The sequence below is a fragment of the Pholis gunnellus genome (assembly GCF_910591455.1).
Source record: "Pholis gunnellus genome assembly, chromosome: 20".
NCBI classification, from domain to species: Eukaryota; Metazoa; Chordata; class Actinopteri; order Perciformes; family Pholidae; genus Pholis; species Pholis gunnellus.
Genome location: NC_136547.1, coordinates 8698517 through 8759464, shown reverse-complemented (window position 1 = coordinate 8759464; position 60948 = coordinate 8698517). Strand labels below are relative to the sequence as shown.

Here is a 60948-nt window from a genome sequence, read left to right as displayed (position 1 = left end):
ATAACCTCATCTCACCTTCCGCCCATGACTCATGCAAAGCCCATTACCAAGAAACTTTTATTATTTTATAACAAAGACAAAAGACTGAATCTGCGTCATTGTCGAATTACAACAAAAGCGTTTTCAGGGGAGTCGGTGAGCCGTGCTGTTTGAAAAGTGCTGTGTAGGTTTGATGAATAAAACTCCCATCCGCTCGACGTCGGTCTCACGGTGACAAATGAGCTGTTTGATCTGGTGCAGACTGACGCTTGGCTCGCGCACAGTGATAACAATAAGCTCTGAAGCTGCATCAGTGAGATGTGCCTCGTCACTGCTGCCCCATTTCTCAGACACACACACACACACACACACAGTGTATTGTAGCTTGTGCGTCTTTGGCGGTTAGGGGGCTAATACAACATTTCCATAATGCAGGCGGGATTTGAACAGTGGAACAAATAAGATGTTAAATGCATAAAACATGGCAGCTGGGGAAACAGTGACATGTGGAGGACATTGTAGTTCTGAGAGTAGGCTCATGACTTTTTCATGCGACACTTTAAACACGCTAATGAAAACATGCTGAACTTAGTGGCATGGACAGTGTGTCGGTGGCGCGTGTGCTCTCGATGCAGAAAGCGGAAGGTACCAAAATATGTCGCAGGTTAAGTCGGCGGTATAATCTAACATTGTGCCGTGCTGAGAAAATATGTGAGAGTAATATATTTGTCAAGCTGCGTGCAAAGACTACTTTGGAAGTTTGATCTGCATTTCGATCAGGCAAACAAATCTCCCTACTTAGTCAGATGCAGCGCTCCTGCCTCGTGGCACTAAGCTCAAGTAAGAAGATGAAAGGCGAGGAAAACACCGACAACGCTGCGAGGCGCGCGCGGAGTAAACACGACGCCGCCTCGCATCCTCATTCCGCATGTGTGAGGACACGGTTTGAGTCGGCAGCCGAAAACTGCAGCAGCATTAAATAATAAAACGGCGGGCTCTGTGGTTAATGGGTAACGGTGGGCGTGTGACGGGGACAGGGAGGAGGAGGCCACGAGCTTCGTCCCTCTTTCAACTCTGGATGGGGTCTTCATCTGGTCGGGTTCTGGCCGCCGACCAAATTTAGCTACCGCGGAAAGCGGCCCCGAGCGACTGCAGCGCCTCTTCCGTGTCTCCATCGTCATGAAAAATAAAACAGATACAACACCCCCGCGCTAGGGAAGCTTTCAACCTCTGCTCAGCCTCTGCTTTAATATTTCATAGCCGCCTCTTACTTATTTTAGTGGGAATAATTGATCTGGAAAGAGCACCGCCACGCAGAAACGAAAGGCTCCGAGGAGCTGGGCAGAAAGACAAACGTCTGTTATGGTTTTTGACGACTCGAGATTCTGAGGTTTTCTCGTGCGGCGCTGCCTGACTGTGCACCGGGCAAATGAATGGCTTTTGCAACAATTTCCGATTGTAAAAATGCATTCTGAGGTGTAGCTACATTCAGGGAGACTAAGTGCTCCGCAGCTTGTTTCACAGAAAAAATGGATGGGTCGCTTTAAAAGGGGCATTCCAGGCCAGCGTGTGAAGCGCCACCTCTTTCAGACAAACCCAGCTTTTTCACTGCAGTCCCTTTCCTTCAGACAGACGCCAACATCACAATAAGATATGTTTATTCAGTGCTGTGAATAACCCTTGTTCATGGGATTGGCTGTTATCGTTAGCATTGTGTTCCCGTCTGCTAACACAATTGATTATTTCTCAGGGCTGAAGGGCTAAGGCCACCCAGGGCCAGGAGCTTTATTTATTGATGCACAGAAACACCTCCAGAGATCTGCACCTGCAAGCATACCCCCCCCCCCCCCCCCCCCGCCCTTTGAGAATTCCCGCTGCAACCCAGCTTAATGATTTGTAACAAAAAGAAAAATAAAGTGTGTCTCAGGTGGTGTGTGTGGAGGACCAGAGAGGCAGAGTTAGGTAAACAAAGTTTCTGACTGCAGTAAAAAAAATAAGGTCTTCCTGGAAAAACAAGAGGTTGACTTGTTCGTTCATTTCGCTCGCCGACGGCATTTTGCTCCGACAATTATCTGTTATTATCGAGAGATGTTCTGTTGAAGTGATGGAAGAGGTATTCAATATGTGTCTGTGTGTGTGTGACACTGAGCTGAGGAAATAGAATACCGCAGTGACAGGTAACACTGCGAGCCAATGGCAAGTCCGAGACGAATAAAGTCAAATGGCCATTTATCACGCTGACAGTTGAAATCCCATCTCAGTAATTACGGCCGATGCCCGGCCTTAAGATCAAACCAATCATTTCACCAGAGGAACAAATGATGTGGAGCCGGGGACCGTGGATTGCTTTAGAGATCAATGAACTTCATCAGGAAGCAGGTTAGGCCGAAAAACAATAAACAATTGTTTCTCGTCCAACAATACATTTGCTGCATGTGATTGATCTGGACAGGCTGGCCACCTTTCTCTGGGACACTGGAGACGGGATGGAGTTAGAGTGGGAGACAATCGATGCATTGGTGAGAGGACGATCCCTCTCTACACACTGTTCTATCACATATCGTGCATTGAAACCCATCTCCCATTATCGGTGTATAGTTTACAAAGTTTCTTGAAGTTTTTTTCTTTCTTTCTCCAGAAGCTATTTGGTGTAATAGTAACTTTTTAAAAAAAAAAACTGTGGTGTAGTAAAAGTAGGGATTGTAAATAAATTAAACTTGACTTTGGAGTCATTTTAAAGGATAAATTGGAGATTTTGGGAAATGTGTTTATTTGCTTTATTGCTAAGTACGGTAAATATGTAAATATGTAGCCAGCAACCATTCAGCTTAGCTTAGCACAGAGACTGGAAACGGGTAAACGGCTAGCATTGCTCTGTCAAAAGGTAGATTGTGTTACTTTAGGACAAAGCCAGGCTAGCATTTTCCCCCCGTTTCCAGTCTCTGTGCTAAGCTCAGCTAACTGGCTCCAATTTCATATGTATTTCCCCTCACAAACATGAGAATGATTGTGATCTTCTCATCTAACTCTGAGCAAGAAATAAATGTTTATTCCCACAAACCTTTCCTTCAACCAAACAAGCCTATTACCATCACGCCGTATGGGTTTACTGTACCATGACATGTCTTAGGACAGGTTATGTATTTAGGACACTATTTCTAGAGCGTTTTTTTAAATTCTCCTTCAGATGCAAAAGCTATATATCTATATCATTATAGAAAGCTATATAAATAGACGTTGAAGGTGTCTGCTGTGTCTCCTGTTTCATTTGACCATAGCGAGTCTCTCAGGTTGCCGGGGGGGAAAGTGCTGACACTGTGTGGTTTCGCCATCTGCTCAGTGTCCTGTGAGATCCCCGGCTTGTTCATACATCGGATGTCTGGCGGGAGTGGATCTGTGGGATGCGGTGATATACTTCTAGCGCGACCTCTGCAGTAAATGTATAATATATTGTGCACAAAAAAGTGTCAGAAAAATTGAAGGACAGATTAATAAAGAAAACCTCACTAGATGTATTGAGGAGATGCCATACGTTATGCCTGGCTCAGCTCCAGAAGAATCTGTATTTTGGCAGGATGATGAGTAAAAAGGTGAAGAACCAGATGGATACACCCTGTTTGTCCTTTCATCATGAAGGACCTTCTCTTAGCGCTGGCAAGGACAGTACCCGTACACACCTGGATCAGTAATCTTACCCACTCCACGCTCCAAATGGTCCAACATGCACTATTTAGGCTCTTTACTTGTTCTTTTAGTAATTTTTTTACTGTATTGAAAACTGGTTGTATGAAAAATCCACAACGTTCTTTACGTTTCAACGTATTTCCTAAAAACTGAAGTGGAATTAAATAGAAAAAGTGTCAGTAACAGACATCAGATTTCCGTGAGGATCCCTTACAAAGAGCATGAAATGTGAGTGTGTCCACTAGTTTGTACCAGCATGTTACATGTAATCATACTGGAGGAAATCCATCATAAAAGGACAGAGATACCAACAGCGGCATCACTGCAGCCACTCCATTAAAGCTACCACAGAGAGTCTTCTCTTGAAAGCACAGAAATGCTTCCTCACAGTTTGAGATGGACCGTTCATATCCGAGGCTGATTTATTTCTTTGAAATTACATCAGCATTTTTTTCAGCAGTGGCCATCCAATGTATTTACTGTCTGTAACTCTTTATATAGCAGTTTTTATTGGTTGTGGCGGAGTCCGCCATTCCCTCACTGGATGTAGCATGTCATCCAGCCGTCATGATTTCAATTTTATCTCTTTTAATCAACATCACTGACTACTGTTCACTGTGTGCAGCGTGATATCAGATCATGGTTGTAATTATTATTGACTGACATCGCTATTAAAATAACGTGAGTTTGTTTGGCTGCACTGTAAACGGATACACAGGCTCTTCTGTTTGTTGTAGTATCAAACTGCACTTGCTTTAACCGATGACAACGGATGTTGAAAATCAATCAGGACTTAAATCTTGAGGATTATTCGTTTAATGAGGTTTAATTTCTTTCTTTCTTTCTCGACCTAATAAGTGAACTTTTGTTCTCACATTTTTGTGTCTATTTTAGTTTTTAAAAATACATTCACCTGTAACTTCTGCAGCTTCTGATTGTCTTCATTACTATAGTAACTACGATAAATATATCACTGAATACAGTGATCTACAATATAAAGACGTACAATATGAAGCCTCTATGTGAAAGTTTTATTTTTGCATTCTAGAGTGTGTTTTGTGTTGTACAATTTGACCTTAACGTTCCTTTAGCAATGATGTTTAACACTCAATAGGTCTATACCAGTGTAGTATACATTAATTTGAATGTATGTTAAAAAAGCAACTAAAATAGTCAGCATGGGTACAAAGAGAGGATAATTTAGGGACATGCGGCTGCTGACGTAGTGTTGGCGAAGCCTGGACTGCAGGTTTGTACGTTGTTTATCTCATGATTCTTTAATCCATCCCCTCTCAGACCACTTAAGCCCAAAAGGCAAATCCATTCCCTCTTCTTGCCCTTTATAAGTGCAGCGAGAGACACGCAGATATTTGCGCTGCTGGGAACATAAAGCTCGGCCCATCGTGACAAACTTCTATCTCACAGGGACTAAAGTGCTCTTGTTTCCTTTTCTCATGAATGCCGGCGCCCAGCGGATTACCCTTTCATTTATCATTTATTATCCCCTGTATCTCTTTATTGCTTTCGTTGTAACAGTTTGTTGTTACCTGCCAGGAAGGTTGTGTGCTTTAGGAGCGGAAGAGTGATCATTTGATTTGCCAGAGGTTCTCCTTCAGGCGAGCTGCGGGTTACCATCAGGGATAATTGTTGGCATTGGCAAATGATTACATTGGAAACATAAAGAGACCCTGCAGGGCAGGCCTTCTGCGCAACATAGTGTTCCCTACCCTATAACGTGTTCTTATGTTACTCTCTCATGTGCAAAATAAACGCTCAGTCAAATTAAAACGCATTGTAGTCTGCCAGCATGCAATCTAAACCGAGCCGTTCCTTTGGGGCGGGAATTACAGAGGTGTGACTCCATCCTCTCTTCAGAGGGATGAGCGCGAGCGGCACGGAGACAAACAATAGCGGGTGAGAGTGGAGAGACCTGCCTCTGCAGCGCTGAGCCTAAACAGCATTGATTGCCGCGAGTCGCTCCGAGTGGTTTTGGATAACATTTCAATAAATATTGAAATGAGCGCAACTCTCTGAGGGCATTCTAGCGTAGCCGGATTGACAACGGTCTGGAGAGGAGTTTCTGTGTAGCAGCAGTGGGTGTGCTTGTGACAGAACAAAATGTATTTTAGCACAAAACCCCCCCTTCAAAAAAAACCTAGGTCCCTTGAAATGCAAACGGTACAGTTACAGCTCATGGAAACGTGTGCAAAGCAACGCTTCAGTGAGATAATGCTCAGCATGTCACTGACGGAGCCAACGTTTTCTGCACTTCTGACCATTTCCTGTCCACAGGCCGTAGCCTGGATGCTTATCTGCTGCCTCGCAGTGTGCACACAGCTCTGTACGTTCAGCTGCCTCTGCACCCCTGAGGTCACTGCCAGCTACTGAGCCGTGAACCTCTTCAAGCGCTGCATGGTTAAATAAATCACACACACACACACACACACACACGATCCTTTCTAACCCACGGAGCATGCCTCGGACGCTTTGTCGCACATGTGTCTGCATGCGGCTTTCATTCGTTCGGCGGTTGCGAGTGTGATTTGCAGCTTGGCCGGCGTCCATGTCCGCGCTCTGCTTCAACACCGATCAAATAGCCTCACTAATGGCTCGGCGTGATGACAGTGGGTGAAATTTCTTCCGCCGCTGTCCCGAGACAATTTCTTTTCAGAAAACAATTGCTTGTAGCTGGCACCAAACAACCTTCATGGTCAAACGTAGTTGTGTTCAAATGGTTTAGATAAAAGTTGTAGGAAAGGTTGTTGCGGTACAACCGCCGTTCTTCCTATGTGACGGCTTACATTTCGTTTCCGTCCGTCAGATAGATTAGCATTGAGCTTGGCTATTTTGGCTGCGGGGCCGGCGGAGACGTCGGTGAAGCGATGAATGATTGATGAGAGTGGAAAGCCAAGCTTTGACAAAGGATGAGAAGTAAAAGGCAGCAATGAATCCAAGATTACAGGTTTAGACCAGCAGGGACCGAAGAAGAACTCTGATCTTGAATCGTTGAGCCAAATCTAAGACAAAAACCAAAACGCTGGTTGTTTATTGATTTTCGAAGTCGACAGCTAAAAGGAGCGGCCTGAATTGTACCAAAATTGCAGTTTTATCCTCGCCCAAGTTTCTGTGTTATCTCCAGATTGTGTTGCACTTTCCTGCCTGATCGATGGAATTAGAAGTCAAATAAAACTACGGAAGAAAATTGCTACTCTGTAACTCTTAGGAGCAGAGAGCGTCTGGCAGAAAACTTCACAACAAGCAATTTCTAAAAAACAATGTCCCCAAAAAGTTGTTTACAAGTAGTGACAAATGGTGAGTTTCACCTTGAACACAGGCTCTCTAGGCGCCATTACTTAACTTGTAGTCTCCATGACAGTCAGTGTTTAATATTTAACACAAGTTTAACCATAATTGCTCACTTTTTTGGGGGTTAGTTTTACTGAAGTTGTGTTTCCGACACCCGCTGAGCTTGATCCCGGGTCTTTGATCTGATAAATGACAGTTGCATTGCAGTTAAAATCACTCATCTTTCATCTTAATTAAAGGTTTGTTTCAACTGGTTTAATTAGCGTTCGCCTGCTGTCCTGCTGCGGCACAGTTCTGACTCTGATAGGAAAAAGCTATTGGAAGACTAGCATCTATGTGGCAGCAAAGGACACCTTTTGGATTTAACAGCACTGTATGCGAGGTTAAATAATACATTTGCTTTTAAAGGATTGGATGAATCTCCACATGGATCCCATATCCCAGAACTTTTTAATGAGGTTGGACAAAACTGTTCTTGCTCTGATCAGTGAAGTGAAGTAGTGCCTTTTTTTTCTGTAACTGGACCTCTTTTTCTCTGTGTTACATACAAGCAGAAGAGAGACTAACAATCGTCGTAACAGGGAGGTCTTTTAATATTTCAATTAACACCCGCTGTGCTTTGTTCTCACATTATTTCCGCTGTTACTAATTGCCAAGAAATGCAGTCATGTGTATTAACTGCGGTGGATAAAACTGTGATTTTAAAGCCTCATTTTTCTCTAATGATCAGGCTATTGCATCAAAGGAAGCCTTTTTCCAATCTTAATAAGTGGTGAATTCTATAACGAAACCATCCTTCCACCCATTATCTTTAACCACTTGTCCTATTCAGGGTGGCGGGATAACTATGCCAATTAAAACAATTAATATATTTCATTGTACTAAATAACAAAATAAATCTTTGATTTTCAACATCGATTTTACAGAAGAAGAAGAAATATGTCACATCAAATATCAAATGTATTTTTGAAATATATCATTTTAAGAAATATTTCAAGGTTTGGGTAAATACACTTATTTGCTTTCTTGTCGAGATTTTATGGTAAATGTATAGCTTGAACCTGAAGCAGTTAGCGTAGCTTAGCATAAAGTGTCTTTACAAACCAGTAGTGCAAAAACTTTCTTTTTTAAAACTAAAATTAAAGTTGCCGGTGGAAATTGGTTACCTTTCGACAGAGACGAGCTAAATTGTCCCCCCCCCCTGCCTCCAGGCTTTATGCTAAGCTAAGCTAACCAGCTGCTGGCTCCAGCTTCATATTTACCCTGCACGTATGAAACAGGTGTCAATCTTCCCATCTGTCAGTGGAAGAAAAGGAATACGTGTATTTCTTTTGTTATGTTAATGTTACAGTAAATAGCTAGACACTATCTGTTTTACAGTTTCTCAGACAGCTGTAAACAATCCCATTTTAGAGAATTTAGAGGCTGATGTGTTCATTGAGGAAAGCTACGGCAGTAGATCAGTCACATTCATTCTCCTGCGACGTTTCGTGGGCTGACCCTTCCCTGACTCTGCTTAATGTCTGAACAATGTAGAGAGATGGCCCATAAGAGTCACTGCAATCACACCTCACTGACAACAACGGGCCATAACTTCACCGAATGACCGGCCATTTGGACCAATGTGGAAAACCTACCTTGCTGCAATATTTCACCTTGCAAGTGGAGGTTGCTGCCAATGCCGAATGGCACAGATTGCTGCTGCGATGAACAAAGCGTGACCCAAAGCTTGACTGGCCAGGACGACATTGGACATATTCCAGATAATGGAATATTTTGCCAGGGATAATGGGATTATGAGGGCAAACACAGCCTGTCAGGGGAGGATAAACATTAATTGTAAAACTCAGAGGTTGGGTATTACAGGTTAATCTGCCAAACAGTGAAGTTCAATTCAAGGAAAGGAAATCTTTTAACATATACATATTTTTTTGCCCCCTCACAAGTCCTTGTAATGCACTGAGGCAGCACACGTAAACAAATTGAACAAGACACATTACAGTGCATCAGAGCACAGCGAAGGACATAATACTCGCTCCACAGCCTTGCACTTGCCTAATGGCTGTCATGTCATCTTTCCATCCTTATAGTGTGTGTGTCATTCTCCTCTTTTTTTTTTTTTTTTTATCATCGCGAGCAAAGGCTCCATCACACTGAAACCACTCACTCGGATGGCCTTGGCTCACTCCCTAGGTGCTAGGATTCCTGTGCACTCACCGAGGGCCCCCGCTCGCTGCATATCCACTAAGCTTGTGGAAAATTACAAACACACACAAGGTCACAGTGGAGCCGCGCCAGCCTCCCACAGAGCCCATCTGATCCAGCCTGAAACGCAGCAATTACCACCCTCTGTGTGCCTCCGTGTGGGGCTGCAGCTATTTCATTATTTATTTGAACAAATAGGATTACGGTTGGTCTGCGGCGGATTGATTGTGACGGGGGGGGGGGGGGGGGGGGGGGGGTGAGAGCTTGGGTGCTGTGGCCCGGGTGTGCTGAGCCACTCTGCTGTGTCAAGTCCAACGGTTGATCTCCTGTCTTGGTCTACAGCGACTCCTCCACTTTTCCTGGACAGTGGAGCGTCGCCGTGTTGACACATGCCATCTGCTCCGCTGCGTTCCCCGCACCGATTGATGGGGAAATGTGTTTGGCTGGTTTGCGTGCACCGTTTCTGGGAATATATACATTTACGACACTCATAAAAAGCACCTATCTGTCATGTCCTGTGAGGCACGGCGCTCACGTTTGACAGCGTTTGACAGCACATTCACATCCTCCGTAATAAAAGGCGCTCTCAAAAAGATTGTCACTCACAACACGAGTTGTTTGAGAATGAATTTGCATCTAAATAATGAGGCAACAAAGTGACACCATGGAAGTTTCTAACCACTTCCAAATTGATTGCTTTAGAAGTGCCATTAAGTTATCAGCTAAATGAAAGTGCTGTGATTGAAAGGGAAATATGAGCGGCTCTTTGTGGGCTTCAACACCCAGCAGCCTATTTTCAGAATACTGATGCTTGTCGAATAGTAAATGGACCTCTTTTAGATCATCATGCTTTTATATGTTATGATGATAAAAAAATGGTAAGGTTAGACTGTGCACAATCTCACAGTATTTGAAATCAATAGTGTGAGGTTGAGAGAGCGCCCTGCACAATAAATAAGAGAAAATAGCAGTCCGGATTCTTTGGGAAACATTACCATCAGCAGTCGTTTTCATTCAGTGCATACTGTGTGGTCTCTCGTAGCTAATAGCTCATCCCAGATGGAATAGGACCTGGCAGCTCCCCCCCAAAAAATCCCCTTCTTTTGAAGTGATGAAGCTCCAGATCTCTGCGGTAGACTCATCCGCTTCTTGAGATTGATCGAAAGTATTTTTTTTGCCCCAAGAAAACCAGGGAGCATTGCAATAGATAGCTCAGCCCCTCTATCTCCCTGATGGCGATATTAGTCCTGATTAAGATAAATGGGCCTTCTCCGCCTAACCATGCAAATGCTCACCGCTGGTGCCATTTATCCACAAATGTGAAACAGAGGAAACAAGAAAAGCATGTTTTCTTCAACTGATCTTTGGCTAGAAGTCGTTCTCGCCGGGATAAATTACGCCCGCCTTCAGACAAATGCCGTCGTAAGAGAACCGCTCAGATATTCTCAATGTATGAGCGGCCATGTCTGTGTGGCATGTCATTTGGTAATGGGGGATTTGAGGCAAAACAGGAAAGTGCTTTTATCCTTATATGAGCGCCGAGTCATCCACGTATATCCACGTTGAGCATTTACTGGGCTCTCCCTGCAGGCTACCCCTAAGCTGCTCTAATTGATGTTGATTAATCAAATCAGCTGTAGAGAGGGCAGGAGGACAAGTCTATCAAGCAGGAGGTGTGACCTCTACGCTACAGAGCAGCCTAATGAATAAACAAAGACAATGGGTATGCTGGGGTACGCATGCTATAAATGCTAAGTGAGTTGAACGGCAAAACCCAACGAAAAAGTGTTAATTGATGTTAAATGCAATCGATACATACGGCAATGCCGATTACTCTCACTTTGCACAAGATGTTAAGACAGTATTGATATTGTTAGTTACACTGCAGAGTCGTTGATTCATTTTAGCAGCGAGGCTCTATTTTAGGAACGGCAGTGTTGGTTGGTTGCTCCACCGCTTTGGAGACAACTATTCGATTTTGTGCAGGTATTCATAGTCCCTTCTGACTCTGGTGGTCCCCATGACTTTTACCTCTGGCCCCACTATGAGGTTGACATTTGGGGTTATAAGTGAGATGCCTCAACAGCTATTGGATTGATTGTATGGGCATTTGGGTATAAACATTCATGTTCCCCTCATGATCAATCATCTAGATCCATCAGTGATTTTATTTGGTTTATGACCAAAAAACCTGCAACGCTAATGACATTTCCATCAGTCCTTTGTGTTCAAACTGTCAATCTCTCAGTGGCTACGAAATACAGCCTTGGTTATCGCTTGAAAACCATATACATTTAAGATTATTCTGTGGACTCCTAAATGGTTTAATGAACCAGAAAGTGACAGAATTGCTTAACACAGGGCAAAGGCTGTGCCATGTTTCAGTTGAGGTCGGAGCATGAAAAGGGTGTTTTTTTTTTTTGCCTGACAAAAATGCAGCGATGCAAACATTTTTAATTGTCTCCAATGCTTGGAACTTCCTTGTCAATGCAACCGTATTAGATCACATATTGGATTCCTTGAATATGTGCAGATTCAAATTTTGGCATTCATGCATTTTATATTTGCACACTGGAAAGCACTTTGTACTGTTCTTATTTTAATTTTATTTAGTTTTTAATAACCATGGTAATTTCATTGTATTGTTTTCTCATACAGCAGTATATTGACAATAACATTTTGTATCTTTCTATGTTTCATTTGCATTTTATGCATTTTACTGTGTTAGAGATGCAGTGTCGTATAGCCAGGATTTTTTAAGACATTTTGATTATTCTTTTTTTAATATATGTTTTATTTATTCAGTCAACTGTTTGTTACTGCTTGTAAACCCAATCCAACAAACTATGTTGTTGAAATTTAATATCAGATTACATTGTCCTTTTTCATGTAACTTCTAAGAAATTATAAGGAAAAAATAAAGTTACAATAAAGTTGTATTTCCCAACATTAAGGTGCTTTCTCCCCTCCACACTGAAGAATGAGATTCTGGTGGAGAAAAATGTAATTTGTTTATTTATTTGGCCTAAAAGAAGTAAATTATACGCGTCTACAAATACTGAAATCAGCCTTAAAAAGTTTACACTGTGACATGCCACACGGTTTCCAAAAACCCAAAATTTCCCCCGGTATGACTTGAAATGTTCACAGCAATGACGGCATGCATACTGTATAAAAAAAACTTCCAACTTTCCCTGTCCTCACTGTGGTCTGTGGAGCTCAATCATTGGAGCACTTTGACACACAATACTATGTTACCCTGCCGAGTGGTGCAGAATTGAAGCTGCCAATCAAGAGGCGGGAGCCTGAAGCTAATCAATCCAAGCGGGCCATGATGTGATTTTTTTTTTCCTTCTCAAGGGTTGAACAGCCTGACAGCCTGTTGGATGGCTGGATTCACTCACCTCCTGCAGCCTGTGTAAATCACAGAGCTATTATAACACATGTAAATGTCTCTTGCACACTCTGTTTGAAAGGCTGTCGTGCTGTTGCTACCAAATTTACATAAAATGATAAGTAAATGAGACGCATTGGCTGTTATTAACCTAACAACAACAACACAGCCGGTTTGAATGGGACCAGGGACTGTTTGTTTAGTGGGACATTTTAATAACATTGCTATGTTTTTTGTTTTATGCAGAACCCAATTAGAAATCAGTGTTTATTTCTGTTATTACTGTATTTTGTTCTTACTACCACTGAGGTGCATCAACGTCACAATTGTTCAGATGTTAGATGTTAGATGTTTGATGTTAGTCTGTTGTTCTGCGCTGGATCATCATGTTTATGATCTCATAAAGAGTAAAAGTGCAAATAACTGGCATCTGAAACTTGCTGGTTTTACTCCTCACCTTATTACAGTGATGTAGAAGCGTACTTCAGGGTGTGTCAGGATGCTGTGACATCACTGTTGGGTGCGGTTACAGGCGCTACTCTTTAATTTTATTTATCCGTAAGAGGAAATGGAGTCGAGTCTCTTCACCACAAACACAACAAATCCGAAATGTCACTTTTCACTCCATTTCATTACTCATTGGAGTAAATGTTTTGACGAAAGACTATTTTTGTGTCAACAAGGCACAAGTTGAAGAGGTCAGGTGAAACCACCAAGACCTTTTCAATAGCCAGACCTGAAGCAAATTGAACATTTTTGTAATTGTCTGTGAGCCTGAAAATGTTAGTGAGGCAGCATTTTTCAGCCCATGCCATCATGAATATTGAAGGCCGAGAGTATCTCTCCAAATTATTTCATAAATTGTAATTAGCACTAGCTCTGCTGCCAAAGAAGAGTAGATCCAAACCATTGGCAGGAAAAAGCTACAACAGACTTTGGCAATGCAAATCATTGGTTGACACATGTATCAGACGCTTTATTTGTTCAATACGTAGTTTTCTCAACCAGGTAGTTTGATGTTTGACAGTGACAGAAACTTGTCTTAAGTGTTGTTATCATGAAGCAATTCAATTGATTCGTAGCGCTTTGCAAGTGAATGAAGACATTCACTTAAAAGTCATACCACGCATTCAAACAGTTGTTCCCTGAGTGGGAAAAGTTTCCATGTTTTTGGAAGAAACTTCAGAATTAATTAAAAATCACATCAGGAGATGTCAAGGGATTCACTTCAAGGCTCAGGAAGGCAGCCCTTTTTTTTTCTGGTGAGGCATCCTTCAGTGAGGACAAGTCTGTGTTCATAATTTCATTTTTCATCAAAGTGTGTTTTAATCTCAACAGTCTCAGTATGCTGCAGACACATCTTAACAGGGAATCCACTGTCCTTATCATTTACTTTATTCCCTGCTAGTCTTGCCTAAGCAGTTTTTAACTTTAAAAATGACAGATATCCTCCAACAAATTGCAAGACAGGACTGCTTACTGTGCATATAGTTATATTTCAAATGGTTATAATTTTATGATTTGGCCGTTGAAGCGACTCCCATCGACCGAATCCAATGCTTTTGAAGTATGTTAGGAGTATCACTTGAAGAACAACATGGAGTATTCTTGAGAAAACATCAGGTTGCCTTTTGGTCAAACCTGAAACCTAAACAAAGCAGGGAGCATGTGATCTAGAATTATGCAGGGAAGACACCGGCTACTGGTCACTACAAACACTGACTCCCTTTGAAGTCAGAGTGTCTGTGGCCTGCAGAGCGGCTTCTTCAGGCCAGGCCTCCAGGCACTGTTCTGTCTGCCAGACAGGAAATGGTGGCAGTCTGACAGTAAGGACATGCTAAAAAAAACTCAGAACAGATGGAAATGAAAACAGGTAAATGGCCTTTATGTATTTTCTTTTACCAGCCAGAGTGAGTCAGAATTGGTGATATGAAGTGTAATTATATTACAAGGCTGCAGCTGCCAGTATTACTCCCTCAGAACTGCTTGTTTGATGGCCAAAAAGCATCAGAAACCCCCTCCTCCCACACCTTTCTGACCATTTGTCCAACTCTCTGAAACTGATGATCTAACGTGTGGGGGCGAGGAAGGAAGATGGGTTTGAACCTCTATCTAGATTTCTTTTTTAATTTATGACACAAGTATTTGTGGCACTTTTTGCATACAAACCAGATGCATCATTATGAAAGTCTTCCAAGACAGGCTGCGTGAAAATGTGCGCTGTTAACGGCATATTTAAAAATTGACAGTTATAAAATTGCTCACACTATGTTTAGCAGGTATAATGTTTCCATGAACACCAATTAAGTGAAGTATGTTAGCATGCTACCATTTGCCAATTAGCACCAAACACAAAGTAGCTGAGGCTGTAGGGAAGCATTGACAAATTGAAACGTTGTCCTGTTGATGGCCCTAGAGGAGACGTTAAGGCATCCCCAGAGTTATTACATTTCATTCCGAGGGAACCATACATGATTCAAATTTCTTCGCAATCCATCCAATAGTTGTCAAGGCATTTAACTCAAAAACCTGCAGTAGTGTGAGAGGGAAAGCAAGAGGATCTCATCAAAGTCATTGTGATTGATCCTCTGGAGACCAGGAATATCGGTACCAAATTCCATCGCAATCCATCCAATATGAGATATTTCAGTCTGGACCAAATGTGTGGACCGATCAGTTAACCTACAGCACCATCCGTAGAGTTACGCTGCTAGCGTGGCTAAAAAGAAGAAAGTGGATGCAGGAACCTTTTATGTAGAGATAGTTCCCGACAATAACACCAAACATACAAAAATAAAACACATTTTAGGATACAAAACCTTTGGAGCATGACTATCCATTTAGAGAAGACTTTTCCCGAGGGCGAAGATTATTTGCAAACCAATTTGCCCTAAAAGGCCACCTTTCAGAATTCCTTGGCTATTACAAGAACAAAGAGAATCAATGAGACATTTTGCTGTGAACTGCAGATGAACTTGCACTTGCGCTTGTTTATGGATTTTAATTAGGGCCAAATAGTCTCATGAATTTATGTAAAACTCTCGTACACCAGTCAGTGTACATCACAGACGGAACTGGGGAGGGGGGGGGGGGGGGGGGGGGGGGGGGCTAGCGGTTGAAGGCTGTGGAAGAGGTCTGTGCTCTCCTGCCAAAATATTGCACGATGTGAAGTAGGCACAGTTATCTCTGCTCTGCTTCTCATCTTCTAGTCCCTTTTTCAGAGACACTGCAGTTTCCCACTGGATGCTGCCATGAGTGACACTAGAAACTCATCTCCTATTCCCCTGCCTCACGGCAACATGTCAGCCACAGAAGCTGATGCGGTGTAGAGCCCAAACTATGAGAAGCAACTTTGCCCATTTGAATAATGTGCACCTATGAGAACACAGAATCTCCCCAAGCCTCTTTGATGTGTTTGCTGAGAAAAGATGACTCCTGACAGTGTCAGATTAAACCCCACTCACTAAAAGTTGCGAGAATGAGTGAGGAGGAGGAAGAGGGGGGAGGGGGACGACATCGCTGGAGTTGTAATCTCACCCTGCAAAGAGCTAAACCTCAACTCTGGCAGTAAATGGTGTATCAGCCACAGTGGGATGTTTAATTTGGCCCCCTCTGAGAAAATCACATGTCACTCTTTGGGATTGGAATTAGTTTTGAGAGCTGTTTATTCAACTCAGTACAGAGTCGATGTGTCGCGTTACACAAACCAATATCTGCATAGCTGTATCAGCGAGTGGGGAAACGGAACAAAATCAATTCTAGCAGAGGAGGCACATTGTGGCCGCAGCAATGCCGTTAGACTATTTGTGAGCTTCAATTGGTTGTTCACGCTGTTTTTTAAATAGATTTTTTTTTACAATCCTCATCTCTTTCCCTGTCACCTCTTATAAAAGCATGCCTTTTTAAAATTCAAATGATCCTTTTGGGATGCTGAAATTAGCATCCTGAAATATTCATGACATATTTCAGAACTTGTATTGTACATCTCCGAGGACTTGAACAGGTACTGTATCAACACTGCCTGTGTTCGTACATTTTTCATGGGCACTGTGCAGCAGAAATCGTGTCACACACCTCAGATACATACATTTTCTTCCTTCAAACGGATTCATCATCAAAATACATCAGCCTGAAGTAGCACTGCTCAGTGACCTAAAGTTGATTACATGTAACGTTTAAGGCTAATTCTGGCTTATTACAACTTGTGTCTTACTTCCATAGTTTTTTCTACAGCAAAATTAGGTGGGGCTGGAAAGATGAGCGGTCAGATCTAGAGTGTAACCATCTTGTACCCCCCGATAAACAGAAGAAACTGCCCTCCTTTTATGAACCCTGTCAACAGATCTTGCTCTTATTTCCTAATTATCCTCCCCCCACCCAATGCTACATTTGGTTGCACCCATACACAACTCATATATGCTTGAAAACCAATATCAAGGTTTGTTCAGCAACACTATATGGAATAAAAAACCAATGGATGTGCCGGTACTGACAATCCTTTACACCCTTGTCTTGACCCCCTTGACAAATGTCAATATCACTTCCTGTTTGCTGTTGCTTTATTGGTGGTTGTAGTAATAATAATGAGATATTCCAATGAAGAATATTTCATATATTTTTATTGTCAGTATGCTTTCATATCGCAATATCATAATTTCCCCTGAAAGTTTTAGTCATATTTCTCCCCTCAGAGCCATCGTAGCAAAAGGATTTGGAATATTAATTGCTAATAGGAAGGATGGCCACTACTCTGAATATATCCACAATTAACCTGTATTTTCACCAGAAACTGAATGTGGTGTCCGCAAAGGCCATGTGTCTGCACTCTGAGCAATTCTATATTCATTTTAGTTTTTTCTCTTTCTGTATCAAATAACCTGTACTTGGTACATAGCTCTTCTATGTGCCACAAGGTCATCCACGCAACTCTGTGAGGATTCATTAAAAGAAACTGGAAATAAAACCCTTTGCTGATAAATGTCAGATTCAAACAAACACAAGTACCTACCTGCATTTGCATCCGTCTGATGTTCTCAGCTGCTCCTCCATGTCAGCTGCTGTCCCTTGTCTCCATTTGATGGAAGCTATGGAAAAATGTAGGACCGAAAGGATGAGCAAACAACCAAAGAAACGTGCAAACGGAGATGACAGAAGGGATGTGCAAACTGAAACGTGCGGGGTGAACGATGAAAGGGTGACTTCAGCAAAAGGCGACGACAACAGATGTCAGTCCACATTAGGCAGCAGCTACTACGGACATCAGACAGATGCAAACGCCGCTGAAAGGCAACACGGTGCAGTCGTTGACAACCAGTTACCCATGCAACAGCACTTGCAACAGCAAGACGATGTGTAGACAAGAGCAGCACGCTTTAACATCTGCACGGTGTAGGACGATACTATTCTGGCACAAACAGAACCTTGCTGACGTATTTATGAGGAGAAAACATAACATGGAGCACAATAGGTTGTGTTGTTAGGCTGAAGGCGACACTCATTCAAAGTGACCATCTGCAGTTGAGATCAGCAACAAAAAGACTGTCAACAAGGCATCCACATACTGAAAATTGCTGGCAAAGGTGAAAACTTTGATTTGATGAACTAATAAGCTCACGAGATTGTTTCATAGTAATCTTTCGAAGAAATGTTTTCCATCCAAGTGAATTAGACATTAGCGCTATTATTGTGAAAGGCCCCACAGCGCTGAGCGTCTCCATGTCTAGGCTCATCAGGTGAACTGTTTCCTGTCCTCCGGATGATGATCTGCATGCATGGCTTCGAGGGACCACAGTGATTTTGAAAGCACCCCGAGAACACTGCAGCTGTATGGTTTGTTTTTGAGGAGACTACTAGAGCCCTGAAACCATCTTTGAAACCTGAACAGTCGGAGACAATTTTCTGCCGGATGCAGGACACAGGCATGCTGAGCAACCTGAGACTCTTGGAGGGATGGGGGGGGGGGGGGGGGGGGTTGAAATTCTGCAGGGAGAGTCTTTCAAGGGCCTGGTCCACACCTCCTTTTGCTCCCAGCATGGCTATTTTTTGATAAGGGCACTGGTTGTCAGCACACACATCTCCTTTCAATATGTATAGCTGGAGATTTCATTTTTTTTTTCCTTCAACAAGCAAAGCCAAGATTTGCAAAGCTTCAAACTGCCAGCGTAAACGGCAGGAATGCTACACCGGGCATGGAGACACCGGTTGCCGCCTGTCCATCAACGGTGCATTCAGGGTTCGTGTTTGACACCGTTTTGGAAATCTACCGTTTATCTTCTCTGATGGAATGAGCTTCAGATGTCGCGAGGCAACCGGCGCAGAGAAACACCTTGAGGACCTCCTGCTCAATCCGAGGCCGAGCGCCTGCGGGTGAGAGCGGTTAGCGTGTTAGTTTGCTGTGGTTTGTCATCGCTCAATCTTTTCACCACACCCAGGCTTCCTCTAATTAGGATGCTCAGTTGAACTCGTCCTCTCCAACGCAAGTCTGCAGCGGCGATTAGATGTTATTCCTGTTCCTGTCAAAGGACGGCGGTCGTCTGCGACCGAAAAACATTCCTCTCGCTCTGAGCCCATTTAGAAGAGCGATTATCCGGTGACGACAGGACGTAACGCGAGGGCAACTAAATGAAGATCAAATTAGTCAAAAGAACTTTGCTGAGAAACATGGAGGTTTAACAGATGGGCAGCTAATGGAAGTGAAAGTCTGGGTAGAGCGTGCAGCAAAGGGGTGCACGCTGCAAAAGCAAATGTCCATGAGTGAGTTTTTTTAAATCAGACTTTTCTCAAAACGGAGAGCTGCACTGTGTCTTCATCAGTTTAATTTATACCTGACATAAGCTCCAGTATCTTAAAGCAAGGCCAGGTTGAGGACTAATTGATGTTCAATGAATCTGTATCACCCAATGCCTGAGTTTTTAACTTTTTTTGAAATATACACATTATAAATTGTACAGTATATACTGCATATAATCTGTGCATACATATTCATTACCGCTAGTTACTATTGACTAACGATTACTGGCAATATGTAACCCGATAACCGAACGCTGAAGTGGCTGACGTCAAACACATTAAAAAGTGGTATAGAGAGAATGAATAGGGATATATTTTCCGAAGCTCACACACGTCTACTTGGACAAATCAATACTTGTATGATCACCAAGTTGCTGCTGCTGCTGCTTCCAGAGAATAAATACCAGCTTTGACATCAGTGAGTGAGGTGCATCCAGATGCACTATGTGGTTAAAACTCGTAGCCCACAGGAATGCAACGCTACTTTTCTCTGCAGAGACGCAGAATGAATAATAGTGTGTCAGATTTCCAAGCAAATGGTCAAATTGAACGCACTCACGAAAGGAATATGACTGTCAAATGCCGGGGAGAGGAGCTAGAGGCCCCCGCATTAGCCACTGGAAGATGAGCCGATAGTTTGGGTTCAGTTTCCCTGCTCCAAAATACGCTCCTGCATTATGTATAACTGTATAAAAGCATTTAGATAAGGCCATTTTTCAAACCATGTTACTTTGGTTTGGGATGTAGCCCATAGATACTAAAACAAAGACATTTCATCCGGATTCTCTCCCCCTAGGTTTCTGAACGGACACTCAGGCACGCCCATGGTTTTGGGTACATCTTGTTGAATGAAAATTTGGCCAATTTGATTTGTGAAGCTGAAATGGGACAAGCAGTAACCATCATGGCTAATGCAGTGGAACTCAATCAAGTAAACATGCCTTCAAATATAGAAACCTTAACCTTACTACAGTACAGTGATTATTCTGAAATTGCCACAAATTAATTATTACTATCTAATTGAGTTATTAGGGCAAAAAAGGGCAAGTTAGTGCTGATTTGTGAGGACAAAGATCAAGATCTGTTGGGATGTCCAATCAGTTCCTTCTTATAGTTAGTTTTTGAAAAAACTAGGTTTTGAGCATCTAATTGATTCATGAAGTATGATGTTTATGAAGTTATTTAACTGATGTGAGCTTAAATATTATAATCACCGTTTAAAATGTGAGGCAGCTTTTATTTTTTGGAGTGCATCTTTCCATATGGAGGACTTTTTGTCCAAAGGGAGACAGCTGTGTGTTTTTCCAGCAGCCATCCTGTTAAGGCCAACTTTGTGAATGTAGCGTGCCGTTTTGAACTGAGGGGAATAATAACAACTACAAAAAAAACCATCATGCAACAGTGTTCCCCCGTGGGATACAATGCTGCAGAAGAGGCATGTGAAGTATTGTAGAGATATTGAGTGTAGAGAAAGCGATCCAGAAACCTAATATGCACGGAATGAGGTGATCAATGAGGCTGCATGCACAGTGCCACGTGTTAGGACAGGCAAATGTCACACATTCCTCTAAGGGGAGACGCTTTTGAGGTTATTGGATGCCTTTTCTGTTGCCTCAGGAAATGTGTTACGAAGACATGCAATTGGGACTGAAGATGAAAGGGTGTAAAGAGACATTTTAGGCCCCAAAAGAAAATAGGTTCATTTCTAATTTAACATGTTAATGAGATCTAGTCTGAAATGACTATTATTTTTGTAACATGCATTCATGTTGTGTCACTTCAAATGCTGCTATAAATGCCAAGACTAATCAGTCACCTCAATAAAGGATTTGAAGAGACTCGCTCAGGCAGACGACCAACTAGAGATCCCATTGAGCTGAGCAGCGTCTGGCAGGCAGTCTGAGCTAAATTGTTGTATATCCTAAGCTACTGTAAGCTATTTTATTGAGTTCCCCTTTAGCTGAATGCTCTGCGTGAATTTAAGTTCCCTATGGTAAACAGTTATGCAGTGTATACGTCTAGGGCTTTTATTGTGAAAGGAAAGTACAGTATGAGCTCATTTTGTTGAAAGGAGTAATACAGTTTGCCTCCTTGCTTCGGTCTACGGAGTCTCCCTGTTGTTGTTTTATATATAAGGGCAACTCATAACATGATGTTTTGAATATGTCTGTTCCGCACATCGTGATTGGTTGATACCTTTATTCGCGGTTAAAAGCTTATAAAAACAGACCTTGTTACAAAAAAAAAATCCTCATGACACAATGTATTGCCGTACAAATTAATTGCTAGAAAAAAAATGCCTCCCGGTGTGTACAGGCCTTAAAGCTAATCCACCTACCAGCACCTTTAAAGCCGATAATCAGTGAGCTTCTGTCGAAATATTTTTTTAAAGGAGATGTCAAGTAATAGTTTAACATTTTTGGATACGCCCTTATTTGTTTTCTCGAGTCAGATGAGGAGATCAATATCACTCTCGCGCTACAACCAGAAGCGACCTAGCTTAGCTTAGCATAAAGACTGGAAGCAAGGGGGAAACAGCCTGGCTCTGCAGGGGCAAGTAACACAAATCATGGGAATTCAAATAAATAGTTTGACATTTTAGGAAATGTGTTTAACGCGCTTATTGCCAAGAGTTAGATGAGAAGAATGTCTTCTTGTCTTATTTTGAGCATAATCCTAAAATGTCAAACTATTCCTTTAATATCAGTTGTGTTTATTGCAAACAAAACCAACTGTGTCTGTTAGAACAATGCATGTTTTAGTAGATCCAAAAAGAGTGTTTTCTAACCACTTTTGTGATTTAGCCATAACATAACATCATAGTGTGAGAGAGAGAGAGGGGGGGGGGGGGGGGGGGGAGAGAGGAAAATATTTCATGAGCTGAATATTCAGCCTTCCCACTCTCGAGGCTGCATAGTAGATGAGGCTGGGCTTCTGAAGTCACGGCTCCCTCTACAGTTTGTACAGTGGAAATTTTCCACCCAGTGCAGAAAAAAACAATCAGACTGTGTTGAACAGGGGGCGCACACAGCGGAGGCGCGTCCGGAGATTACACGCATACACAGCTTTTACTTGTGAGATGTGCGTCTCGATCGGCGGCGGATACGCAAAGATCCCCGCAGACACAGAACATTTTACATCTGGATTATTCATCATTGGGGATTTATACGCGGACAAACCACAAAACAATGTCTCATTCTTTGCATACTTGAGGAGTGACGACAACTTTCCCCCTTTTCGGACTTCGCCACACTCAAAATAACGGAAGATGAGCAACGTGGAGCTGAGAGAGAAAAGGATAGTAACGGATTTAACAACGCAAATGGATCAATTTCCCGATCAGGATTTGCAATTTTAAGCAGCAGGCAGTTTGGAGTGGAGTCTCTGCAGCCGGGGGTTTTGGGGTTGGGGTGGTGGTGGAGGGGGGGCGATACCAAGCAATGTTATCTGCGGAGATGCGTTGTTTGCTGAGGTTCCTCTCCGCGGATGTTGCAGCTCGCTCGGGCTGCGCACGTTGCCTTTGGGTGGCTGTGATTGGACCGGACACTGACTGGGGCTGACTGATGTTTGTTTCGGGAGGAAATGTTTCGGCGGGGGTGGGGGGGGGGGGAAATCAATGTGAGTTACTGGCGCACGCGATCGGAGAGGATTGCCGTTCTTCGCGAGCACACCTTATTACTATGAGAACGGAGGAAGACATGCAGGATGTTTTTTCTTGGATTTAAATTCAAACCAGACCAGAAACATCTGCCTATCATCAGACCTTCATGGATAATTATTGTGATGCGTTTTGTTGCCTTTGCAAACTGTTATGAGATTGTTACAAGTGGATGTGGATAGTGTTTGTTCTTGCACTACAGTTTTTTCCCTCTTCTTGACTATCATGCATGGGACTTTGATATTGCATCATTTGTCTTATAAAGGATCTTTTTTGTGGACTCTTTGCGCCTCAACAACTATATCTCACCTGGACTTTTATTCTGAAATAACAACTGAAGTTGTTGGATATTACAACAACATTTTTCTTTTTTTAAGGACATTGCCTAATTTTTTAACGCACTAAAATGTATTCACAAATGCCCGGCAACATGGCAGTTAACTGGGTTTTATATTCTGTTTTTTTGCTACCACTGTTCGCAGTGGGGACAGCTTTCTCCGGGGTCTTCAACGCCACGGACAGAGACATTTTCACAGATGACTTGCTGCAGGTCAAGCTCACACAAGCCAGAGCGACTGATCAGTGGAAACTCCGGTCCTCTGATTCCCATCCCAACCTATATTTTAACCAAGTGGATGTGTTGCACTTGAGGCAAAGGTCCTCCACCACCCACAGTCACATATTTAAAGTCATCCGGGCCGCTGCGCTCACCATGTTGGCAAATGTTCCCTTTTACATGCCCCCTGTGAAACATGCAGAGTTTACAAGCAAGTGGAATGAGATTTATGGCAACAACCTGCCTCCCCTGGCTCTGTACTGCATGTTGTGCCCGGAGGACTCTGCTGCCCTGCAGTTTCTTATCAAATTTATGGATAGGATGGCTGAATACCCCGACTGGAAGGTGACCAGTGCTCCTAACGACGAGGTCCCCAGTGCGCACTCTCTCACTGGGTTTGCTACAGCTTATGACTTTATTTACTCCTACCTGGATGAGCGCCGGAGGGATGTTTACCTCAAGAAAATTCGCTCTGAGACGGAGGAGCTGTTTGACCTCTCAAAGCACAGGGGGTGGGGGAAACAGTACCTCCAAAATCATCAAACCACCAACATATTAGCCGTCCTGATCGGTGCAATCGTGGTCGGATCACATGACGACCGGGAGTCAATGATCTGGAAACAAGTGGGGGTGAACTACATGGAGAAAACTATGTTCCTCCTAAACCATGTCGTCGATGGGTCTCTGGATGAGGGAGTAGCCTATGGGAGCTACACAGCCAAGTCCATCACACAGTATGTCTTCTTAGCTCAGCGGCACTTCAACATCGACAACCTGCAGAGCAACTGGCTGCGGGGACACTTCTGGTTTTATTACGCCACTCTGTTGCCGGGCTTTCAGAGAACAGTTGGCATCGCCGACTCCAACTACAACTGGTTTTATGGGCCGGAGAGCCAGCTTGTTTTCCTCGACACATTCGTCATGAGGAACGGCACGGGCAACTGGCTGGCTCAGCAGATTAGAAAGCACCGGCCCAAGGACGGTCCCATGGGGCATTCGTCTGCCCAGCGCTGGGCTACTCTTCACACAGAATACATCTGGTACAACTCCCACCTCGCGCCGCAGCCTCCCCACGACTTTGGGAAAGCTAGGATGCATATTTTCTCAAACTGGGGTGTGGTTACATACGGAGCAGGTCTACCGAACGCCCAGGGCAATACTTTTGTCTCCTTTAAGTCTGGCAAGCTGGGTGGCCGTGCCGTCTACGACATCGTCCACGACAAGCCTTACTCCTGGGTGGAGGGCTGGAACAGCTTTAACCCAGGTCACGAGCACCCCGATCAGAACTCTTTCACCTTTGCCCCTAACGGACAGGTATTTGTGTCGGAAGCACTTTATGGTCCAAAGTACAGCTACCTTAACAACGTCTTGGTGTTCAGTCCGTCTCCCACCAGCCAGTGTAACGCGCCGTGGGAGGGTCAGTTGGGGGAGTGCGCTAAGTGGCTGCGCTGGACCGATGAGGGGGTGGGTGACTCCAGAGGGGAGGTGATTGTCGCCTCGTCACACGGGGACACCATGTTTGTGAGCGGGGAGGCGGCGTCGGCTTACTCCCCCGCTATGAGACTAAAGAGTGTGTACAGAGCTTTAGTCCTGCTGAACTCACAGACCCTGCTGGTGCTCGACCACGTAGAGAGGTGGAGTGATTCACCTGTGAAGTCCCTCAGTGCTTTTTTCCACAATCTTGACATTGACTTTAAATACGTCCCTTTCAGATTCATGGACAGATATAATGGCGCCATGATGGATGTGTGGGACGCTCATTATAAAATGTTCTGGTTCGACAGCCAGGGTCACAGCCCTGATACCAGGATACAGGAGGCAGAGCAGGCGGCGGAGTTTAAAAAGAGGTGGACTCAGTATGTCAATGTCACTTTTCCAGTGACGGGCACAGTCAGCAGAGTAGCTTACGTGTTACACGGCCCATATGTCAAAGTGTCCAGCTGTAGATTCGTGGATGATAGCAAAAATGGAGTGAGACTTTCTTTAACCATAAATAACACAGAGAAGATAGTCTCCATTGCGACAAACTACAAAGACATCGGAGCCAGGTTGACTTATTTAGGATTTGGAGGTCACTGTAAAGTTGAGGATAGATATCAAATCACTCGATATGGCCTTGGGACTCAACTCGTCCCCAAACCAATCAGCAGTAATAATGCGCTGTTTGACTTTGGCTTCACAGTCAACGTGATAGCAGGGGTTGTCCTCTGCGTGGCCATAGGATTCCTGACCATACAGAGAAAGTTTTATGTCTGCTTCAGCAGGCTGATGCGTTACGCCCTCCTCTCTGTGCTCATTCTGTGGATAGCCGAGCTGCTGTTTGTGTCTAACAGCTGCGATCAGCTCCTCTGTGGGGTAAAATGGAAAGTTGCGGGTGCCAAAAGCGAAGTAAACAAACAAATCAGACTGTACGAGCAGCACCGGCTCCCCCTGCCCACCGTCGTCATAACAACCCTCCCCGGTTCGGGATCGGAAATGCTCAAGCACCTCTTCTACAACAGCTCGGACTTTGTTTACATACGAGTTCCCACCGAGCACGTGGACATTCCCGAGACCGAGTTCGAGTTCGACTCCCTGGTCGACGCCTGTGAGTGGTCAAGGTCAGACGCCGTGCAGGGCCGGTTTAAGATTATTCAGGGCTGGCTGCATTCGCTGGTCCACAACACCAAGCTGCACTTGCAGAACATTCAGCTGGTAGAGGGCAGCAGGGTCAGACAGGCTCAGAGATTCGGCACCTCCAGGGACAGGAAGAAAAGATCCAGGAGGAGAGAGCCGGCGTCTGAGCTGAAGGGCAAACTGAGAGCGAGCCTGGACAGAGATGCGGAGTACGTGAGGGAGATGAGACGGCACGTTGCGGAGTACCCCAACGCCCGGGTGGTCCTCAACATGCGGAGTGGAAGCTGGACGCTCAAGCTGCCTTTCATTCAGGAGGTCGTGGGCTCTTCCCTGAGGACAATCTACCTGGTGAGAGACCCTCGGGCGTGGATTTATCTCATGGTTTATAACAGCAAACCCAGCCTTTACTCCCTTAAAAACATCCCGCAGCACCTTTCCTTGATATTCAAGGAGGACACTGCCGGTGACGGGTGCCCGACAACGGCGCCGGAGTTTAAAATTCTCCAGAGGCTGCTGTCCCGTTCTGAGGCTAACCCCGTCCTCATACTGGCTCATCTGTGGCTGGCTCACACCGCGGCAGCGCTCCGAGTCAGCGAGAGCCTCCCCGAGGAGTCCTACCTCCAAGTGAGGTTTGAGGACGTGGTCAACTTCCCGCAGGAGACGGCGGAGAGCATACACACGTTTCTGGGGGTGCCCGTCTCGCCCGCAGCCCTCAACCAACTTCTATTCACCACCTCCACGAACCTGTACAATCTGATGTACGAAGGAGACATTTCACCAGCCAACATTAACACGTGGAGACAAAATATGCCAAGAAAGGACATCAGACTAATAGAAGACGTGTGTGGGAGTGTGATGAGGAGGCTGGGTTACACCAGTTAACTTGCTGCTGGTCAGCTGATATTGAGCTGCCATCGAGTTCTGTTTCTTTTTTTTTTTTTTTGCACTGACCTTCAATTTAAAAAAAGATGTTACAAGTTAAGGAGAAACTGAGTAGCATTTCTGTCTTTTTCCTGTTTGTTGTGTTTGTTTGGGTGTTGTACAGACTACAACAACAGATGTTTGTGAGGGAGGAATATTTTACATTAAAATAGGTGAAAGGGATGTCATGTTATTCTTTTCCCCTCAGCAGCCCTTCACACTCACTGGTAGCACTTTCTTTTTAATTGAGTGAGACTTTAGACCTTTGCTGTCTTACGTGCCGAGTTGAATTTAATGTTTGCATATACATTTTGTTACTGCGGCATCCTACAACAGCTCACTTTCACAGTGAAGATTATTTGCTGTTTGTCTTAGTAAGAGATGAGAAATGAGAGTTTTGCCGATCCCGTAATCTGTGATATCAGAGATGTTTGTGCAAAATCCATATCTGTTATAACTGGCTCATTAGCTTTTTTGGGGGGGGGGTGGGCGGGGGGGGGGGGGGGGGGGGGGGGGGATCAAGAGATATTTACTGGTTTGAAACAGATTCGTTATGAAGCTCATTAAGGACTAAGACTCGTACTTATTGACAGTCTTCTAATTTGTAGCTCTGGGAGATAATTTTCAAAGACCAATTTGGCTGTCATGAATTCAATATCTGAACTTCTCGTGTTGTTTCCCTTTAAAACTACAAAATGCTGCAATGTATAGAGTCGTTGGCAAAGCAGCGAAAAAGAAAGTGGTGCTTTATAGCTCTAATCTAGACGTGTGAATGATACGGATTGTATTGTCATTACATCAGTGGAGGGATTTCATTTGAAGCTCAAATATGCCACGATGGCTTGGTGGCTTAGCACTTTCGCAGGGACTCCTTTGATTGTATGTGGGGTTCAGTGCATTTTCCAAAGCTAACTCTACTTTATGTACTCGATTAGCTTGGAAATATAAAACCTCTGAAGATATGTGAACCTCTAAAGATATTACGTGTAGAAGAAAGAAAGTTAAAAGTATTTATGGGTTCCAAAGAGACATATCCCAAAGGATCCGGACTGAATATGATTATTATAACTCCCTTTGGCATTTATTGAATTAGATCAGAGGAAAGTGCTTAATAGGAATCAAACTGGGAAAAAAACAAAAAACTGTCAGCCTTGACACATTTCTAGTCAAAGCAATTTCCAAAGCATCCCCCTCAGCTACTCATATTAATCTGCAAGATGCCATAACTGAGGCTTACCCTGTGTTTTATTGTTGTGCTGTTTTCACTATAAAAGCCTGAAGGATATGCAAACAATTTTCGATTTCCCGTTGTGGTCAAGCACAGATATCCAATGATTTTTTTTGGGCCTTTGTCTTGAGAGAGTTCAACAAGCAGTGGACGGAGCAGGGGATGATTATTAAGTATAGCTAAAGAAAAAAACAAAAACAAACTCAAGAGACCATTTCGACTCTGTGATGTTGTGCTCTTTGGCCTGGGCTCCACAGTAACCGTTGATGCTGTCCTGCTTAAACATGTATGTACTGTAAATGGATCACATGTAACATGCAGATGGTTCACGCAATTATAGACCGTCCCCTCGCATCTGTATCATATCAAAATCATTATGTGCCCATTTAGAAATATCCGTCTTTCCTCAGCCAGAGACAGTCCTGTTTGTTTTCCTTTCTACGGACACTGAAACCCTTGACTGCCTGGAAAAATCCGTTTGATGTTTGTGATCTTTGAATGTGTAGACTTGGCAGACATGCTTTCACTTTGGTGTTGCAATCCTGTTACCAACTCTGTTTTGTATTTGCTCGTGGGGATATGGTTCCTTGCTTCTGTGGCCTTGAATTACAATCATTTTCTTTATTAAAGGTTTTCTGTGGGCTCTGGAGTGGTGGAAATACTGTAAAGAATATAATAAATTCATAAATATATCGTCTTTTGTTTGGATGCAGTGAGTTATTCGTGAATTATCCTGTGCTGTGATAAAAGAATGTACCATCTGATTATATAAGATAAGTCCGATATTATTATTATAGGCTGCACATGTTAAACTACTCTTATTATCACATTTTCATAGTCCCGTTCACAATGGTTACTGCTTACCCAAACGTATGCAGACGTCTCTGTGCTGCTACAATTATTAAAAATCTCTCATTTTATTAGACATGGATGACAGAAGCCTAATTGCTTGCATGAGTGACATGCATGACAAGGAGGAGCCAACAATTAAAAACATGTCAGGCAATTCTTTCGTCACACTCTGACTGAGAAGGGACCTGAACAGGCTTCAAAAAACATAAAAAAAACATGTTTGTGTCTAGCATCTCAGACTGATCCCAATGAGGGGAGTCATTTCATTACTCACTGGTTCTTGATCCTTCCTGTAACACTCTAATGCTTGGCAGGGTCCTCTGTGCCAACTCCTTACTCCACTGAACAAAACCTCAGGCAAGTGGCACGGAAGGGAGGGAACTACAAGTCCTGACTTGCACTCGTCAGTTAAGTAGCCTGTTTGGATTCCTTCTGAATCCCGGTAATATATAGGTGCATACATAATCTCATTACCAATATCTTGAGCTTCTAATTATTCTGATTCTAAAGACGAATGCGTCAAGGTAGCTAACAGTGGTGGAGGAAGTACTCAGATATGTTACTGATACTGCAATGAATAAATACTCTTTGTTAGCGCTGTAAAGGTCCTGCATTCAAAATCTTACCTAAAATATAATGAAAGTACCAAAACTTAAAGTATTCAATGTGCAATATGGCCCATCTCAGAATGATATACATATTTGGCCACTTGTTTATGATTATTGGTGCATTAAGTGTCTATTACTTGACTGTTGAATGTGGTACAGGTGAAGCTAATTCCATCCACTTTAAAGACTGCCAGGTTTCATTCTTTATTGATAATCTGAATCTGCATAAACTACAGCTGGCAATGAAATATAATGGAATAAAAAGTATACAATATTGGCTTCAAAAATGTTGTGGTGTGAAATTAGAAAGTTACATAAAATAGAGGGGTGCCTCAAAATTGCTCTAGTTTCGTACTTGAGTAAATGTACTTAGTTACATTACACCACGGGTAGCCAATAACTTCAGTTCTGTGGAATCATGCATCTTATTTTGACAGTTTTTGTTGGATTTTATCAGCCACTTTCTCATAAAATAACTTAATGGTTTTATTAATGGTCAATTCATAAGATGCTTTAGGGTTGCCATGTTGGGAAAATCCTTATGGCCATCCAGTAGGCAGTGTGGAAAGTAACTAAGTACATTCACTAGCACTGTACTTTATACCTCTGGGTCACTGCGTTTCACTATCTAATAGTTTAATATACAATAATATATCTCTCACAGGGGCCATGAACAGTTTTGTTTGTTATACTTTTTGAACAATTTGCAGATAATACTTGTTTTGAAAACGTCCTCCACATAAGGGTATCTGCATCACAGTCCTTTTATTAACTAACAGCTGGAGACTTGATGGATTATTGTAAAATAATTTCAATTCAGTCAATAACCTATTAGCATTACATTTGAAGATGAGCATCTAATTGATAGATTACTGACTTTAGCTGTGACTCACAGCCCTTTGTTAATGACTTTATTAGCATGTATAACGGCAGACGTGATTGCTTACAATGCTAATAGATAGTTAATAAATTGATTGTGGTCCAGATGCCCTGCAGCTAAAATGACAGAGCAAGTGCAGGAGGATAAACACAAGCCAGAGAGATATTTACAGCCAGCAACCGCATACTGCTCTCAATAATGGCTTATACCTGATCTATAAATAATTAGTAAATGGTTTATTAACCATTGATGAAGCTATTATTTACAACTTTATAAAGGCACTGGATTGAAATTTCATGCTACCACTTTCCACTAAGTCAGCCTTTTTATAAGGTTTATTAAAGGTTGTAACTAATGACTTCATTAATAGTTAATAAATCATATTCTAAGACTTAATATATTATTATTTATATTTGTGAAATCTGTTTATCTCTTCTATACATTATAAAATCTATTAGAAAGTAAGAAAACATCAGCATTTATTAATGACATTATTGACATGTCTAACGGCAGACTTTATTAGAAGATGACAAACATGAATTATTAATGACTTGATTCCAGTGGTTTTTCATAACCTGGCAACCCCAAAGTCGCTCTAATTTTAACTGACCCATAAATAATTAGTAAATGATTTATGAACTATTAATTAAGCTGTTATTTTGAACCTTTCACAAAGGTTGCCTTATAAAAAAACACAGATCTCTTTATCATTGGACTTTTTACCAGGATGCACATTAATCTTCCCTGTGAAGCTAATCAGGCTATAGTTTACACGTTAAGTCTGTAATCTCTGCCAATGAAATGTAATGGCGTCTTAGAAACGGGCTAAAAATACAACTATATGTCAGCGTGTTTCTTTCCCATCTGGAAATAAGACTGCTGCTGCACAGGAAGACAAATATGCTTTATGTAAACCTTTTGATGTCTGATCGCAAAGAGCAGATTTTGCAGAACTAATTCATGCTCGAAGGTTTTCTCGTAGATTACCGCTGATGTTTGATAACCGATACATAATCATTGCATGAAATAGGGTTTCATATGGGAAATGATGAAAAGCTGCATTCTAATCTAATTCCATGCTGCAGCTTGGGTGAGTGATCAAGTGGCTCTCTCTCCCACTATTAAGCACATGGAGGCTATCCAGACAGAATAGCCGACTCAATTTCAACCGAGTAGTCATACCCTTTCGCTGTTCCACCTTTATCTTTCACCGCTGGTGAGTGCAAGTCCCAGGAGAGCGTCTCCCTCGCCGGCAGCCGTCGCTCCTGCCACCGCTCATTAATTAACCTTTGCTGCAGCCGCCATCAGTCAGCGGGCAGCCTGATATTCTGGAGAGGAGTAATCATCGATGCCGTGTAAGAGCTATTGTGCTGGAGAATTAGCCTGCTGATGGGGAGCAAAACCATTCTTGTTAAGAGTTTTAAAACTTCAATATGAATTCGATGTGCATGACTTGTGTCCTTGAGATGACAGAGGAGAGGATGCTTTGCAGACTTTACTGGCCAGATGTAAGCAGCTGGCGATGTCGCTCCTCTCATATTTAGTCATTTTCACTTTTTGGCAAACAGTGCCTGTGAGGTCCTCACGTCCCACTGTTCAGAGTGTACCTGCTGATGACACTGCTGGGTTTTGGATACGGGGAGGCGCACGTCACGGGAATCGCTATTAATAAGAGTTGACTCGCGAGGAAATATGGCGCATTGTCAATTTGTAGCTGGTGGCAAGTCATTTCTGTAGTGAAAATGGGATCTTCCGTGCCAATAAAGAGCAGCAGCAACTGCTAATGAAGCCCAGTCTGGTTTTATAGCGCAGGGAAATCAGACCGCATGAGGCATTTGGAATTTCACTCCAAGCAGATCTCTGGATACCGAGGCTGGCTCACAGTTGTGAGTCAGAAACATTCCTTAAGGCTTTACACAATCCTTATTGCCAATTCCTTTTTTTTCCAGTTTGACAGGATATATGATCATTAGCCGAATTTGTCAAAATGAGATAATTCCACATTAACAGCAGATCTCAGTTTTCTGAGGATTTCAAGGTCCTTGGTGCATTTTAATTAGAATTTACTCCATATGTTTATTTGAAAACTAATACTTTATTTCCAGAAGCTGAAACGTTTTTTTATCACCATGCCTCTTGTCTGAAAGTCAAATGAAAGTCTGCAGGAATTGAATTTTCCCTGAACATTACATAACAATATGACAGAAGACTTTGCTTTGAGAAGTTTCTGACTTTTTGACTTTGAAAGTGAGACCCTTCAGTATAAACCAGCTTAACCTGTCTCCCTTGACAATTTGGTTAATCCCCTCTCTTGTTCTGTACATCACAGACAGTTTTGCAGGGCGGACCGGGCTCTCTGACTCTTGGAAATTGAGCCACTGTTGAACGACTTTGTGCAGGGCTCCTCTGTTTCTCCTATTTCAACCGTTGTGGCTTGCTGGCAGTGCAAAAAACGAGCAGAATGATGCGTAAGCTGGAAAAAAAAAAGAGATCAAAAGAAACGATTTAGCTGTTGCCCGACTAATGCGAGTTTACCAATTCTGTGATGGAAAGGGTTAGCCGCTGTTGTCATCTAATGAGCTGTTCCTGACCATTAAAGCAACGAGTGGCCGTGCGACAGCGTTTGAGGCCTGGTGTTATTCTGAGGTGTAGGACTGAATCCAGCTGGCTGGCCGACAGACAGGCAGGGAGAGGCTCTTTTCCTAGATGTCACACTCAGTAGTCCTTCATTACGGGGACCCAGAAACCATAACCCGCCTGTCAGAGTGCTGCCGCGGCCGCCGCTCTCCTGAACCATGTGTGGGCAGGGAAATCGTTTTCATGTTTTATGTTATACACAATAGGAATGATAGGAGAGGAGGGAAAAAAGGGGTGAATGCATGTCGTACAGTTATTGTGGGGGCGTCTCATCCGGCCTAATTACATCAAGCATGAGTCATTGATCTCTAATTAATGGAATTTATGTCTTGAGGAGGAGTAACGGCCCCTATGACATTGGTCACATTGTGCCTTGGAAATTACAGCAGAGCGACATATTGCTGTGAAGTCTTTGGAAATGAAATGCATCGTTCCTTCTCCCTGGCCTCACTTACATATACACATCTCATAGTTCTTTTGATGGAGAGGAAATGGAAAGCTATTTCCTACAATAAAGAATTGACAGGAGACCTGACTGGGTGAGGGATTCTTGCACTTGTGAGCTGCAGAGATAAGACAATCATTTTACTCTACTCAGATTTCATATCATCGCCTTCCCATAACTGTCCCACCCTGAGCGGCTATCTACACAGTCCAAGAATGCAAACCTTAAAATTAGTTTTTTTTTCTGTTCCCTTTGGGTGATTTTCCCCTCTTCTCTTCAAGAAAAGAAACTTCACTTTTAACATTCCCTTGCAATCACACTATTGGCTCTGTACAGCTTCCAACAACAGTGTTTTATTTTTAAAAGAGACATCTTGACACTGACAGGCGGCAGGAGATGAGGGACGTTCGTCTCATCCCCTCGCGATTTCTATCTGCCGAGGAAGCCAGATGGTCAGATTCTCTGCTCATATGGTTGTGTTCCTAGGAGATCATAATTCTTGGTCTGCTTGGCGAAAAAATAAAAGCGAGGAGATGCTAAGAAATGATGAGAAGTGAACAAGGCCAGGATAACACCACCCCGACTCCTGGGGGGAATTTGACTCCTTTACACATTGATTCCTGATGTGAGAAACAACACTTCATAGTTTGCCACCAGAAAGAAAGAAAAGGTAGAAGAAACGAAACAACAACAAGAGGTGTCACTGCTTTGTAAGAAGTAAGAGGTGTCCTCTGCTGGTGTGAGATGATTTACAATTTATACCAACTGTTAAAATTGTTTTTTTCGTCTGCGAAAGGTGCCTAATTGTGCGTCTCGTAGCGGGAGATGGCACAGTTTGTCCACCAGCTCCATGGCTGGATTAACCTGCTTGGGGGCCCTGGGGCAAACAATGAGCTGCTGGGCCCCGAATACACCCAGAGGCCCAACGCATGCTGTTAGGGTCGTTGATTGGGTCTCAAGATGAACAAAAGGTGTATGCACAGATTCAGTATCAGCTTGGTACTAGATTTTGACACAGGCCTGGTTGGTAGTCCAGCCTTGGCCACCACTTCCTGTTTTCTCTTACATACCAGGATGATGGCTGCAGTTGCTGATTATGTATATACAATGTATTGAGAGTCCGGTTCGGACATTATATAGAGTTGCCCCACACATTTAGCACACAACACGAGATTGTCAGCTACAGACGTGTTCTCACCTACTAAAAATACTCCGTTTGGCTTCGACGGGGGTTGGTCGCCTGGATAGAGCGTGCAGGAGGCAGGTCATGACGCGGAAAACATTGTGGTCACGTAGCCGGTTCGTAATTTGGTCATTAACAAGCAAGTCTCCTGCCGTTCCTTGAATTTGTCTGACGATTTCACTGTCTTCATAGAATCTAGTCTAGTGGCGTCTTTGTGTTAACGACCCCACCTCTTCACCGCTTTCCGTCCGAACGCACTTTTACGAATACACCAAATGCATCGTGGTCCAAAATGTAAATATAACTTCTCGTCAAGAAAAGTTCAAGTACCCTTTCTTAAAAGTAAGAATCCACAACCCTTTCTTCAAATATCCTCTTTTTTTTCCTGTAGAAGATGTTTCTGTTCTATCTGGTTCCTTAGAATATATTTAGAAAATCCCCTTGAACACAGGCTGTGCTGTGTTTAAATTGAACAGTCACAGTAGTTTGTGTGGATTAAATTGCAGAAGTGGGCAGTTAACATGAGGAGTGAATCGCTTAGGGCAAGGCAAGTTTGCTGCAAATGAAAGTGACTGCCTCCAAGCCAAAAACAGTTGCAGATGTTGGTGCCTCTCCAAGATAAAGCACTCTGCGACTTTAAACTGCAGACAACACCCGCACGCTATGACAGCGAAGAAATTAAGTGGAAAATTAATTCCAAAGCAACGTTTGTTTATCACCAAATGTACGAGTGAAATAAAAGGAAACAGGAACCTAATGGATGTCACTTCAATGCCAGAATAATTTACTAGAAGCACCAATTCATCTCTTCTCTGCCAAAAAGGAGAAAATGACGCTCTAAATATGAGGGCACTTGTTCAACACTACACCTAATTCCGAGAATTTACCCTACGTATAAGATTTGAGATTTACTCTGAGCTTATTTCCAACAGCTGCCCTCCTGTCTCTCGGGGGTTGTGTCTTAAATCAGGGCTGCAATTTCCCTTTAAAAATTGTTATCAACCCGGGACATTCTCCTCTGTCACAGCAAAGTTGGTTTTAATAATTCATCACTTCTGACAAACCTCCTCCTTGGTCTCTGGAATTGCTGCAGTAGAGATTAGCGACCGGAGGTTTCCCGAGACAGAGAGGTGACACGGCTGCAACGCTGCCTCTCGCTGTGTTTACTAAGTGTCATTTGTGTCCTTTTGCAAACAGTCTTTGACGGCTTTTTGATTTGACTGGAAGGCACAAATGATGGCGTTGCTTTAATAACTGGCCGCGGTCACAGCAGCTTTGCTCCTGAGCGGTGACTATAATAGGAGTAATGTGTGGATGGTGTCCCTCTGGCTGGGCTGCCTCATTAAATGGCAGGAGAAGAGTGACTGGCTGCAGGGGCGATGAATTATTGATGAGAGAGCTTGATTAATTGAAAATATCCTCCATAGCAGGCAAGGGTGTGTGCGTAGGCGTGTGTGTGTGTGCGGTTTGGAGTAAGTGGCTTCATTTTGACTATAATCAGTTGATGCATAAAGCGCAGTGTTTTTCTTTATTGGTATTCTGCACAGGCACACACCGCCAAACATTGACTGTATGTGCAATCACAAATATGAACCATTTAAATGATGTTATTCATATAAGCACAGGCCAGGTGGGAGTTATAGCCTCGGGCAATCTGCAGAATGTCAGTTGTTATTAAACTGCAGGAGATATTTGTGTTGGGAGACTGAGAGCATCTCCCCCGTCGTTGGCGTCCTGCACCTGCGACACGGGACAAGTGATGAAAATAAAAGATGAAGCCGTCAAGAGATGAGCAACAGGGCCGACATGAATTAACTCAAGTAATGACTCGCTAACGACACAGAGGAGGGTGTTTACAAGCTGTGTTTCAATTTCAGAGGTTGACCCGAAGGCGAGGTCGAGCCTGTGTCTCTTCCACAAACGAGACAGTTTATCCTCTCGGTGGCTAGATCCAACGACGCGTTCGGGCGCTCCTCGTCAACTCGTAAAGTCAGACTTTTACAAGTTAATCACCAGGAAGGTTCTTCAAGTGGTCGACAAAGTGTAAATGCTAGTGGTAAACCGGGAAGTCTCACGGTGCCAGAGTATAAAGTATGAGTTTAAAAAAAAAACAACGTTTGAGGAGTTTTTCAGCCACAAATATATAAACAATAATTCCAAAACATAATCAGTAGTTTTAATTGTAATGCCGGTGGAGAAGGGCAATGCTGTCCAACATGTCAGTCAAACATCTCCCAGTTGGATGACATCTGGTGACGGTGAAGGCCAGAGCATATGATTCACATCATTTCCATATACCCATCAAATACCGATCAATTCAATTCACTTTTTCTTATGTATAATGTATATACATTATGTACTGGTATTTGAATCTGTGTTTATGTTTTGACCAATCTGTTGCTGCATTAAAAAGGTTTTTACCAAGCTGCTGGAGTAGGATTTATCATTTTAATAACATTAAACAGTGCATTTACATCTATGTACTTATTTGTTACATTTATTTTTCCAAAGTTAGAAAGCATTGTATATTTAAAGCCTGATGTTGCCTTTCAAGAAAGAACCCAGTCTCTTCCACACAGCGAGGCATTCAGCTGATTAATTACACTCTGGTATCAGATCGGTACTCGGCATATGCTGGTATCCAAAGCCCAGTTATCGGTAACAAGACTGCAAAAGTTGGGTCGGTGCACCTCTAATCCAAACGTGGTCCAACAACATACATGTACTAGTTCTTTTTCAAGCACACCCCGGCCGTATTCGGCCCCAATTTGGGCAGAGTAATGCTGCATTTCTTGGCTCTGGACAGGCTTTGTCAGCCTTTTGTGACCAAGACAAATGTGGACTTTGGAGAATCCAACCCTGATTTGGGACAAAGCAACAATACCTCCATTATCTTGTTTCCTTCCCATCCTTTGTCAACATGCAAATTCAATCCATTCTCCTCACTGAACTTCCATTAAGACCCATCAAGGCTGCCATCAGAATTCCATCTGAAGTCATGCCAGGGGAAATTACAGGCCTTATGACTTATATATAAACCCACATCGATTCTAAATTCATTAAGGCGGAATATATTACAGTCTCACTCACTTTTTAAAAACGCTAAAAGGACATAAACTGATTTTTACCTCCTACTTTGATATGACATTTACCGACTCCAGCGAACCTCATTGCAAATGCAGCGATAGCTTCCATATCACCCGTACATCAAGGTCTTACAGAGTGTGAGGTAAACCTGGCATTAAGCAGAGCCCTGAGGCAAGTAAAGTAAAATGTTATGCGATGGAAAGAAATACGCTACCACTTAGCGCGTCGCTATACTGCGAACGACCACGGCGACGCGTGAGGAGTTAAAGCTGTGTTTGTGCAGAGAGATGTTGCGTCTCTGAATGTCTGGCTCTGTGACAGCGAGGGCGGCATTACGAGTCCCGGAGCCGAAGCTGCAGTCACACACTGTTTACGTTCATGTTAAAGGTTGGAGTCTTAAGCATCTCTCTGCTCCATCTGGAGACACGGCACACAAACACAACAGTTTATTGTGATGAGCGGCTGCTGAAAGCATCAGTGTGAGCCAGTGAGCGCTACAGCATGACTAGTTGAGGCCAGCGCCGATTTAAATCACTGATATCAGGGGCCGAATTCATGAAGCCTCCCAGTACAAAGAGTTGCTCCTAGTGACTCAATTCTAAGAATTATGACGTTTTCCCGAGAATTTCCCCTTACAGTTGAAATCCTGGTGAGGATAAGAGTTATACACAAAGAGTCTGATCCCTTAAGAGAGCTCCGAAGGTAAAAAAAACCCAACTGTTCGGAGTAGGGAGGGGTAATTTAAGAGGCTTAAGATTTTCTTAAGCAGAGGAGAAAAATGGTGGAACGATAAAGAAGTGGGAGAAACATTCTCCAAACGCTGAATGACAGTGATTGAATGAAATGCTACAGATTAGATGGTGCAGGGATAATGTTTGTGGTCTATCTCTTTGGAGATGCGCTCACATCTCCCACCCATGAAAGTGATCACAACACTTAGATATTTGCCAACTGGAAAAAGTGTCTGCTTTATGGATTCATATACTGACCCACGCTGCTACTTACAGTATATAGACTATGGTTACCAGCATGATCAATAAACATCAGCAAATAGAAATAACAACTACCCGCATGTGAATAGGCTACTGAACAAGTAGGCCTGTGTTTTCAAATAATGAGTTGGCTACTTTCAAAGAAGGCCTGTGGCTTACAATTTATTCAAAAGAGACGTTCATTACGTAACATATTAATGTCAGAACAGATACTACATTGCATGAGTAGGCCTTTTGAGCCACTGTCCATTCTATGCCCGTCATCAGCTAAGAGTGCATTTGTCTTCTTTTATTGGATCAACCGTCACAACGGGGCCAACCACACCTTTTTGTCCCTTCAGAGTTGCAACGAGGAGTCGATCCTAAAGTAGGACTCCTTGGGAGAAAGTTTGGAGCTCGCTAAGATTCTTCTCAGAGTGTTTGCAAATGCAGCCCCAGGTTTGAGCGAGACGAACAGGTGTGAGTAATTAACAGGTTTTAGAGTAGGAAAAACAAATAAGTGGACAGCCTATCATTCCAACTACATTGATACATTGCCACATAAACATATTGCCGTGGAGTCTTTTAACTCATTTAAAACAAAAAAGAAAAAAGGAAAGAAACGACGGTTGAGATCATTCCTCTTTCACACCCTTTGGGGCCAGACAATCCAAATAATCCATTACGCCTCAGACTGAAGTGAAAGCATCTCCGCTCCTTAGGGCATTAACCAACTTCGATACCCATATAATGTAGTTCATTAACCACATGTCCGCGTCTGCTGAAACGCCTGACAGTGTTAGATTTCATGCGTTAACTTGAACGCAGCTTTTATATTGACGTCTTCAGCTGTTTTCCCCAAATAGAACCTTTACCAGGATATGGATGAGTAAAGCTATTCCCCTCATGCAGTAAAAATTAAAACACTTGTCATGAAAGAAAAGTGGTAAAAACCATTACGGGCTCAGAGGCTTCTTGAAATATAATCCTGCAATAGAAGGGAACACTAGAATCAGTATATATAATGTCGTTCTCATATCTTCACAGTAAGTTAAATAGGAGAGTATTGCAGCACTAGAGCTGGATTTCTTTCACTATAATTTATTGAACAACACATCAATTCATGTTCTTAAAAGGAAAGTCTTTCTGTCTCTTTAGGATACTCTTCAGTATGTAAAATCCAATACACCATTGAATGGATGGTATACTTTCAGCATTTTCTTTACCGTGTTTATGAACAATATTACTAATTGGATTTTTCACTGTCTGGGGAACAGGTCCACTAACGAAGCTAGCACCTTGCTAGCAGCTCTGTGCTGCAGAACATAATATAAGCATGCTAAATGCTAGCGTCAGCATGCTACCATGCACACATTGACAACCCTAACGTGTTGATAATTAGCGGGTATGTGTTAGCTTCCTAACCTAACATAACGGCACTAAAAACAGCATAGTCCAGCTTAAGAATACACTTTTGTACAAATTGACCAGATGGCTTGGCTAGATACAAAGTCAAGGGATCAAACAGTTGTTTGGATCAATCTTTGTTGAAGAGATATTTAGATTTAAAAAAACTAAAATGTTAACCTCATGGTGGCGCTAGAGGAAAAGTTAGGGGGGGGGGGGGGGGGGGGTCTCCAAAATCATTAGGATTCATTGTCTGGCCACTGTGATTGTCTTTGCAAACTTTCAAGGCATTTCATCCAATAGTTGTTGAGATATGTGAGTCTGGACCAAAGTGGCAAAACACCAATTTACAGCCATGATAATAGTGAGACTAAAAACACAGGCCCGGATGCAGAAGTCCAGAGAGGTGATCATTTTGCATCTTGTGTGCACAGAAAGATGTTTTATTTTCTCAGGACCATCATTGCCTTTTGATTAATGTAGATTGTTTTGTGGGTTTAAAAACGGATCAATTCAGAAACATGGAGTCTCAAAAGTTAGATGGGTCTGCAAATCGCTTCCTTATCCTTCTTTGACATGTTCTGCTATCAATTACATATATATATATATATATATATATATATATATATATATATATATATGTGTGTATATGTATATAAACAACCTGGAAGCTGTTAGCAATATATCGTCTACATATTAGATTTTTGCCTCTGCTGTGTCCTTCTTAACTAGCCCTTTCTCATCTAAAGACCACTGACTGTAGATAATAGCTTATTCCTCAGAAAAATCAATCAGATTCTCTTTAAAGATTGGCGCCCTGCGTGTTGGTTTGCTTCTCGTAACAGTGTTTGCTCAAAGTGTGTTCATCAAACGAGAATCATTCCCCTTCGACTGAAAACTCACTGAATTTAATTTACTGACCTTAGAGCATCAAGATAAAGGCCGTCCATATGTATTCTCCTCTTGTCACTTGATGTATTTTCAGTCAAGAACAGAGAGGAGGAAAACATTTTCCTTTTTCAGCAAAGCCGTGATGATTCTAAATGAGAGCCAAGTAAATGTAAAATAATAACCCCCTAAAATAAATTAGAGCCATTTCAAGGTGGTGTAACTTAAAGGTTTCATTCATGAATTAATTAGAACATTTTCTTCACTGTTTATTTTTTATATGGCGAGTGCACAAAACTCGAAGGAGAGAAAATTAGATTTCTTGATTTGATGTCATTTTCTTTCAGGTTTCAGGCGGACTGCGGTGCCAACGTTTGGCCGACGTAATGTCAATATCATCCCGGTTAGATGTGTTTTCTTTGGTTGACACGCCAATTTCTTAAAGACTTTCATCATGGTTTTTGTCAAGTACGCTGGGTTAATATTTCACGGGAAGAGAAGAATGAATAAAGCAGGTTATTTACTCTTTCAAGAAAGTTCTCATTAGCAGATTCCAATAGTTTTCAAGTGATGGACGAGGAACGTGTTGAATTATCGATATCAGTCAATACACACGAGCTAGTTTTATTTGACCAGCATTAAAGAAGCTCATTGATGTAGTTTACAATGTTGTGTGCTGTCTTGATGGATTGTGGAGCTTCTTCTAACACACTTCCACTATATACTGTCAACTGGTGTGTTGTTGTTGTGCAATGTTCCATCACTTTACCTTCAGGTTGTATTTTAAAACCCAGAAGATGTCTGGAACATTAATATAAGATCAGGAGGATAAACTGGAGTGTTACTGACACACAAATATTCTAAAGTAAACAGATTTTAAGAAGAAAAACTCAAGACCCAGAATGCAGTGATGTGTCTTGCAAAGAGGCTTCAAAGAGAGACTTCACACACACAATTACAGCTTCATAGGAACTCTAAAAATAGTGACTTCATTTGCTCACAGAAGACTTTAAATGCAGACGCTTTTAAAAACATGTTCCTCATAGTCAATGACACAACAGTGTGGACCATTGGCTGCGGTTGAAACAAAGGAGCCAGAAAACAATTGTATTACCTAAATTCTCCTTTCATTTCAGTTCAATATTACAGCTCGCAACCAAGGAATTCAAAATGTGTCTGCTGTTTGTTTTGTTCAGCCCTGTAGAAAAATCATCTCTCTGCCAAATGATCCACTGTGAACTTCAGCCATCATTACCGGGTGACAAACAATCAATACATGCTATTTCTGAACTTCACGTTCTCCGTCACCATTGTGACAGCTGTCTGGAGTTGCCTGATCTTGTTACTTGCTGTTGTGTGTGTTGAAATATCCCTTCAGGAGGTGTTCAGAAAGGCCATCAGCAGGATGGCTGACACGTGCTGATTGACTCCTCAGCTGGATGAGCAGGAGGATTCAGGAGGAGTTGTTCTCTCCTGGTGTTTGGTTTGTGCTTTTGGTCGGATTTTGAATCTATTTGTTAATTTGAACTGCTCCCACTCATCCATGTTTTACTAAAGATGTTATAGTTTGACACTAACAAAAAGAGATTTTTTTCTTGCCATTTTTTACAGTGTCATGTGACGTCTCCTCTTCCTGCTGGGCAGAGACGGTTGCTGCCTTTTTGCTCTTTTAAGAAGTATCTGTCAAATGTGGGCGGTGCCAAGTGGGGTCAGCTCCACACCATAGACTGTATGTATATAAGAGGTGGACGCAGTCACTGTGACATCACCCATTGGTTTACTGTCGTCTGATGCCTTGAATTCAGCATGTTGTCAAACGCCATCTTAGTTTTTGACTGTTGCCTTTGGCTCAAACGTCCACTTGTCCTCAAGCATGAGCGGATTAGATTTTGTTGATTACAGGTCAAAGGTTACTGTGACCTCAGCAAACACATTTGTGGCCATAACTCAAGAACACATATGCTAATAATGACAATCTCACACAAATGTCTAATGGGATCAAATGATGAAGTGATGACGTTTTGGACGGGAATGGATGTAAACTGCAACTTGACTGTTTGGCGAAGGCCTACGACCACAGGAAAGCAGTTCTAGTTTGCAACCAGAAGTGACACGAGAGCGTGGCGCTAAGTACAAACTAGTGCTGAATAAGGCATTTTTAGGCGACCGAAAAGGTCACGATTAACTTTCGCAGACTGAAAACGCACTCTGACAGGGTTAAAGTTTTGAGAAGCAGACAACTCCCAACTCCTAGCGAGGTAGCCCCGCCCTGACGCAATCCACGACTTTATCGTCTATTTGACTTTTGAATTGGACCATACTTCACTAAATGATCATCATGCGGCAATAAAGAAGACTTGAAATTAGCGGTTGAAACCACAAACTCATGTTTACAAATGTTTACTGAGGGAATAAATTAAGTGAGAATGTTGCATGTGTGACCGTGCCCTCGTTGGTGCTCCAGGGATTGAAACTTGTCCCAACATACATAATGCAGACTGGTGCCAACACGCTGCAGTAACTCATAGACCAGATTCAGATTGTGCAACAGGCGGTTGGTCCATAAACCTGCAGATCTGGTTAGAACTGGCACACGACCGTGGGAACAGAGACCATGCACAGAGATGTTTTTATGAGGTCTTCTAGATTGAGGACGGCTTACTTGTCTTTTACGCAGCCATTGTGCTGTAGGGAGGGGCGTAATGTAACGCTGTCGGTTGCCATGCTGTATGAGGACCTGCGAATACATGGAAAGAACTTAGAGATCTTGTTGGGGGGGTTTAAAAGGATTCTGTCAGTACGTGTTGAAAGAGCCTTTTTCTTCTTCTTCCACCCTTCAACTCCTCCTGATTCCAGGTGCGGAGCCAAAAATTGAGATCAAAGCAGCTCATCTCATCTCTGACTGTTTCTGATGATGCATGTACTCGCTGCCGCTGCCTTTGTTGTGCTCCAGTTTTGTGTCCCTTCAGAGATAAGGAATTGGCAGGCGAGGAATATAGACGATCATGCCTTCATAATATGATAAATCCAAGCATTCAACAGCATCTCCTCTTTTCCCCAAATTCAGATCATTAAAAGTTTAGAAATGTATCAATCTGACATTCACGGTGATCTGTGATAACTACACTCATGTCACAGCATGGCTCCTGCTCGTGAATCAAATGACCTCAGAATGAGTCGTAACCAAATAGTCTTGTAAAAATGTTTAGTTGGAATTTAATCAGTCACGTTATTTTCTTTCTTTTGAAAGAGTGAGGCTCTCTATTGAAAGGCACTGACTTAAAATAAAAAAAAAGCATCTACACTGAATGCAAAGACAATCTGAGTCTGTTTACAGCTTAAAGAAGACCGCAAGCAATTGTTGGGAGAAAATAACCCCAAAATACCTAAATCATATATCTGTGTGAGGATATAAAAGAGTCTTTATCTTACCCTGTGGAGTTTATCACCACTGGTAGATCCATGGAGCAATGTTTTTGATCCGGCTTTGTTTTCCTCCGACAGTCGGTGTGCCCGCCAAGGCGGTGAAGAAGACTGCGAGCTAGCAAACATGGATGTAAACATTGCACAACTTAAATATCTTTATTTTGATTCTTTATTTCAAGTGTTTTTATTTTCTTGTCAGGGAATATTTTCAGTGCAGTCAATCATTTGCAGGACCTCAAGGATGCAGACAATGAGGGAGGTGAGGAACACTGAATGTGTGCACCGTCCTCTTACTGTCGGACCTGTAGACTGCAGTGTGCCTGCAAACGAATACAATATGATAAGAATTTCACTCGGATCAACAAAGCATGAGGCCACGGGCTATGATTGATCAAATAAATCAGTGGTTTCTTCGTATTAAAAAACTGCAGTTTGCTCCTATCTTACAAGAGATTTGTTTTTCTACTGCTTATCCACAACAGCAACCGCGAGCAGCACTCCTGCTGAATCCAGCAGAGGATCCTAACTCATTCCAAGTCGATATAATGTCCAGTAGGGCTTTCTGAGATGACCCATAAAACCTCCCCTCTAGAACTGATAGGCGCCGTTAAATCGTTCCCAGTGATGCATTTTGTAGATGTAATTATGTTCCTCAAATAAAATAATTTATCCTGCACATTCCAGGCAGCCGATTTGTAGTTATTGCTGAACCCGGGTCCTCTAACATTTTAATCAGGCTGCGATATTGAACTGCTTGAGGTGTAATTAAAAAATGAGCAGGAATTAAGCACCGCCACGTACGAGGAGCAGGATTGGCAGGACTGTCGAAAGACAGAGAAATGAGTGCATCATTTGCAATGTAGATTACTTTTCGGAAGCAAAAGAATAGGATTATTGAAATCCAAATCTGACCTCATGAATAAAACATGATCAGCTTCAGAAAATAATGCTAGAAGTAGAAAATAGGCCAATCACATGTTCGTGAATTCAGAAATCAGTGGCGATCATGTCGGTGTGCTTTAAAAGAGGGAAAAAACAAGAAAGCAGTGTAGACGGGTTAACTCTGGGGAAACTTCCATTTTAGTGGTGCCATGAAACACCGAGCGCTTTAGTGTAATATACAGTTGATATTTCTTCACTGTTGATTGTGCGGCAACCTTTTGGTTTCAAAGCAAAAATCACCAACAGGGACAAGGGCGCGTGGGACCAAAAAGCATGCTATTTACGGCGCCGCTGCCACGGGGATCGGCCCCAGAGTCCTCGCCGCTCAGCGCGAAGTTCCTCACCGAGGCAGTCGTCCAGGCGACAATGAGGCGAGGCGCCACTGGAGAACTCATAAGACTTTCTCAGCCTCACCGAGCTTTATTCGTGCCTCCTGGCCTTCCCCTGCTTATGATTCCCCCAATGCGAACGTGATAAATTAGTCAGGGGATACCACTCTTATTTGTACACTCTGTGATTCGGCTCCTTGCAATTTGATCGGTGAAGTGAGGTGCTCGAGAAAGACCCGAGGAGCAGAGAGGCCGTGTAATGGAAACACTCGGCGGCTCATCGCGTGGAGGTTGACGCCAATGTCAAAAGTGAGATCCTGTGACAGACGCGATTAAATATTTAGAAGTGTTGATAGTGCAACTGGAGAGTGTTCCTGTGCTACTGGGATACAGACGCTCTAAAGAGGCCTTGTGGACAAGAGCTGTTAATTTTCTCCTGCCACGTCTCGCATCCCCACGCCTGGAAACTGGAGCCCTGTGTACATTCAATTATCCGCAGTATAAATGCTTACTGAAGTTTTGTTTTTCCCCAACCATGTTGCTGCTCATTTGAGGCATCGCAGCAGAGATTGAGTTATTAATGTAAGGCCAGATGGCATTTGATCATCTGTCTGTATCACTCTGCAGACATGCATGCAATTCATTTTCCTAATCAATGTATGATGATGTCTTTGGCTATCAAAGTTTTAGAGCCATTTTCAAATCAGTCAGTTAGCTTTGACGGAGTTTTGATGAATTAGATCATACTTTACTCAGTACAAAATATAATCAGCTAATAAATGATGATGTATTATACGTTAAGCTTACCATCAGGTATAATTATCCCACGTTTGAGTGAAGCCTAGACATTACAATAATGTATAAATGATTATATAATTAAAGTACTGATGCTAATATTTATGGATAAGTATTCATACCCTGTGATGCTGCCACTTTTACTTAAGTAGAAGATCTCAGTACTTCTTCCACCACTGGTTGTGCGATGCATTGTTGATTATGCAAATTACATATATGAAATAAAGAACAGTCCTGCCTCCCAAATCAGTGTGTAAACAGTGTATAGCCGTAGCTGCAATCTCAGCTTTTGACAGCAGAATTAATGAGGTGTATTTCAAAATCACATATTAAAATGGATTGACTAAGTCAACACAATTAGATATGTGGTTAAAAAATCTATTTGAGTTGTAAACAAATGTGTTACTGGACGGACTGACGGACAGGGGAAAAATCACCAACATTAGACATTTTGTGGAAATATGAGATCTGCCGTTTGTATTGCACAGGCCCCGGGGCCCGGCTGCGTAAAAGGGCCCACGAGATGCGGGGGTGGACAAAAAATTAAACAAGAGGTTTTGTGTTGAAGGTCTTCGACTGACGTAACAGGAAAGGCACAGAGGACTCTGTGCTAACGGCAGCAGGTTTCTTACTCCAACATAACCTGCCAGGAGAGAATAAAGACGTTTTCTTGCAGCTGTATATCTGTTTCTCTTCTGACTGACTGAATGAAGGGTGAGATGTGACTGATGCTCGGATGAAAAGGAGGTTTTCCTTTGACTCTCTCTCCCTCTCTATCTGTGTGTGTGTGTGTGTGTGTGTGTGTGTGTGTCATCATGTGTAGAATAGATGGATATTGGCCTGCAGAGGAGCTGCACCAAATAGTTTGAAGCTTCATTCATAATGCTGACATTCAAATTATTATCCTTATTAATTTACAGAAAAGTGCAAACCATCCACCTTCCTACACACACACACACACACACACACACACACACACACACACACACACACACACACACACACACACACACACACACACACACACACACATAAGCCTCAGGTGTTCTGTGCTGTTTGTAATTATCTCAGTCCAAAAGTCAAAAGTTAAAGAATAAAGATAAATATAATCATTTCCAAAATTCACAACATGTTATGATCTAACCACATATTCCCTCCATATTTGTTGGCTTTTAGCCTTTCAAAACCAACCTTACATTACAGTCATTTAGCAGACGCTTTTATCCAAAGCGACTTACAAAGCGTGTATTCAACATCGGTATTCAAGAGAACTACTAGTCACCAGAAGTGCATCTTCTTTTTCAAACAAGCATCTAAGAGCACAAGCCAGAGCAAACTAGTATGAATACAATAAGTGCTGAGTGGAAGGCTCAGGGTAGCACTTCTTGAAGAGGCGAGTTTTCAGCCTGATGAAAGATGATGTTTATTTCTGTTTGAGTTTAGGCGTTTTTAACACGGTGGTCTACAGGGATCAACTCGCTTCTGGAGAAAGTCTCAAGTTGTGACTTGAGGAACTTTAGTTTTTGGGCTTTCTTTCTCAGCACCAGAACTTGCAACTTGCTATTGCTGCACCATGGTTGAACCTTAAATTGAGCTGATGTGTGGAGACTTTCCGCCACACCTTTATTCCACAGTAGACATTTAGATTTTCCGTTGCATATTCTGAAGATTGCCCCGAAGGCGGAGTGTAGCAGCTGCATTTCTTCGTAGTATAGGTTATAATATGGCAGTTCTTTTTCTTAGGGGAGGTAAAACAAAAACCTCAAAAAGACACGAAATTAAAACCTCTCTGTCTGCTTGACGTCAAACGTTGTTTTCATCAACCTCAGCGCTTCTGGTGATGTTAAGTTTTCCACTACAGAACTTCCTCCTCCCTGACAACTCAACATCTCTCAATGTTTCCTTCTATGAATTATTCAGTTCTTCACTGACCCGGAGTATCCTTCTATCTAACTTACACCATCAAGGCGTGGTGAAGATCTCCATAAAGTTTTAGGGCTTCAGGGGGACGCGTCATACTTAACCTAGTCTCCTTTTCAGCACAAAAATAGTCAAATTGAAGGATGGCCTACCCAAAGTATCGACAGCTTTAATACCAACATACAGCTATCAGTACGTTTTGTTATTCTCGTCAAGATTCATGTCGGTGCATTTGCAAAGACTAACTTAACGTTTAGAATTAAAACAGAGAAGACTTGATGTAGTGGAGGTTTTCAGCTGTAATAAATTAAAGTTTGGATTTTTTTCATTTTTCTGCCTAATTGACATTTTAATCATGAGTCAGTGTAATGCAGAGTTAAAGTGTGAATCAGATAAATGAAATGAAAGAGAGTAATGAATTCCTAAATTCGTATCGTCTTCATTCTTCCAAAGCTTTGATTTATAGAAACTCTGAAGCTGTTATAAACTGTGTTTTACTTTTACTTCAACAGTCTTGCTGTCCCGATAAGTATCACGTGTACCTCTATGAAAGACGAGTTAATGCAACTTGCACAGTCATTCTTCCTGGCCTTTCAAGATTCACAGCAACATAATAATGGAGATATTTCTGTAATTGTATTCCTTCGTCTGTCGCTGATGAAATACAATTTATTCATGAAGCATTGTTAAAGTAGCTTCAACCTCCTTGATCAATAATACAACAGAAAATCTTCAAGAGGGGAAGAAAGAAAATGAGTCAAAAGTGGAAAACCAGCGTAACTTTTGATTGAGTATGACGAGGCTTTTTAATGGAGTATCGGGGAATGGAAGATAAGCTGGCAGAGGTAATGGAGAAATCCCCTCGGGAGGGGCCGGCCTGGAAGCCAAACCACCTCCGCAGATTGGATTAATATTGCATGGCCGCTTGGGCAGGGGCCTCCTCTCTTGAAGGAACGCTGATTGCCTGTCTCGCATCCTTCAAAAGGGAAAAAATTATCAAAATACTACAATAGCGAGGCGGCGATGAAAACAAAGCCTGAAAAACATCAATGACACAAAAAAAAAAGAAGCTTTCAAGTGACTCCTCTGAAAGGGACAATAACAAAGAACCAGTGACAAGGAGCACTTATCCCCTATTTATCTTGCTCTAATGGCAGAACATGAGTTGTTTTTGCTGTTCTGGAGACATTCTGACAGAAGCAAGGTTGCAATACGCTTTTTCTTTTTTTTGTCCTTCCCCTCCAGACTGTATTTGTCAGGTAATTTGTGTTTAACAAGGTCTGCGCTTTGACACAGGTCCATGTTATTGTACAGCGAGGAGCTGCAACCTCGTGAGCTCTGCATGCGTCTGCCTGCGCGGCGCTTTAGATAGCGCACATTTCTCAGCCGAGGTTAAACTTCGACTTACATGTGTTCGGGAGACTCCTGAGAATCCTCACGTCCACGGAAATCGTGTGCCGCTTTCGGGGTTTTGGTTAGAAAACATTTCACGCTGCGTGTCACTCAAGCGAAGCGCTTCAGTCATCGTCTGCTGGAGGGATTCTTGTCAGTGTGGACAGAGATCCTGCGTGTGGTTAGATCACTGAATATAAGACAGGGGTCTAGCACAGACACAAGGTCACGGTCCAGAGACACACTGTGTATTTTCCCTCTCTCTGCTTTCAAAGACAACCTCCGTGTTCTGACCTCCCTGGTTTATGACCCTCTGTGGCCCCTAAGGGATCCTGTCGAGGATGACAAAGAGCGGGCAGCATTTGCCCAACCATTTGTCATGTTTTTTTTGTGTCTTTTTTCCTCTGCGTCTGTACTGCTGCAACTTTTGATGAATGAGAGGAGTGTCTGGGACACCTTTACCCTTTCTCTGTCACGCACAGTAACCGTGCAGTTAAAACACGTGGCTGTGACCGCAGGCAGCTTGTGACTAAGGGGCTGAGCTTTCGCTCGCCACACTGGATGAGCGCCTAATTACCCCGATCAGGGGTTGATTTTGTGAAATGAGCACAGCGCGTGATTGGATTCGCCACAGCAACAAACTATAACAGAGGGACACAATTGGACATGAGCATCCTGCTTTGTGGAAAAGTAACTGATTTTTACTGTCATCAATTTTGGCAGATGTTGTTTGCTTTCCGAGAGGCGCCACGACGCTCAAGGTTTCTGTGAGCGGTGATTGATTATGTTGTCAGCTGTCGATAGCAAGTTACAAGAGTAGCTTAGCTCACACTTCCAAAAAAAATCTGTTTTCATGAAGCATCTAATAACAGTTTGATGGAGCGCCTGTCTGTTGCAGGTAAACAAATCAATGAATATGAGACAATCAATAAGGCAGTGAGACTCCGCTTCAGTAACTGCGGCTGTGGTGACTGCCATCTGCTGGCTGGCTCCGGTAACTGCAGCTCTTTACTTTACTCAAGTACTTTGCTCGAGTATTTCTGTTCCCTTCTCCTTTATACTCCAACTCAGCAGCATTTCAAGGGAACATGTCGTATTTTTTACTCCTCTATATTGATGTTACAGCCATAGTGACTCGTGACTTTGCAGATTTTGCATTCAATGCACGCTTTCAAGTTGAGTTGTTAGCAGTTCAAAGAGGCATTTCTTCTCTCATGGTTTCCTCTAAATAACAGTTTGAGGCCCAAAGAGCACACATGATCCATTATTCCACAACAACAACAAAAAAAGTCCAAAATATGAAAAGAAATGTTTGTGTAAGAACTTAAGTTTTTTTCTTCTTTCCTGCGCCATTAATCATCTCATGGCTCCTCGGATGTATCTTGTGACCCTTTGGAGAAGCACTGGACCAAACTACCTGCACGAGTAAAGACTAGTTCCACCTCAACCAGCTAAAGAAGTTATATTATACTGATGCACTGAATAACATGTCTCATTTAATAATGCATCAGAGACTGCAGAGTGAGTACATGTGTCTGATGATCAAGCTTCATATAGAGAACATAAAAATGAAGATTTCCTAGAACACACATCCAAAGAAAATGCATCTCTGACGTATTTACGTCTCTGCACTTTCCCACGGGACTCTCTTGCACAACATGCTCTCAAGTACCTGTTTCACCGATAATAATTCATGTTTACACATGTTTCCCAAAAGGTTCAACCATGTGACTGTTGAGATGGATGATCACAGAGGATTACATTGTGTAAGATGGGGAAATGCTCCACTCCTGCAATTTACTGAGGCCTCGCTAAGACTGTAAAGGCTTACTGCAATTCAGCACGCACTCCTACAGGGAGGAGCCCGTAAGGACACGCAATAAGAGGTTTTATGTAACCGATTGCCCGAGGAGGGTGACGTCAGGTCTTTGTTTGCGCAGGTGTTTCAAAGAATTCAAAATGAAATTTCCAACCTTCTCCGTTGTGTAAACGTTGTGTAATGCAATAGAAAGACACGTTTGTGTATTCATAGATTCATAATATTCACCTTTCATTTTAGAGTGGTTTTCACGAGAAAAAAAAATCTACATGTGAATGGAGCATTGATCCAGACGGAGACGAGCACAGGGGAACGTTTCGGAGGATCTGCCAAAAAGCTTATCAAACCAAAAGTCTAACCAGACTCAGGAGACGTCGGCTTTGCTTCTGCAGCTTCCCCATCACCTCATTCATTAGTGCACAATTCTGCGGCCACATGTTACAGCTGTGTTCCTGCCTATCTGAGTGATAAAATAACAAGCAATGTCCCCGTCCCTGCTAGATGCATATGGCATGAAGCAGTTTATGTGTGACAACAGCAATTACTTTTCCACACAGGGATGCTTCTTGATGGCCGGCCAGTGAAATTGCAACACTAAAGGCAGGCTTTCAAATCTCAAAAGGATGTAGACTTGATTAAGAAAGAAAGGGATTTGCAAAATCTGGCACAATGGTGAGCATTATATATATATATATACATAAATGTAGAATTTCAGGAATACACAGAGGGGGTTCTTGGATCATAATGAGCTTAACCTAGAGGCTATTTGAAATGTAAACAGAGATGGTTTTTCACATTAGCTCACGCGCTGCTGGCCAGGAATACAAATGAGGAATTGAATATTTAGGTATTGATTTGAATAGAAAGTCATTTCAATCAAGAGTTTCTGGGTAACAGAAGCTTGATTCTATGAACTTTAGAAGCAAACGTACTGTTGAAAAGTAATCACAAAAAAGAGATTATATGACAACGTAAGCTTTCACAGGTGCTACATTATGTTGGAAGTAATGTTATTCATGGGGCACGAGCAATACGACTTTATTAAGACGAATAAGTATTGATTTATAGACGTACTCCTTCTTATGGTTCTTACGCCATTCAAAATATGTTGAGCAGCTACCACTAGGTGAATCCTACGACATATCATTTTCATCTTGTAAGAAAGGGATGAAATAATACAAAATAATTGGCTGAAATGGAAACACAGTAGGTGCAGCGAGCATTAGTATAGAAGCCAACCCGAGGAGGGCGTGGCTTGGCTTTATTGTTGTTAAACTAACGCTACATTATCGTAAACTTCTACCTTTTTAGCTGTTCCAAAAAGGAGAGGATGTTTTTCTGCCTTTTGATCTTTAGTTAACATCTAGGTCACTGTGACCTCACAAAAGGCATCTTTGCCCAAAGCTGAAGTGTTGCAATGCTAATTATAACAATTTCACACAAATGTCTAATTGTGGACTTGGACGTAAACTGCAACATGACTTGGCAAAGGCATGCAACCACGAGGCAGTGATTCTAGCTCTTCATCTATCTTTCACTAATTTGATAACAGCCCTAACTATTAACTCATAAGAGATTGGATTTGAATTGCATCCACACATGACCTCAGTTGTATCTGAATCAAAGCAGGATACAAACCTTTCCCTTTTTATTTTTCTTTCCTAAAATTGGCCCGGTGAAGATAATGAAATCTTGCCTTGTGCAGGGGGCACAGCTGTAGGCTCCTCTTGCTTTTGGGCAGGAGGAATTTGGGAGTCGCCTGGATCCATCCATCTTCATCCTTGTCAATTATGCCGTTAGCGGGCTGCACATCTTCATTTCCAATGTGGGCACTGTCTCAAAGTACTTCCCAAAGTCACCGTAATCCAATTATATTCTGGCGTTCACTATGATACAGCCCATTAGAAAAGGCTTAATCAATGTGAGGTCTTCATTAGAGCAATTTATGAATATTCATCATGACACTCAATCCGATGGGAACTTGAATCAGACAATTTCCCCCCATGGCGCCATAACATAACCTGACTTTAGCTCTAATGGCAGCTCTTTAGGAGGAAGGGTAATATAGGGTATTAGTTCGGTAATATAAAGCTCCCTCCACTTTACACCCTATTTAATCCACTGAAGATACTGCACAGTCAAACACAACGTTTTTAGTATTAGAGAGGTGTATGTCGGACTTTCGATGGAACCACTTAGGAGTCTCCACATTTATTCTTCCAGGCACTGTGCATAAATAGCTAATTGCTCTGTAACCCTCAAATTGGTTCTCTCAACAGAGAATAACAAACAGCCAATAACTCATTTGAGGCTAAGTATCCATTACAAGTGTTTCCCCCCCTTTATCTCCAAGGAGACCACACACACACACACACACACACACACACACACACACACACACACAAAGCAGCCTACTAAATTCGGTCTCCATTTCAGAAGCCACAGCTGATTTTCATACCACTGCCTAACTGACTAACGTATGACAGAAAATCCGACATATAGCAGGTTGCACACATAAATGGTAGATTTTGAGGTGTGGCAGTTTTCTGTAGAATGCATGTGATCCAGCTGGATTTGAAGAGCTTTATAATTATGGAGCTTACAATGCAGTTATCACATCAAGGCCAGCCTGTCCCGCTCGCTTCTGTAACTCAATGCGAAATCTCTCAATCAACGTTTCTTACATCAGTGTTTCGGATGCGATCAGTGTTCCTGGGATTTGTTTTCCATATTTGGCATCCACTAGCACCTGGAATTAAAGATTGCTTTGTGATTAAATGAAAACCTCCCATGGAAACTCACCAACTTGATGAGTTACTTACCTCATCGTAACTTTCAATCCGTAATATTTACTCTTCCAAATTTACTTTTCCAACTTTTTAGCTGTAATATCTTCTGTCTAAAGTTCAATCCTCTCCGTCTTGCCGTTATTACAGACATGTCTGATTTAATCTCGACCTCTTGACTCCCACTCATTTGCCTTTGTGCTTTTGGAAATGTTGGTCATTAAAGGCTGACATTTTTTATTTGTTATTAAAATGAATAAAAAAATGAATGAATGAATTTCTTTAAACAATTTTGTTTTACGGTGCAGTGTTGATTTATGAATTCACGTGAGCTTTCTTCCACCTGTTTCCAGTCTTTATGCTAAGCTAAGCTATGATAGGATGTAGTGCAGGACATATACAGTATATATTTATGTGATATCTGAAAACAAGTCGTGAATTACTTGAAATAATTTGTGTTCACACTAAAACCAGAGATTGGGCAGCGACTTTAAAAGTAATTTCAGCAGCTCTGTCTGTCCTATTTGTCTTATTTTTGCAAATGTTCCCTCTGATTGGTAATGTGAAATAGTGGCACTTAGTCCCCTCATTTGCATTTTCAGGCAGATTTTAAATGTCAGACATAATAAGCTCAAGTCTGATGGTTTTAAAATATAGCTTATTATGCAAACTATGTTTGTTCCTTTCTCAGATCATATCCAACAAGCTGTACCCTTCCACGATGCCAACTCACTGATTGGGATTCATTCATTAAATCTCTCATCATTTAAGGCAATTTAATTCACTCAATTCTTATAAAGCCCATTAAAATTGATGCCAAGTAAATTGTTCAAAGAAGCTGAAAATAACTTGTACTCAACTGCACTGATCAATAAACTGTATGTAGAACAATATTTTCTATTAATTTCCCCTCAAATGACTATAAGCCAAACTTATAGTTGGCTCTGCTGGCCAGTTACTTTATTTCATTATATTAGAATCACACAGTGCATCAGGCATATAATGAACTTACAGCGCATCAGTGGTTGACAGTCCTGTTATGAACTGTCAAATCCAAATGAAGAAAAAGATAATAAACCAATTATGCATTGTAGTGACACCTGTGGTGTTTCAAGTGTCCATTTTTATGTGAGCATCAGAGATAAGTAGCATTAAATCTTGTTGCACAAAACATTAGATTAAAGAGCCTGTAGCCTAAACGCCCCGACGCTTTGGCACAACGCTCAGCGTCTGATACCGACGCGCAAGGAACCTTGTAGCGTCTGTATGAGGCGCACTGCGCTTGTAAACCAACCTGTAAAACCCTTTGGCGTCAGACAATCGGATAAAATGCTCCTGGAGTGTGACGACGTAGAGTAAAGACTAACGAGAACCCACACAGGCATGGAGGTTGAAGGGTCAAACAAACACAGGACTCTCACTCAGCAGACTGTAGTTTGTGTCGTGTGTGAAACCAACATCGTGTTTGTCTTTGTGTTCACAACTTAAGCTTTCCCTCTCACTTTAAACGTAGTATTTCTAACCCTAACCACAATGTTGTTCTTAGACCTAACTAAGTGGTTTTGTTGCCTAAAACCTAAGCAGGTGTTTTTGTTTGAATTCACAATGTTAACCACGTATTTACTGAACGCACACACACACACGTCTTCTTCTCTCTTAAGGTTAAGGTGGGACAGTTTTACACATCATTATTCATGACACAGAGAGATTGATGGCGTCGTGCAATTTCCAGCGAGGCACTGCACAACTTCCCCCTGAGGTCAACTCAGCCACAATAATGGAAAGCACATGTGTGGGTGTGCAGGGCCTTTAATTAAGTATCATCTTAAAGCATATCGGCTCCTTCTGCAGGCTGAATCAGACACAGAGAAGGTGGATGAGCTCGACCTAGTGGCCATAAACCTATAATACAAAAAAATTGAACCGACTGCTTTGGGGTTTTTAGATCATAGCCCATCATTTTATATATTCTTTGCACTTACATGTGTTGAAAACATCACCTTATGCCCCCCCCCCAAATCCCATGAACACAAAGAGATCTATTCTTACACAAACTTATGAATTTTGTCTTTTATTCTCATGTGCATTTAAACCATTTCACGTCCCTATTTACATTTTGAATTGGGGTGAGAAGGTTTGAGCAGCATGCATTTAGATGGAAAAGGGGCAGACCGGTCCAGCTGGTCACAAGGCAAACACATCACAGACTACAGGACCTAATAAATGTAGTTTAGTCTAATTTATGATCTTATTTTCATATTGTTCGGCAAAATACAAACCGTAGTGCCAAAGGTCTACTTACTTTAGTTTTAGGTTTAAGATTCTTGCCTCAAGCTTCATGTAGTTTTTTCACTATTTCCATGTGTGCTGCATCATTTAATGACATAATAAAGAGATTTGTATACTCAACATTTTAGATTTGATTTTTTTTTGTATGAAAAAGATGTTTTAAACTGGATCACTTGATTAAAGATCTTCTGCATGCAGGGTACAGTATTTGTACTTGCAGACAATTTCCACTAGATGTCATTGCCTTCATACAGAATGTGTGTGGATGCTTTAAGTACAGCAAGCTCTCACTTTACATTCACCCAGTCAACGACTTCGTGCTTCCACTGTCCATTAATTATAGCTATAATTAAATTGCAATATACATTGACTTGTCACCTTCTTCCCCCTCCCTCTTAGCACAGAAAAGAACACAATACATTACATATTGTAGAGCTACTAAACGTCCCCGTTTCATTTCATTTGAATATCAGTTTGTGTTGAAAGAGTAAAAAATGACTGTAATATGTTTAGGGAACCTTTTATGAGATGAATCAATAATTCACAATCGCTTAAAGTGCTCCAGAGTTTTCTGTTCCTCATCAAAACTGCTTTTACCTTAAGAGGGGAGAAAATGGTCTGACTCATCTCCCACACAGTGTGAAAGTCTTATTACAGTAGTTAAGAGCATCCATCACAGTGAAAGGTCAATACAATATGAAAAGCCCCTGAACAATATTCGGAGCAAATTTGTCATTTGATGTGCTGCAGGAGACGATATTAAAACTCGGGCTGCACATCATTCATTGATCTGAACAAGCTGCCGTGCAAAATCTAGTATAATCTCATTATTTGAGATAATGCAGTGACCACTGAGCGGTTTCCGCAGATAAATAGTTATCTGGTATTGATGCGAATGCAAAAAATAAATCGATGAACTCGCTCACCTCTGCGATGTATAAACATGCATACCTTTAATGTTCTTGTAGTACTCTGACTGATTCAGATAACAAGCGCTTCATGAGAGCATTTGTCTGGGATCCTGCATGTGCTCTGCCTGGTGGACGTGGCTTCGAGCAGCACTGGAGCGTTTCCTTGAGGAAAAGCACTAGTGTAGTGGGAAGGTCAAGTGCACCACAGAAAAGTCATTAACCATCCTTTTATTTGCTTTCATACTCTGCCTGATGAGATCAGAAGTGACAAGGACAAGAACATCGCTGTGTTTGAATCTCATTTCCAACTATATATTTCACATATGTCTATTTTGTGTGAGTGGGGGGTGGGAATTGAATTGCAGATGTCACTATAGCTATAATCTCTGCAACAGTAAGAAAGGGAGGGGGGGGGGGGGGGGCAACACACAAGGTTAAAGCTGTATTTGTGCTCTATAAAACAGTGTGTTTATTAACATTTTAGAGCTGGCTGTCCATCAGCTTCTTCCACGGGACCATTGAATCATGTAATTTCTGTCATGGGTGAAAGATGAAGGGGCGAGCTTAGCGGGACGGCAGAGCTCGCTAGTTTCACAAGCACTCGGGTAAGGACTCCACCACAGTCTCCCCTCGTGTGATAAGTGCGGAGATATTGCTTGCTTGAGAGTCTTTTCCTTTCACATTCATTAGAAAGGGGTTCTTAAATTAATGATGCATTGTCGACCACGCCGTGCGATAAGATGCAATAAACAAGCCACGGATATTTATGACGCTGAGGTGTGGTTTATCACCTCCTGGAGAGCTCATGTCTTGTCCAGAGTACACATTACATAGGTATGGCATGCAGTTGTTTACTGAGCTATCAATATTATCTTATACTTAGTCATTGGTGTACATTGTTCTGTACCAACACACATATTTGTGTACCACTTATTGGGTATTGTATGAAAGAGATTTAACGCAGCAATGATTAATTTCTTGGCCATGTGTGGGCAGCAGAATAAGCTGTGAACACAACACTGACAATTTATCGCCTTCAACAGCTGGATGTGCTAATAGATGGCTATTTATTTACACAGCCAGCTGACATGCAGCAACATTAGCATTATAGCAGGCTAATGTTGCTGCATGATGTTCACCAGCAAGTCACTGACTTTGTCTGTCTGTCCTTTGGTGTTTGGTAGGTGATGTTCAAATTCGGGGCGACCATGGCTCACTGAGTAGAGAGGATCATCCTCTAACCGCAAGGTCGGCGGTTTGATCCTTGGTTGCCACGTGTCCTTTGTTGAAGTACCCCTGAGCAAGACACTAAACCCCTAACTGCTCCCCGGGCCCCCCCTGCTCCCTATATATATATATATATACACAGGGATGGGTCAAATGCAGAGAACAAATTTCCCCACTGTGGGACAATTAAAGGATTGTTTCTTTCACGTTTTACCGCTTCGACTGAAGGACTCAGGGGCAGCGTTTAGCGTACTATCTTAACACAGAAGGTTCCTCGTGTTGGTTATCGTCGTGAAGCGGTCGCGGTTAGGTTGAGGCAGCAGAAATACTTGGTAAAAGTTAGAAAACAGATTTTGGTTTAAGCTTGTTACCTAGCTTAAGCTGTGGACGTAATGTCATGTTACTCAGTGACATGACATTACGTAATCAGTAAAAATAACTCCACTTGTAGTCCTGTGTTTGTTTGACCCACCCGCCCTTAGCTGACTTTCTCACTAATGGATGTCTTTACATTGGAGTTGCATGAAAACGTGATGCATCTAAATGAGACGTCGGTATCAACTCTGACTTATTATCAGCTTATTAAGTTGCTGTAGCTAGCAAGCGGTTGCATATTTGCATATTTACACTTCAAGCTGACACGGAGCAGTATTGGCATTCATTTGGATTTGTGTTGTAAATCCAATATTCACTCTCCTTTTAACTGTTTTGCTCTTCATCATTTCCAAAGAAAAACACTAACTTTGTCTGTCTGCCATTTGCTGCTGGGCAGGTAAACGCTGTGGATCTAATACAGTTAGTTGATTCATCCACTGGTTGATCAACAAATGAAATCAACTATTTAGAAAATTGTGTTATCTTAAATCATTTTTTCCCCCCAGAAGTTTCAGCTTCTAAATTGGGAAAATGTGCAGCTTTGATTCTCAACCAAACCATTTTTGATGAATTATTGAATGAAAAACGTAATTGATGGATTAATAGAAAATGAAAAGAACCCCTAGTTGCAGCCCTAGAGCAGTTGCTCAATCTGAGATTTATTATCATCATTTTATTGTAGTCATTCAACACATTGATAACATGAAGATATTAAACAGCGCTGCTCTAAGCCGTGAGGCCAAAAAACATGTTCCTTTAACAAGCAGTTTCAAATAAAGAATTAATGTCGGTGATATTTCCAGATTTTATAAGTAAAGTGGGTTGCACACTATCCCCTTCATACTTGAGCACATCTCTGGTCTTTTCATTCTTTCAAGTTGAAACCACAACTAATCAAAGGAAATAGAAAAGGGCTGTAAAGCACCTTCCTCGGTTGAATAAATGGAAACTGAAGTGAACAATATTCTATGCAATGCAGACGCCAGGAAGACGTAGAGTGTTGGAAGAGAACATTGTCATGCAAATCAAGAGTAGTCAATATCAAAAGTATTCGGCACATGAATCTTATATAATGATCTTGGATATGAATAATATAACAGAATATATATATAACACTTGCGGTATGTGATGTGATCTTGACGTTTGAATCAATATGCCTCTCTGTAGCTGTCCCTGATATACACCCGACAAACAAACCTGATTTGCCTGAGCCCTAAAATAATAATAATAATAATAATACATAATGCATCAGTGCATGCCACATGGATGATGCCAAGTGTACGTCCCACTTCATTAATTCATCCATAATGAGTTTTGCAGCATGTAGGAGCAACTACCTTAGAGGCAGCCCCAAGAGTCAAAGCTAATTAAATCAGAATCTTAAACCCCAATCTACACACATCTGCCTTTGTTTGCAAAGTAAAAAGCACAAATGAGCTTCAC

At 42.2% G+C, this 60948-nt stretch overlaps 1 protein-coding gene across 1 annotated transcript; it reads left to right on the top strand.

Moving 5' to 3' along the window:
• The first annotated feature begins 22979 nt into the window (after positions 1 to 22979).
• Positions 22980 to 27584, top strand: dselb (dermatan sulfate epimerase like b). The gene has a single exon (XM_079181635.1). The coding sequence runs from the start codon at positions 23422 to 23424 to the stop codon at positions 27067 to 27069; it is 3648 nt and encodes a 1215-aa protein (XP_079037761.1). The 5' UTR covers positions 22980 to 23421; the 3' UTR covers positions 27070 to 27584.
• The last annotated feature ends 33364 nt before the right edge of the window (positions 27585 to 60948 follow it).

Coding starts and splice junctions, on each gene's coding strand:
- dselb (XM_079181635.1), top strand. CDS start 23,422: ATGTATTCACAAATGCCCGGCAACATGGCAGTTAACTGGGTTTTATAT.